This window comes from Daucus carota, chromosome 8, assembly GCF_001625215.2.
Source record: "Daucus carota subsp. sativus chromosome 8, DH1 v3.0, whole genome shotgun sequence".
In the NCBI taxonomy this organism is placed as follows: domain Eukaryota; kingdom Viridiplantae; phylum Streptophyta; class Magnoliopsida; order Apiales; family Apiaceae; genus Daucus; species Daucus carota.
In genome coordinates, this window is record NC_030388.2 from 22,344,297 (window position 1) to 22,406,854 (window position 62,558).

Below are 62,558 nucleotides of genomic sequence, written 5' to 3' on the forward strand. Positions count from 1 at the left end.
GCACACATTGGTTAAGGGCGGCCCTCGGGCTTCCCGTACGTATCTCTTCATAGCACTGCGTCCCTGGCCTCCCACGAAGGGCCCTCCGATGATCATTCGTACACTACCAGCACGGGTGTTACGGTTGGCTTCCTGGTTATTTGTCCTTTCAGCTTTCTTTTCCTTATATTTCTTAGCCTCTTGGGCTACGAACTCCGTCAGGTATCCTGTTCTGATAAGATCCTCTATGTGGTCTTTAAGATGAATACATTCCGCTGTGTCGTGCCCATTCAAATCGTGGAAAGCGCAATATTTTCCCTGGTCTTTCTTTCCAGGGGGTCCACTTCGAAAGGGCTTCCGGAAGAGTCTCGCCTTATCTCCGACCTCAAAAATGTGATCTATAGAAGCCGTCAGCGGCGTGTATTCGAGGTACCTTGCTTCTCTTGCCTTCCTCATTGTCAACCTTGACTTATCAAAGCCCTGCGTGCTGGTTGTGTTCACGGTAATGGGCGAGGTCTTGCCATCCCGGCTCGAGGATTTTTCTCCAGCAGGCCTTACGTAGGGATTCCTCTTGTAGGTGTTCCTCCTATCTGGGCTGTAAGACCTATCCCTCTTGTTTTTCCAGCTGCTACGGCTTTCAGACTTTGACTCCTTCTTCAACTTAGCCAGGGATTCCTCGATCACTTTATGGGGTTCAGCCCTAGCAAAGAAGTCAGCTAGGGTTTCAGGCTCCCGCCCTTGCAACTCCTTCCAAAAGTCTGTCCCGGGCCTTACCCCTGCTATCAAGAAGTTCTTCAGGGTTTCTTTTGAGGTTGGCCTAACCCGGGGTACCTCTGCGTTGAAGCGCTTGAAATACTCTCTCAATGTCTCATGCTCCTTTTGCTTGATATTGGCCAGAGTGTTGGCAGGCGGGGCGTAAGTGACGGAAGCCCTGAACTGTCCCACAAACTGTTCGCACATTTTCCTCCAGGAGCTGATGGAATCAGCGGGAAGCCTCTTGAACCAGTGATGAGCGTCATCCCTGAGGGTTGCAGCCAACAAGCGACATTTTGTGAGATCTGGAATTTGGTAGACCTCCATCTCAGTGTCAAACCGGCTAAGATACTCCACGGGGTCCGTGGTTCCGTTAAATCGCAGGTCGCCAACCCCCCTGTAGATACGAGGCAGGGGCGACTCCCTAACCTTCTTAGTAAAGGGTGACTTCACGGTAAGCTCGGCTTTTGACTTCTTATCGGCTTTCACCTTCTTTAGGGCTTCCAGCAGTTCTTCCATCTTGCATTTATCATCCCCACCATCAAGCGCAACCTCATAGTCATCATCCAGGGGTTGGTCTTTCTTCTTGCTCACTTCATTATCATTGTGCGACCCTGAGCTTTCCTCATCGTCATGAATGGAGATAACCTTTGACGGCCTTTGGTTTTTATCCTTTGACCGAGCTTCAGACACGGGCTTCTCCGGTCGTTGACTGGGAGGAGCCCTATGTTGCGAGCCTTCAGGTCCATCCCCGTTAGGGGCCTTGTTGCCAAGCCTGTGCCGCAAGTCTTGCTCGGTCAGTTTCCTCCCAAGGCGGTCGAACACACTAGCAGCCTGCGAGTGCTCTCTATCATCCATTTCGGGGTTAGCTTCCTTCTCAGGGTTGCCACCCTCTTTCCTGCCGTGTTCTGCACCGAAATCTAGCTTGGTGGGAGTCACCTTGCTAGCCTTTTTCGACCTTGCTGACTTTCTTTTCAAGGAGGCAATCCTCCTACTCATTCTCTTCATTTTTGCCTTCATCTCCTCGCGGGTCAGTTCTCCGCTTGGAAGATCACTTTCATCCTGCGTAGCGCCTTCCGGCGTCTTGGGGTTCTCAGTATTTTCGGGAATTTCTGACATCTCTCCTCTCTAAGATCAGTAACCCCCTCCTTCTAGCGCCAAAAAGTGTTGTGAGAGGAATTGATACAACACCCCCAGAACCGTATAGCACAATTATAGGGATATTTGTTATAACTACGAAAATCACGGCTAGCTCTTAGGGGCTACCGTTAACATAAACTAACGAAACAAATGAGAAACAAGTGTGTTTAAGGGCTGAGCTTGCAAAGAACCAAACAACGAGGCCGGAATTATGGAATTCCGTCCTGCAATTGCCCGGAAATATCTGTCACAAAGGTTACACGTGCCTCTCTTTAGAGTGTAGAACTCGTGAATATGATTCTCCTCCCTTTGCAAGGTGCCTACATACCCTATATTTATAGGGATCAAGCCCATGTAGTTCTCGATTTAGGACTCTGAAGAGATAAGCTCTTATCCCCTCGAGTTTAAGATAAAACAGCCTTCTTTCAGTAGTTATCCAGCGGTATCCCACTCCAAGTAGGTTACTTGAAGCCTTCATCTTGCATAATTATCCGAATATTCTTGAATTATCTTCCCCCGATCATAATTATCTTCATAATGTATGTATTTATCCCTTAATTCGTAGATAAATAATAGCTAACACACTCCCGATATGTCTCCAATTCGCCCTCCTAGAAACAAGGAAGAAGAGTCCTGTTTGGAGTCTGCCTGCCATTCTGCCCAGGCGGCGGAAGCCCTGCCAGCGGCATCCCCTAACTACAGCCCCGTAACTGCAAGCCAGGATGCACTTAGCGGTAACCCCTAGCAGTGGTGACCCCTAAAGCGCCTTCAGGTGCAACCCCATTCTGATGGCAGCCTTCACTATATTTCCAGTGTGAGTCCATACACCTTCTTGTACACCTTCAATGATCCACCCAGCCATGGTGAAGCCCATTATTCTTAACCAAATGATTCCAATAAGCCCAAGTGAAGCCCAAATAATATGATGGGCTGTAAAATAGGCCCAGGGAGATTTTATGGCACAACAAAGTTCATTGGCGCGAATGTTATGGTTGAATGTGTCCTTTGGAAGGAATAAGCAAAGTTGCGCCACTATCAACGACAGATAGGCCGCGCCCCCTGTTTTCTTTTATCTACATAAGGATTGCTGATTACTTATGAGCGCATCATAAAGACGCTCCAGCCTCATGCTTAGCCAGCCTCATATGCTTGGCCAATTTGCTAAATGTCCAAAAACACTGATATTATATGTTTGCAAGGCATATGCACAGCCCGCACCTTGAAATATCGAGGAATAATGCACGGCTTAAGTCGCGCCCCTATGTGTGGACGCGCCCTCAGAAAAATGTGTGCGGCACGATATGAAAATTCCCTTGATATATTCAATATCAAGAAAATTTGGGGAGTACTTGTTATGGCCAATTTTGGTTATAAGTGGAGACAAGGGCGCGCCCTTCTCGGGGCATTCCTGGGGGGCGCGGCCTTATGTTTCGGAGAAAGGTGTAACGTATATGGAGGACTAAGAAGACAAGGCAACAAGGATCAAGGGCGCGCCCTCAAGGGCCGCGCCCACAGTTAGATATTATGTGTGAGGATGAGTGAGTCTCGATGACGACCCTTCCGAGGGATATTGAAGACAACCCTTCCGGGGGATATTGAAGACAACCCTTCCGAGGGATATGAAGACTAGTGCCAGGCTCATCTGGAAGTTATCAGGCTCATCTGGTAGTTCCCAGGTTACGACCGGGCGTGATCTGTAATCCCCAATCCTGCTATCTGCCGGGTTGTCCTCGTGCGGGGGCTTGGGGTGATCACGGTTGTAGAAGGCCCTCAGGGGTGACATGAAGGCCGATCATATGTCTGGGTCCTGTATTCTGGTGAGTTAGCCCTCATTGGGGGACTGAGACGATCGTGTAATTTGGCTCCTCAATGGTCTTACCTCTTAGTGAGAACCTTCACTAGGGGGTAAGGACGCGTCCCTACACCTCAAGGAAGTGGTCACGGCTCTATCCGATGTCTCCTCCATGCTACGAAAAGTAGCGGTTAGTGTCATCTCTCGTAGTGGAGATGATGTCGTATCCGTGATGTACTTGGACTAGGAGTCTAAGGTAGTTGCCTCCAGGCTTACTTCTAACTGGAGTAGAACTCTAAGTGATAAGTCACCGACCCAAGGTTGGTCTTATCCCCAAGAGGCCTAGTCCTGATCAAACTAGGAGTCTTGGTTCAATAGAACTACGTATGGCTTGATCCCCTATAAATATAGGGGTACGTAGGCACATTAGGGGATCATGAGTTGCGAGCACGTGAGATCAACTCAAAACCCTAATCTCAGCCACCTCCTAAAACACACAACCACCGCACTCCGGCGACCAAAACCACCGTCCCAGATCTTGATTCCGGCCATGAACCTCATCTTTGTTGATTACCAAATTCCTCTATCAACAAACATATATATCAAAACTCGTCACTTATTTATTTAAAATACTCTTTTGATTGAATATATATTATTCTGATTGAAGTATATTTCTAATCTAATATTAAAATATAAATAATAAAAAGTAAATATCATAAGTTATTAATCAATCACACGGCTAGCTATATATGTATGTTGTGAGAGGAATTGATACAACACCCCCAGAACCGTATAGCACAATTATAGGGATATTTGTTATAACTACGAAAATCACGGCTAGCTCTTAGGGGCTACCGTTAACATAAACTAACGAAACAAATGAGAAACAAGTGTGTTTAAGGGCTGAGCTTGCAAAGAACCAAACAACGAGGCCGGAATTATGGAATTCCGTCCTGCAATTGCCCGGAAATATCTGTCACAAAGGTTACACGTGCCTCTCTTTAGAGTGTAGAACTCGTGAATATGATTCTCCTCCCTTTGCAAGGTGCCTACATACCCTATATTTATAGGGATCAAGCCCATGTAGTTCTCGATTTAGGACTCTGAAGAGATAAGCTCTTATCCCCTCGAGTTTAAGATAAAACAGCCTTCTTTCAGTAGTTATCCAGCGGTATCCCACTCCAAGTAGGTTACTTGAAGCCTTCATCTTGCATAATTATCCGAATATTCTTGAATTATCTTCCCCCGATCATAATTATCTTCATAATGTATGTATTTATCCCTTAATTCGTAGATAAATAATAGCTAACACACTCCCGATATGTCTCCAATTCGCCCTCCTAGAAACAAGGAAGAAGAGTCCTGTTTGGAGTCTGCCTGCCATTCTGCCCAGGCGGCGGAAGCCCTGCCAGCGGCATCCCCTAACTACAGCCCCGTAACTGCAAGCCAGGATGCACTTAGCGGTAACCCCTAGCAGTGGTAACCCCTAAAGCGCCTTCAGGTGCAACCCCATTCTGATGGCAGCCTTCACTATATTTCCAGTGTGAGTCCATACACCTTCTTGTACACCTTCAATGATCCACCCAGCCATGGTGAAGCCCATTATTCTTAACCAAATGATTCCAATAAGCCCAAGTGAAGCCCAAATAATATGATGGGCTGTAAAATAGGCCCAGGGAGATTTTATGGCACAACAACTACCCCCCGGTTCCTTGAAGTATTAAATACGAGAGGAACCTAAGAACGGTAACCCTCAATCATCCAGCTGCAAGCCCTTGAATTATGTCAGAAATTAGTCGTATATTATTTCTAAGCTTACGTGGGCGTAGCCCGATGTAAGAAACAAGAAATAATTCAGACGTAATTCCCACACATAATTATAAAACCAATTATATTAATTCAATACAACCACCGCAAGCCTTGAATATTTATTCCCAAAGATAATTAAAATTATTTTCCAATTTGTCCGGGCTCGCACAAATCCAATTCCAGCTCTTTTAACTTCCAAAGCTTATCCAAATATTTGAATATAAGGCTTATCCCATAATTAAAATTTGAAATCATTCCAAACCCAACCAAATCGCCTAGATTGGTGGTGCAGCTGTGGAGTCCCAATTAAACTCTACCCCTTCAGCTGTCTAATCCCCTCCTCGGGAAGCTTCACACCATCAAGGCTTCCGCATGCCTATCCAATCGCAGCGCGCCACCTGGCAGGGCTGTCCCCCACTTTTTCCCACTATATATACATCGGCCCGAAGCCTTGCCTTACTTTTTTTTATATCTCCCCAACTCTTCACTCTCCCACTTCTCACACTCGAAGCATCCCAGGCGCAGAGCTATTTCGTTTTTCCGGCGTTCTCTTCGGCTTTTCTTCTACTTCCGACCAAAGGTATGTTTCTTGACCTCCGGCTTTCCTTTTCATTACATTCATCCATGTTTGTGGCTAAATGCTTGTATGATCCATGCCTGTTTGTCTCTTCTCTACTTTTCAATTGCTCACCTCGGTATGCGTGCACACATCCACATTTGTCCATCTGAGGTTACTTCAGTAGATTAAACCGCCAATATGCCCTGCATGCCAGTATAGTTAAATATGTACACTCGTTCTCGGAATGCACACACACCACATGCTTTGATTTGGCCCTGATTATGTTATGTGTATCTCGTGACCTGACTGCCACTCTCGGCGTTGCTGTGACGCCTTGTCGATTCGCAGCCCCAATTACGATTTTAGGCCATAAGCCCTAGGTTCCCAATCAGCCTTCAGAGGAAACCCCTCTTTTGCGATCGAAACCCCTTTGTGTGTCTTTATCTGCCTTGGATGTTTTATTGTGTGATTTGCTGCGTTGTACTTGCTTAGATTGTAGCCTAGGGTAATTATTGGATGTTGACTGTTGTGGTTGAGACTGGGGTTAGGATTAGGCTTCCCGCTCCGGGTCCCTTGTTGGGCTTCCCGAAGAAGATGAACCGCCCTCCGTGGCCTGTGCCACCTCCTGTGAGGGATGTAGTCCTCTTACACCTCAGGGCTCCAACTGAAGCCTTTTCATTCCTTCCTCACGCCCGTAGGGCTCCACCCTTGCAGCCCAGTCTTCCGCAAACCCTTTCTCCTTCTTCCTTTTTGTTTTTCTTTCTCTCGACCGCTCCTCATCTTGCTGTGTCCTTTCGTTAACCCATCCTTTCCTATTGTAGATGTCTCAAGGATCCATGTCCTCACACTCTTCTCAGTCTGCCACCAGCAAGGCTCCCGTTGTTGCAGTTGACACGGGATCCTCTTTTAGCCAGGACCTTCAACCTGCCCGGCCCAGCTTAGGGGTTAGCTCCAGGACCCGCTCCAGGCGCAATTTGGTGGTGAAGGAGCTCAACTGGACAACCTCTGAGTCCAGTAAGGCGGATGGGACCTCGGGCTTCCCGCTGGACCCTGCTGCTGAAGCCCTCGAGGGGAGCCCCGAGGAGGCTGAGCGGGAGGCTGAGGCTTCCGTGGAGGTGATCGAGCCTCCAGCTGTAGTCCTGGCCTGCGAGCATATGGACTCCATCATGACTCCTGTTCGGCTGCAGTCCCTATTGGAGTCCTGCAACCCCGGCTGCACCTTGGGGATCCCGAAGCCAGGAGAGAGGTGTCACCGCTTTGACACCCTCAAGCCAGGCACTGGCTACCCCAAAGCCGTGCTTTCCGCCCAGTTCTTCAGGCTGGGTTTGTCTCTCCCCCTCCATCCTTTCATCCTGGAGGTCTTGGACTTCTATGAGGTCTCCCCCATGCAGCTCACCCCCAACTCCTACCGCATGGCGGTCTGCCTCTACATCCTCTATGACATCCACCATGGGGTGAGGATGTCTGCCTTGGAGTTGGGCTGGTTCTTCCAGCTGAAACTTACCGGCAGGACCCCCGGTTTCTTCTACCTCACTGCCTGGAACACCCATCATAAGAAGGGCATCAAGGGCAACCGCCAGTCGATGTCGGACTGGCAGAAGCTCTTCCTTTACTGCTATGACTGCCCAGTCTACAGGAAGGACTTCAATCTCTCCCCCAGTAAGCCAGCTTTTCCTTAATCCATTGTCCAGTTTTGCCTTTTAGGGTTCCCGTTTAGTTTCCTTACGCTTGTATTTGTTGTAGACATGCCAGTGCAGACTCCTCTGGCGGGAGAGTCCCTTGAGAGGGCCAAGCATGTGTTGGGGCTATCCACCGGGCTAGGTGATGGCTCCAGCCTGCTTACTCCGGAAAATCTGGAGAGGCTCGGTTTTTCCACCACGATGGTGGATGCATCCCCCGTTGACGAGGGGGGTGCAGATGTGGAGGCGACGGGAAACCCAGGTTTCCTCTTAGCTTGCACCTTTGAACTTACTTTCCTGATATTCGCTTTATAAATTTCCTTCCTGCATGATTTGTGATATTTATGCCATCTGCTATGCTTGCACCTCTCCATGTTTCCGTATATGTTTGAATATTATCTAATTGTTTCTCTTTGTTTCTGTCTGCAGATATGGCTTCCAACGTTCCCAAATTCGTCAAGCGCTCCACCAAGTACGAGGACCTGTTCGGGGAGGCCTCTGATCCTCAGGCTCCCCTTCCGGTCAAGCCACTCTCTCAGCTTCCTTCTCCCTCTCTGGAGCAAAAGAAGGCCTCCTCCGGGGGTCGCAAGCGGGACCCCTCCAAGACTGCTGAGGCGGGGTCTTCAGCTGAAGGCCGCACAAGCAAGAAGCCCAGGTTAACCCTGGCCCGCAGCTCTCCCGCTTCCTCCTCTTCTCAAAAAACTCAGCTATTTCAGCGGATGCTCTCCGACCAGGTCCCCGAGGCTACTGTCCGGGAGTGGGACAGGCTTTCAATAGCCGAGGCCACCCGTGACAAGGTGGTGGCCAACGCTAAGAGCTTGTTCCTCGATCTGAAGATGGGGGAGCATGTTGCTGACACCGCCCGGGTCAATGAGAAGATGAGGGCGGACTTGAAGCAGGCTAAGGCGGACCTGGCTTCCGCCGTCAAAGACAGAGATCTTGTGCGGAAGGCCAACCAGGAGCTGAAGGAGGCTGAAGCCAAGGTCCGTGAGGAGAGGAGGAAGGAGGATGCCGTGAGGCGTTCCTTGGAGGAGGAGACGGATGGCCTGGGGAAGATGGTGAAGAGGCTGGAGGGCCAGGTGAAGGAGTTGCAGGAGGCTGCCGCCGCTGCGAAGGCGACGAGGAAGGAGCGGGAGGCCGCCGTTTTCGAGGCCGGAGTTGCCGCAGGGGTCAAGGACTGCGTGAAATCGGCCTACCGCTTCTTCCCTGACAACGACTGGGCCAAGTTGGGGCCCGATGCGGCGGTAGCCCTTGAGGAGGCAAAAGTTGAAGAAGCCACCAGCTCTGGGAAAGCCGAAGCCAGTGCCAAGGAAGTTCTTGGGGGTACTTCTGAGGGAGAAACTGCGGCTAAGGACCGACAGGAGGCTGAGAAGGCATCCCTTCCGGAACTTGATGTGGTGGCCCAGGTGGAGGCCTTAGTTGTGGCTCCCTCCTCGAACGCAATCTCCTCGGACGCCCTGGCAATCGATGAAGACCCCAAGGCCTCCTCCTCTCCAGCTGCTTCTTAATCCTCCCTTCCCCGTGTTTAATTAAACCTTTATTAATTACGAATATTTTTGCTTGGCGCTTGTCGTCATGAATTGTTATTTTTTGGATGAGGGTGCGGGCACCTCCGAATGCTCCGCAAGACATTTACTGCTTCAAGGGACCTCCCCCTGTTGGTGTGGGGAGGAATTTTCCCTTGAATTTTATTATCTTTATAATAGCTGCACTTTTCCTCCATTACTTGTCTTGTATGATTTTTCTGCATTCCCTTGGATATTTTTGTGCTGGTTGCCTAACTTTTCCATGCAGGTAGAAGGGATGAATATAGGGGATAACCCTTGTACTGAAAGTGTACACATTGTCCACCTTCTGGGGTTTGCGACCCTTGGGGCCTTGTTCTTCAAGGTTGCTTCCTTCTTTGCGAATGTATGCTAATGTATGTGTTAACTCACGAATAGCGTATATAAAAGCACTTGATCTTTCCTTGTAATACTCCGTTCAAGCATAGTTGAATCCGATCTCGCATGTGTGAAAATCTAGGAACACCATTGGGCTTAAGCTCCAAAATGACCCCTAGGTGTAAGCCTTTAAAGTAGTCTCCCGGTATAAGTTTTGAGATAATTTGACAACGTAGGCCTTGTAATAATTCCTCCAAATAAGTTCCGAAGTAATCCCACGAAGTGAGCTTTTTAGTGATCCCACAAAGTTGGCCTTGTAATAACTTCACCAAGTAAGCCTTATGAGCCTGGATAGGCTTTAAACTCGAAAGCTGCGGTAAGCCTTCAGCCTTGAAAGCCTTGATAGGCTTGAAACCTTGAAAGCTTGAAAAGCTTTAGCCTTGAAAGCCTTGATAGGCTTGAAACCTTGAAAGCTCGAAAAGCTTTAGCCTTGAAAGCCTTGATAGGCTTGAAACCTTGAAAGCTTGAAAAGCTTTAGCCTTGAAAGCCTTGATAGGCTTGAAACCTTGAAAGCTTGAAAAGCTTTAGCCTTGAAAGCCTTGATAGGCTTGAAACCTTGAAAGCTTGAAAAGCTTTAGCCTTGAAAGCCTTGATAGGCTTGAAACCTTGAAAGCTTGAAAAGCTTTTGCCTTGAAAGCCTTGATAGGCTTGGAACCTTGAAAGCTTGAAAAGCTTTAGCCTTGAAAGCCTTGATAGGCTTGAAACCTTGAAAGCTTGAAAAGCTTTAGCCTTGAAAGCCTTGATAGGCTTGAAACCTTGAAAGCTTGAAAAGCTTTAGCCTTGAAAGCCTTGATAGGCTTGAAACCTTGAAAGCTTGAAAAGCTTTAGCCTTGAAAGCCTTGATAGGCTTGAAACCTTGAAAGCTTGAAAAGCTTTAGCCTTGAAAGCCTTGATAGGCTTGAAACCTTGAAAGCTTGAAAAGCTTTAGCCTTGAAAGCCTTGATAGGCTTGAAACCTTGAAAGCTTGAAAAGCTTTAGCCTTGAAAGCCTTGATAGGCTTGAAACCTTGAAAGCTTGAAAAGCTTTAGCCTTGAAAGCCTTGATAGGCTTGAAACCTTGAAAGCTTGAAAAGCTTTAGCCTTGAAAGCCTTGATAGGCTTGAAACCTTGAAAGCTTGAAAAGCTTTAGCCTTGAAAGCCTTGATAGGCTTGAAACCTTGAAAGCTTGAAAAGCTTTAGCCTTGAAAGCCTTGATAGGCTTGAAACCTTGAAAGCTTTCCTTCCCACCGGTGTAGCCAAGTTATCAAGTTGTGTTTACGAGTTTTAGTGTATTTAGCATTTTCGATTTCCAAATTTATTTGAATTTTAAGCCAAATGAGTAATGTTAATGATACGCCTACTACCCCCCGAGTTCTTTAGCATAATTTTAATTATGGTGGAGAACTAGATGCAATTGAAGCCTTAAATAATTTTTTAAAGCATACATGAAGTATTCAATTAACAATCACGGTAAGCAAGTAAGCATACACAACATTTTCATAACGGAAAGCTGCAAAATTTTATTGAACCACATGGTAGAAATTGACATAGCATAATATTGGGGGGTGCAACGACACTACCCCCCGAGCGTCCTAGCAAGTAAAGCAAATAGTAGCCTGATAATTCTCCTAAAAGCATAGCGATTACAACTAATAAATCGCCTTTATTTCCTGACCCTTAAGCCGAAGCCTACAGAAATACTACCCGGGTGAAGCTACTGGTAATACCTCTTTAAGTGTTGGGCATTCCATGCCCGTGGTATGAGTCTTCCATCCATGTCTGTGAGGTGATAGGTACCTTCCCAAAGCACTGTTTTGATGATATATGGTCCTTCCCACTTTGCACCAAAGGCCCCATGAGCGGGAACCCTCATGTTAGGCATCATTTTTCTGAGAACTAGGTCTCCCGTTTTGAGGGGTCGAGCCCTTACTTTCTTATCAAAATATTTACGGGTCCTTTGTTGATATGCAGCAAGTTTCAATTGAGCCGTATTTCGTACTTCTTCAATCAGATCTAAGTAGAGCCTGTGGTTGACTTCATTATTCTCAGGGTCGTAGTTATCCCTTCGAAAAGATCCTGCTCCAACTTCTACGGGAACCATGGCTTCACACCCGTATGTTAGGGTAAACGGGGTTTCGCCGGTGGTAGACCTTGGAGTGGTGTTGTAAGACCACAACACCATGGGAAGTTCCTCCGGCCAGCATCCCTTTTTCTCTTTCAGTTTGGCTTTCAAGGTGTGCTTAATAATTTTGTTTACGGCCTCCGTCTGACCGTTGCTCTGAGGGTGGCACACCGCGGAGAAGCCTTTCTTTATGCCAAGGTTTTCACAGAAATTCATCATTTCATTGCTGTCAAACTGTTTCCCATTGTCTGATATGAGCTTGTAGGGAACCCCGTAACGACAGACGATTGCGCGACAAACGAAGTCTACCAACTTCCTTGCAGTGATGGAAGCTAGGGGTTCAGCTTCAGCCCATTTAGTAAAGTAATCTACAGCCACGACTGCATATTTCACCCCTCCTTTCCCTTTTGGCAATTCACCAATCAGATCTATCCCCCAAACAGCAAACGGCCAGGGGCTTGTCAGGGTCTTCAGGGATACCGCGGGACTCTTGTTTGTATTAGAGAACCTCTGGCAGCTGTCACAGGCCCTGGCGAAGGCATGAGCATCCTTGTGGAGGGTAGGCCAGTAGTAGCCTTGACGAAGGATTTTGTGAGCGAGGGAGGCACCCCCCGAGTGATTCCCACAGATCCCCTCATGCACCTCGCGCATAATGTATTCACACCTTACCCCAGCGACACACCTGAGGAGGGGCCGATTGAATCCCCTTTTGTAAAGGATTCCATCATAAATTACATACTGGGCAGCCTTGTACCTCAATTTTCTGGCCTCATCTTTGTCTGTAGGCAGGGTTCCATTGGCTATGTATTCGTGGATTGGGGTTGTCCAGAGGTTAGTCTCATCAGCTTCAACATCCATGACTTCAATTTTGGGGATGCTAGGCTGATACTGGATTTCGAGGGGGATCACCCCGAGCATGTGTGCATCCCTCTGAGAGCCTAATTTGGCTAAAGCATCAGCATCTGCATTCTCAGACCTTGGTATTTGCTCTAGCTTGATTTCTCTGAATTTTCCAATTAATTCCTGGGCATACCGCATATAGAGATCAGTGCGGGGACCCCTAGCTTGGAAGCCTCCTCGGATGTGCCAGACTACCAGCATAGAATCACTGTAAACATTCATGTTTTCCACTCTCATTTCCAAGGCCAGCCTCAGGCCAGCTATTAGGGCTTCATACTCCGCGTCGTTGTTAGTGGCATTGAAGTCGAAATGAATGGAGCTTTGCAGCTTATGGCCTTCCGGACTGACTAAGACAATGCCAGCCCCGGCCCCATTTCCATTTACAGCCCCATCGACGTACAGGTTCCACCAAGGGGAACAATTCTCAGGTATGGCTACTGAAGACTGGGGTTCAGGTGTGCATTCCATCCCTTCGACCTCAAAAGTAGGTGGAAATTCTAAGATGAAGTCAGCTAGCACTTGCCCCTTTATTGCGGTTCTAGGCTTGTACTCTATGTCAAACTGGCCCAGCTCGACCGCCCATTTCATGATTCTTCCCGAGGCTTCCGGCTTGTGCAAGACCTGTCTGAGAGGGAAGGATGTTCGTACTTCAATCTTGTGAGCCTGAAAGTAAGGCCTTAATTTGCGGGAAGCCAAGATTAGTGCATAGGCTAACTTCTCCATGTTTGAGTAGCGGGTTTCAGCATCAAGTAATCTCTTGCTCACATAGTATACTGGCTGTTGGGCTTGCTCTTCCTCCTTGATCAGGACGGCGCTAATTGAGAACTCGGAAACCCCTAGGTAAAGGATCAAGGCTTCACCCTCCGTTGGCTTGGCCAGCAGGGGCGGGCTTCCAAGTTGCTCTTTCAGCTTCAGGAAAGCAGCCTCACATTCTGTCGTCCATTCAAATTTTTGCCCCTTTTTTATGGCTGCGAAAAATTCTCTACATTTGTCTGAGGATTTTGAGATAAACCGGTTTAGGGCGGCGACCCGGCCTGTAAGGCATTGCACCTCCTTTACGTTCCTAGGCGACCTCATTTCAATTAAGGCCTTGATCTTCGCAGGGTTAGCTTCGATTCCCCTGTGATTGACAATGAAGCCCAAGAACTTGCCGGATTCAACCCCGAACACGCATTTTTGGGGATTCAACTTCATCCTATGATCCCTCAGTATGTCGAACATCTCTGATAAGTGTGTAACATGATCGTAAGCCTCCTTTGATTTTACTAACATGTCATCTACATACACTTCCATAGTTCTTCCAATCTGATCTTTAAACATCTTATTGACCAGCCTCTGATATGTAGCCCCAGCGTTTAATAGCCCAAACGGCATGCCTATATAGCAATAAAGCCCCCTGTCGGTGATGAAGGAGGTGTGTTCCTGATCTGGCTCGAACATGGGGATCTGATTGTAGCCCGAGTAGGCGTCCATGAAGCTTAACAGTGCATGCCCCGCAGTGGAATCCACCAATTGGTCAATTCGAGGGAGCGGGAAGCTATCCTTAGGGCAAGCCTTGTTCAGATCAGTAAAGTCTATGCAAGTCCTCCACTTTCCGTTAGGTTTTTTCACCAACACTGGGTTTGCTAGCCAAGTGGGGTAAAAAGCTTCTTTCACTAGGCCTGCCTTCAATAGTCGGTCTACCTCTTCTTGAAGAGCGGTAGCCCTTTCCCCGCTAATTGGTCTTCTTTTCTGTCTGACTCCCTTCCTGTCTGGGTCAATATTGAGGTGGTGGCACATGACTTCCGGGTGAATCCCGATCATATCCGAATGGTTCCAAGCGAAGACGTCCAGATTATTCTTTAAGAATGCGGTCAGGGTTTCCCTTAGGTCCGGTCCCAACTGTTCCCCAATTTTTAGTTCTTTAGTGGGGTCGGACTCATCCACCAAGATGGACAGGGTATCCCCAGCTGCTCCAGTCTTCACTTGGGTTTCCGGCATCCTTGGGTCGAGGTCGATCTCAACGGTAACCTCTTTGTTGCCACCCTCTTGGGGTTGCGTACCCAGGATTTCATGAACGGGAAGCCGTGTTCGGTTTCCGAGTTGATAGGTTACCATAGCACTATTGAAGTCACAAGGTGCCTCGCACTCATTTTCTTGCTTTTTATTCTGGGGCTGTTTTTGACCATCTCCTTCGAAGTCACTGTCAGTAACATCTTCCACAATCCCTTCAACCAGGGTTTCAGCTGTATCAATTTTCTTTGCTGGGAGTTCATCCGTGGGTGCAAGCCCTTCATGCACGGCATGCGAGGCTTCTAGATAAGGATCTTCCCCCGGATGTTGTACGATGATCACCATGTTGCAGGTTGCTTTCACAAACTTTATTAAAACTCTTCCCTGAGCCTTGGTTTCAGGTTTCTCTTCAATATCTACCTGCTTGTAACAGCTCTCCGGGATATCTTCATCCATTTGTAGGGCTTCTTTACAGGCTTTTACTGCGGACCTCAAAGCCTTGCTATAACATTCCCGGGAGTCAGCCTGACATCCTCGTACACACCCTACCCCATTGGGGGTTGGGAACTTCATGGATAGGTGGTATATTGAGGTTACAATTCGCATGTCCCTTAAAATGGGTCTGCCCAGGATCCCGTTATAGGAGATGTCTTCGTTTACTACCATGAACTCTGCAACCTGAGTGACAGCTCGGGGTTCCACTCCAAGGGTGATTGGGAGTCTTACCCTTCCAACAATCTGGACAGCATTCCCCGTGAAACCATACAACTCATTATAGCAAGCCATCATATCCTTATCCGCCATTTTCATTCTTTGATACGCATTGTAGGCCAAGATATTGACAGAGCTTCCGTTATCGACGAGGAGCCTGTGTACATTGACATTTCCGATCACGGCTGTTACCACCAGGGCGTCGCTATGAGGATGGTGTACCGCGCGCGCATCCCCCTCAGTGAAGGTAATGTCCATAGTCTCCCCTTTGAACATTTTGGGAGGCCTTTCAGACAGATGGCACACATTGGTTAAGGGCGGCCCTCGGGCTTCCCGTACGTATCTCTTCATAGCACTGCGTCCCTGGCCTCCCACGAAGGGCCCTCCGATGATCATTCGTACACTACCAGCACGGGTGTTACGGTTGGCTTCCTGGTTATTTGTCCTTTCAGCTTTCTTTTCCTTATATTTCTTAGCCTCTTGGGCTACGAACTCCGTCAGGTATCCTGTTCTGATAAGATCCTCTATGTGGTCTTTAAGATGAATACATTCCGCTGTGTCGTGCCCATTCAAATCGTGGAAAGCGCAATATTTTCCCTGGTCTTTCTTTCCAGGGGGTCCACTTCGAAAGGGCTTCCGGAAGAGTCTCGCCTTATCTCCGACCTCAAAAATGTGATCTATAGAAGCCGTCAGCGGCGTGTATTCGAGGTACCTTGCTTCTCTTGCCTTCCTCATTGTCAACCTTGACTTATCAAAGCCCTGCGTGCTGGTTGTGTTCACGGTAATGGGCGAGGTCTTGCCATCCCGGCTCGAGGATTTTTCTCCAGCAGGCCTTACGTAGGGATTCCTCTTGTAGGTGTTCCTCCTATCTGGGCTGTAAGACCTATCCCTCTTGTTTTTCCAGCTGCTACGGCTTTCAGACTTTGACTCCTTCTTCAACTTAGCCAGGGATTCCTCGATCACTTTATGGGGTTCAGCCCTAGCAAAGAAGTCAGCTAGGGTTTCAGGCTCCCGCCCTTGCAACTCCTTCCAAAAGTCTGTCCCGGGCCTTACCCCTGCTATCAAGAAGTTCTTCAGGGTTTCTTTTGAGGTTGGCCTAACCCGGGGTACCTCTGCGTTGAAGCGCTTGAAATACTCTCTCAATGTCTCATGCTCCTTTTGCTTGATATTGGCCAGAGTGTTGGCAGGCGGGGCGTAAGTGACGGAAGCCCTGAACTGTCCCACAAACTGTTCGCACATTTTCCTCCAGGAGCTGATGGAATCAGCGGGAAGCCTCTTGAACCAGTGATGAGCGTCATCCCTGAGGGTTGCAGCCAACAAGCGACATTTTGTGAGATCTGGAATTTGGTAGACCTCCATCTCAGTGTCAAACCGGCTAAGATACTCCACGGGGTCCGTGGTTCCGTTAAATCGCAGGTCGCCAACCCCCCTGTAGATACGAGGCAGGGGCGACTCCCTAACCTTCTTAGTAAAGGGTGACTTCACGGTAAGCTCGGCTTTTGACTTCTTATCGGCTTTCACCTTCTTTAGGGCTTCCAGCAGTTCTTCCATCTTGCATTTATCATCCCCACCATCAAGCGCAACCTCATAGTCATCATCCAGGGGTTGGTCTTTCTTCTTGCTCACTTCATTATCATTGTGCGACCCTGAGCTTTCCTCATCGTCATGAATGGAGATAACCTTTGACGGCCTTTGGTTTTTATCCTTTGACCGAGCTTCAGACACGGGCTTCTCCGGTCGTTGACTGGGAGGAGCCCTATGTTGCGAGCCTTCAGGTCCATCCCCGTTAGGGGCCTTGTTGCCAAGCCTGTGCCGCAAGTCTTGCTCGGTCAGTTTCCTCCCAAGGCGGTCGAACACACTAGCAGCCTGCGAGTGCTCTCTATCATCCATTTCGGGGTTAGCTTCCTTCTCAGGGTTGCCACCCTCTTTCCTGCCGTGTTCTGCACCGAAATCTAGCTTGGTGGGAGTCACCTTGCTAGCCTTTTTCGACCTTGCTGACTTTCTTTTCAAGGAGGCAATCCTCCTACTCATTCTCTTCATTTTTGCCTTCATCTCCTCGCGGGTCAGTTCTCCGCTTGGAAGATCACTTTCATCCTGCGTAGCGCCTTCCGGCGTCTTGGGGTTCTCAGTATTTTCGGGAATTTCTGACATCTCTCCTCTCTAAGATCAGTAACCCCCTCCTTCTAGCGCCAAAAAGTGTTGTGAGAGGAATTGATACAACACCCCCAGAACCGTATAGCACAATTATAGGGATATTTGTTATAACTACGAAAATCACGGCTAGCTCTTAGGGGCTACCGTTAACATAAACTAACGAAACAAATGAGAAACAAGTGTGTTTAAGGGCTGAGCTTGCAAAGAACCAAACAACGAGGCCGGAATTATGGAATTCCGTCCTGCAATTGCCCGGAAATATCTGTCACAAAGGTTACACGTGCCTCTCTTTAGAGTGTAGAACTCGTGAATATGATTCTCCTCCCTTTGCAAGGTGCCTACATACCCTATATTTATAGGGATCAAGCCCATGTAGTTCTCGATTTAGGACTCTGAAGAGATAAGCTCTTATCCCCTCGAGTTTAAGATAAAACAGCCTTCTTTCAGTAGTTATCCAGCGGTATCCCACTCCAAGTAGGTTACTTGAAGCCTTCATCTTGCATAATTATCCGAATATTCTTGAATTATCTTCCCCCGATCATAATTATCTTCATAATGTATGTATTTATCCCTTAATTCGTAGATAAATAATAGCTAACACACTCCCGATATGTCTCCAATTCGCCCTCCTAGAAACAAGGAAGAAGAGTCCTGTTTGGAGTCTGCCTGCCATTCTGCCCAGGCGGCGGAAGCCCTGCCAGCGGCATCCCCTAACTACAGCCCCGTAACTGCAAGCCAGGATGCACTTAGCGGTAACCCCTAGCAGTGGTAACCCCTAAAGCGCCTTCAGGTGCAACCCCATTCTGATGGCAGCCTTCACTATATTTCCAGTGTGAGTCCATACACCTTCTTGTACACCTTCAATGATCCACCCAGCCATGGTGAAGCCCATTATTCTTAACCAAATGATTCCAATAAGCCCAAGTGAAGCCCAAATAATATGATGGGCTGTAAAATAGGCCCAGGGAGATTTTATGGCACAACAATGTATATCGGTAGTGTCAATTGCTAAAAATCATACCTTATTAGTACCTCTTGCTATCGAGTATTACCACCACACATTTACTGAAGATTATATATTATATATACGTAATGCTAGGAAATTAAGTCGTGTCCTAAGCTAAAAATTTAAGGAATATGGACAAAAATTCACTCTATCATAATCTTTACTCATCTCCTAAACTTTAGGATCCACTTTTCATTTCTCATAGATAGGTAACCCCTAACTCATTCCTCATTTGTTTTTTAATAATTAAATATTCAACTCTCACTTTTTGGACACTCTTTCCTATATTTTTCTTATTATTTTTTTGTTAAAAAAATTTTAATTTAATACTATAATAATAATAGGGAACACAAATAGGGATCATTGTTGGAGTTCACAATCTATAGGATCCCTATTTCTTAGAATTTGAATTGTTTATTATATATTTAGGGAACCTAGATGGGACATCTCCACAGTATCCTAAGTAGGTTCTTTAAATATATAATAAACAATTCAAATTCTAAAAAATAGGGATCCTATATTGATTAACAACTCCAACCACTACAAGAAAAGCGGGCATTTCCGACCGCCAAAATCGGTCGGAAATAAGCAAAATCGGTCGGTTTTGAGGTCATTTCCGACCACCGACCGACCGACCACGTCGGTCCCTTTAAACCGAGTCGGAAATGACGTATCGGTCTGAAATGAGTTATATAACCGACCGATTTTGTCGGTCGGAAATGTGTTGCCATATCCATATACACGTGGATTGTATCAGATAAATCTGGCCCACTGTTGACGTGTCATACACGTGGATTGTCTCAAAACCGACCAATGACGGTCGGAAATGTGTTGGTCGGTAAAGAAGTTCATGGCTCAGCTGTGTGGCCCAGTTGTAAAAACGACCACATTGTGGTCGGAAATGCCTTTTCAGGGTCCATTGGATGAGCTTCTGGGCTAAAACCGACCACCCAGTGGTCGGAAATGTGTTGGTCGGAAATGGCTTCCAGGGTCCATTGGGGGAGCTTCTGGGCTAAAACCGACCTCCCAAATTGCATACATCTGGTCGGAAATGAGTTGGTCAGAAATGAGTTGGCCGTTTTTCTGGGTTTTAGGATATGAATTTGGTCGGAAATGTATACATCTGGTTGGTTTTCCGGGTTCTTTTTTACCATTCTTGGTCGGAAATGATCAAATTTGGTCGGTTTTCTGGAGATAAAATTTCAAAAAATTGCAGTATTTACATTATAAACTATACCATATCCCTGCTATTTTACCAAACCAACAATGCACATACAATATCCAATTTCAAAACCAAAATCAAGAATCATATCCATTAAAATTCAGTACAACATAATTTAAAAGCCAACAAGCATTCATATATTTACAAAAGGACAGTTATAAAATTATGTACGACATAAATGTTACAGCTAAACAATCAGCCAAAAGCTAGCAAAAGCCAACAATCATATACGTTACAGCTGAACAATCAAAAGACAAAAGCAATGTTTTAACAAAATCAGCATCCCTACCAATAATGCATCTAGCTAGGTAGCTTCATTTCAATCTTCCTCATCGCAATCACCATCATCATCCCTTGAGAAATAGCCATTTTCTTTTTGCCTTTGTCTTTTTTGGCGCCATAGCCTATACATGAACAATGATATATATAGTTAGTCAACTTATGTTAGTCAATGAAACAACCACGGCAGATTCATAACAACTTATTGCTACCATGCCACATGTATATGTTAAATTATAAATGCATTAGAAAATTAAACAAAAAGTGAAATGACCCACCTATGGGGGGCCACTGTGTGACCCACTATGCACCCTACTGCCACGTGTCAATGTGGGGCCAATTATTTTGACAACATTTAAACAAGCTATTGCAACATTTTTTTTAAAAAAATTTACATATCCACTCTAAATAAACAATACTTCTCATAATCATATTTTCATCATTTCAATAACAATCCAAACATACAAACCAACTTAAAATTCAATTACAACTAACATCAAATCCAGAACTAAACCAATACTACTTAATAAATCAATATCAAATTAACAATTCCCAACAAGTTAATCCAAATTAATAACTGAAAATACCATGAGTTTAATATTTATCTGGATGCAATTCTAGTTTAATAAGAATGCTTATATGACTAGTATAAAAACAATACTGCAACCATGATGATGGAGGGATATGATAAAAGAAAGATAGATACAGATTGTAGATCACGATTCCCAATACAAATCTTATATAAATATAGATTCAAAAGATGATAAGTCACAGTCGACAAAACAAATCTTATACAAATATTGGTGAAATTCAAAGAATTTGTACATGTTGCTCACCCTGATGGCCTGGCTGTTTCTTTGAAAATAACCTTGTTCTTTACTTCCTCAACTGCCTGTATAAGATTTTGGAGAAGAGCATAAAAACAGAGTGCAACTTGACAAACAAATTGACATAAAAAGCTAAGAAGACATATAAATAATAACACTGCATAAATCAAGAACTCCGAATCATAAATACACACAAAATCCAAAATAAAATGACAGAGCTAGAGTTTCTTGCCAATCACAAAGCAAAGAAGAAGACAATGAGTTCCTGACCGTTTTAGATATCCAATTGTCTATCATTAGGCTACTCCTTGATTATCTATATAATAAGCACACTACATACCTGATATGGCATGATCAACGAGAACTAATTATTTCTGGTAAAATATAAACAGCAAGCCAAGTTGCACAAAAACTGTTTCGTAACTTAAAAATTTGTAACAGATATCAGATGCAAAACTACAAACCAAATAAACAGAAACATTTAATTAGTAGTATAATTTTGATTTACTAACTTAACTAGTCTTTTCTATAATAACTAAATGAATCGGAATGATAATTTAAAGAACACATTTGTGATAGTTTTGACTTAAGAAGTGAGCATATATCAAAGCTATATTGAAGATAATAAAAAGGAGAAAATTAGGATTGACAGTAGAATAGATCTTGATACACAGACATTAAGATATCAAAATTATAACAACAAAGAGAGAGATAAAGATGGAAAAGGACAAAGAGTTAGGGATAATATACATAGGTATCTCATCTTCGATGCTTTCTCACATCTCTCTCTGTTCTTCTCAGATCCAACGACCCAAAGTTCCAATGTTCCGAAAATCAAATCAAAGCACAAATCTATTAAACTTCAAGATTCAATACGCTGAAAGTAAAGAGAGAGTTCAATTAGTTAAGCTTAATCATCAAAACAGAATCAATTAAAGTCAAAATCAAAACCCCCAATTCCAAGATGCCCCAATTTGAAGCCGGTCAATCCGGAGGCTAAAGCAGATCTATTGAGAATCTTATCATCTACCTTCGTTCAAGAAGTAAAGTATGTGATATTACTTAGAAGAATCGAATTGAAGACGTGAAGATTGAAAGAGAGAGAAGTGCGAGACCGAAAGAATCATCAGAGAGAGTTTGTGACTAGAGAGTATACACATTTGGTTTTTGAAAGATATACAATAGAAGTAAATGAGAGGGGCGGTATTCTTTTACCCCAATAGCCCGCCCAAACAATTCGTGAAAACGTGTGCTAGCCATACATGTTCAATCTAACAAATAAAATTATGATATATAATTAAAAATAATAAATTTGATATCTGCAAAATTTTTAAGATTTATAAAATATTATTTACTACTTTTGTATATCATAAATATTTTTAAGCGATATAATAATGTATTTTTAAGTAATTATATTCATATCCGTACAGTTGGATCATTTAAATTAATTATTTACTTTTTTAAAAAAAAATAACCCTACGTTCATATTTAAGTATAACCTAATACTTTCACTATAATATCTCAACAAATAAAATCCTATTGACTTGATTTTTGGTATATAACTACGATGAGTACTTAATTTACGATATGTACGGTTAGATCGCCTACAAAATAAATTTATTTTTTTGTAAAGAAATAACCATACGTCTATATTTAAGAATAACATAATATTTTCGTTATAATATCTCAACAAATAAAATCCTATTGACTTGATTTTTGGTATATAACTACGATGAGTACTTAATTTACGATCCGTACGGTTGGATCGCCTAAAAGACAAATTTATTTTTTTATAAAAAAATAACCCTACGTCTATATTTAAGAATAACATAATATTTTCGTTATAATGTCTCAACAAAAAAAATCCTATTAACTTGATTTTTGGTATATAACTCCGATGAGTACTTAATTTACGATCCGTACGGTTGGATCGCCTAAAAAACAAATTGATATTTCGGAAGTGTACAACCTAGGATAACTTCAGATGAAATCCAAACCGTGAACTCCAACATTCACTGCAATGCATGATTCGTAACAGAAAAGCGTCTTTATAATTTTTTTATATTTTTCTTCTTTCGCTATTATGATTAGTACCCTAAATTAGACCATATCACAAAGATTCTACATTTTTCTGTTGTTTGAATAATTAATTTGAAATTAGTTAGTTAGTATATATAATTTGTTATGAAAATAAAAATATTTTAAAAATCAAATATTAAGTGATGAATAATTTTTTATTAAATTATTAACTGATTAAAAGCTAGTTTCAAAATTCTTTAATTTTTTTAATAGTTTTCTTAGCCGAATAAAATTTTATTATTTTTCTCACAAGTCATAACCGACTGCCAAGGTTTTACATGGGTCAGAAATGACGGTTTTATTGGTCGGTTTTCTGCACTTGAGTGACTGGTCGGAAATGATTTAAATTTGGTCGGTTTTCTGTGTTAAAATTATGAGTTTGGTCGGAAATGTGTTGCATGTGGTCGGTTTTCTGTGTTAAAATTATGAGTTTGGTCGGAAATATAGTGAATGTGGTCGGTTTTCTGGATGTGCAATGTTTTTAGTTTTTTTTAATAGTCAAAAAATAAAATCATATTGACTTGATTTTTGGTATATAACTACGATGAGTACTTAATTTACAATCCGTACGGTTGGATCGCCTAAAAAATAAATTTACTTTTTTGTAAAAAAATAACCCTACATCCATATTTAAGAATAACATAACATTTTCGCTATAATATCTCAACAGATTAAATCCTATTGTCTTGATTTTTGGTATATAACTACGATGAGTACTGAATTTACGATCCGTACGGTTGGATCGCCTAAAAAATAAATTTATTTTTTTGTAAAAAAAATAACCCTACATCCATATTTAAGAATAACATAACATTTTCGCTATAATATCTCAACAGATTAAATCCTATTGCCGTGATTTTTGGTATATAACTACGATGAGTACTTAATTTACGATCCGTACGGTTGGATCGCCTAAAAAATAAATTTATTTTTTTGTAAAAAAATAACCCTACGTCTATATTTAAGTATAACATAATATTTTCGTTATAATATCTCAGCGGATAAAATCCTATTGATTTGATTTTTGGCATACAACTACTATGACTACTTAATTTACGATCCGTACGGTTGGATCGCCTAAAAAACAAATTGATATTTTGAAAGTATACACCCTAGGATAACTTCTGATAAAATCCAAACCCTGAACTCCGACATTCACTGCAATGCATGATTCGTAACAGAATAGAGTCTTTATAATTTTTTTTATATTTTTTCTTTTGCTATCATGATTAGTACCTTAAATTAGATTTTACATTTTTCTGCTGTTTGAATAATTAATTTGAAATTAGTTAGTCAGTATTTATATTTTGTTATGGAAATAAAAAAATTTAAAAATCAAATATTAAGTTATGAATAATTTTTTATTAATTTATTAACTGACTAAAAGCTAGTTTCAATTTTTTTAATTTTTAATTTTTAAGTTTACTTAGCTGAACAATTTTTTTTGTTTTTCTCACAAGTCAAAACCGACCGCCATAGTCGTATATCGGTCAGAAATGACAGAACGAAATGGTCGGTTTTCTGCACTTGAGAATCTGGTCGGAAATGAGTTAAATTTGGTCGGTTTTCTGTGTTAAAATTATAAGTTTGGTCGGAAATGTGTTGCATGTGGTCGGTTTTCTTTGTTAAAATTATGAGTTTGGTCGGAAATATATTGAATCTGGTCGGTTTTCTATATGTAAAATGTTTTTACTTTTTTTTAAATAGTTTACTTAGTCGAATAAAATTTATTGTTTTTCTAAGAAGTTAAAACCGATCGCCCGAGTTTTAATTCGGTCGGAAACGAAGCAGGCCATTTCCGACCGCCAAAATCGGTCGGAAATAAGCTGGGCTCCACCTCGTCCCCACTCAGCCAATCACAAGGCGACAACAAGTTAAAAGCTGACCAATTATTTTAAACCAGTCAAGGTGGTCGGAAATGACCACAGGCGGTCGGAAATGTGTCGGTCAGTTTTACTGACGTGGCGTCCATGTCAGCTGAAGAACGTTGGTGAGCGGGACCCACGCCCATTATAACCGACCGATTTGGTGCGGTCGGTAATGGCGGTCGTAAATGACGCCATTTTTTACGACCGATCGCGATTGGTCGGTAAGTCGGTCGGAAATGACAGTTTTTTTCCGACCACTTTGGTCGGTCGGAAATTTTGGTCGGAAATGCCTGCTTTTCTAGTAGTGAACAATGATCCCTATTTGTGTTCCCTATCATTATTATAGTATTAAATTCAAATTCTTTTAACAAAAAGATAATAAAAGTGAAAGTTGAATATTTAATCATTAAAAAACAAATGAAGAATGAGTTAGGGATTAGTTATTTATGAGGAATGAAAAGTGGATCTCAAAGTTTAAGGAATTAGTAGGGACTCTGTTGGAGTGAATTTTTGCTCATATTCCTTAAAAATTTAACTTAAGACATCATATAGCTAATCTGCTGGAGATGCTCTTAAGAACCCAATTGGAATACAAGCTTAAATTAGCTGATTATAATAATTAAACACCTTTATAGTTGGAAGTTCCACCAAGCCTGAAATTGATCGTGTCTTGTTTAGCAATATGATTAGTGGCTGATAATTAAAGAGATTCTAGATGCAAGTCCATTCGTTTCAGATTATGCAATCCGAATCATAAGTCACAGCCATAATATGTTGGCAAGTTTAGAGCTCATAGCTTACTGGGTAACTGGTATTCATTTTTTAATAAATTTCAAATGAGTGATAATAAAATCCAATCAATTAAAATATATAAGATAGAATTGACAATATACTCCATCTTTTGTTATTGTGAGTGCGGGGGTATGTGTAAAATATGCAGGTACGCAGATTATGAGCCACAAATTTTTTTTTATTGTTCAGCAAATAAGCTGTCGCACATATATCATCTGATTAAAGTGACATAACCTTATTCATGACCTTATTCATTCATAAGTGGTTTGCGTTTATAGTTTGTTTCATTCTGTCATTCATTTACTGGCTCGCGTTTATAGTAATTAAGTTCTAAGCTCTAATTCAATTTTGTGAGAGATCACTATACTAACTGTAGATTCACCAATCATGTGTTTGTCTCAGAGTTGGTGTATACATGCAAACCCACATCTCCGATCATCAAAAGTATTACTTAAAATTAGTTTATAGTACTTGATAGTTTATGCTGCATTTGTTAAATACAAGTATAAATGATTGGTACTTAAATTTTGCCGCGTCAATGAGGGACAGATTCAAAATTTGTGGTGATCACAGGTCGGCCCAAAAATACTAGCAAATTCGTATATTTTAGTTATTTGTTTGTGCTTATAAAGGTCGGCCCAAATACTCTTTAACTAATCGGATGTGTGGGATGTCCAACATATATATCCAACATCAAGTGATCTCTCTTTTGCCTTTTTTGGGAAAGAGGGAATTTTTTCTAAGGCTTGGGGGAAATTTTATTTACAAATATCTCCTAAAATTTTTCAAGGAAATCTATATGGGACTCTTACAATGCATGAATTATCATCTCAAATTCATGCACCTACTCAGTCATGAATTCTGAGTCTACTAGTTTGAAGTCAAGTAACTTAGTCACGGAATCCTTTGCTAGACCTTATGAGTTTGTATTATGGGTTTGATCAAATCTTTCCCGTAACAACTTAATGTTGTAGGCATCCGACGAATAAACATCAGATAGAGTGTTCGTTGAAATTGCTAGAATAGCTGCTCTTGTTACTTCAATTTTCTCTGGCCATGTAGCATAAGTTGTCATGGTCTCAATTCTTTATGTCGAAATGCACCATTTTGTCCAAAAATTTTATGTCGACAGTATAAGCAAAAACAGACTTGAATGAAACCTGAGACCTTTTATACTCGATAAGGAGGAGTTTCATCCACCTCAGAGTTGAGAATCAATTAGAGCATCATCTCAACATTCTCCAATAATACAGCATAATAATCTCATAGCAAACAGCACTATTACATTTCTATATAGCTAAAAACAGAGACCAGCAGAAAAAACTCTGGTAATTATGTCAACTTTGTTGGTATCTTTCTATCCATTTAAATTTTTATTTAAACCGAACTAGCATCACTAGGTAATTTTGCTCCGCGGACACTGAGGCCATCCTTGGTTGCCATTTCCAAATCACTTGTGGCTGCTGCCTCTTCATCTTTGTTGTCGACGATCTTACTTGAAGTTTGATCCTTGCTCTTCCCCCATATCACTAGGTACAAGCCGGTAACAATGACTATAGCTCCGATGACACTGCAAATTAATATTAATGAACAATTTTTTGCTACAGATATAGATTTTAGGAAAAAGATGTAATCCAGTTGCTCAACTTGAATGAAATGTATCTGATATTGTACCTTCCTAAATCCAGTTGCTCGGATAAGATGAAAGAACTGAGAATCGCGACTAATACCATGCCTAGAGGATTGAAGGCAGTCACGAAAACAGGACCTCTCTCTTGCATTATTACTCCTGATACATAATAAGCTACTCCTGAACATATTACTCCCTGAAATTGTAATTGTAAATTCGCAAATTATACATTGTTCATGAATTCATCCATCTATGTAAGAGGGCGTTTGGAAATGTGCATTTCATTTTTAATGATAGATTGCAAATGACAGGATTCGAGTTGTCATTTCAAATTCTCAAGTTCATACTGATATTTGAATGTCCTGGATTTCAAATGAAATGCAAATCCATATTCCCCAAACAGGTTATTTGTTCAAATTCAGAATTTCAAATGAAATCTAGATTCTCAAACCGACCATAAATGTATTTGATGATTCTTACACTGTAGAGGGCGGTAATGAATTTAGTGTCCCAGTGCACGGACCAAATTGCTAAATTTCCCCTTTCAACAGCGAAAGTTAGAATCGTGCCTTGCAAGGAACCCATGCCACATATCAAAGCCGTTAGAGAGAGCTCTGCTGGATATTCTTTTAGTGTAATAGCCTGCATTATCAAAACAGGCAATTAGTTCTGTTTTTTATTTACCTGAATTAGTAAAGATTCAGTTCATATAAGTAGCTATGCATGCATGTATTTATTTAGCAAAACATTTTTGTGAATCTCATTTCTAGCATAGCAAGGTAGAAAATTGAGTTACTTGTAAAATGGTAAAACAGGCCCAGCATATGCAACCAGCCGCGATCATGACAGCGCCCTTTACAGAGTCATGTGGATGCAGAGTAGTAGTAGTTGAAGAAGATTGATGAAAGCTGGCTTGCTTTGTCCATGGCAATTCAATCGGAGGTCCTTTTATTAGCGTCATCACCATTGCTCCACCAACTGTCACTATTGTCCCGAGAATCTTCCCTTGGCTATGTCTGCTCGTTAATTTCACTTTTTCAAGCCTACAAATCAATATCATAACGTCGTTATCATAAATATGTACGTTAATCTAACATAACCAGTTATAATTAACTACTAAAGCTATACACTTAATCTGCAGTAATGCATTAGATACCCGGAGATCCAAGCCATGATGAATATGAGAGCAGGAACAATATTGCTGAGTGCTATAGCAAAAGTTGCTGTTGTGTACTTCATCCCCGCGTAGTACAAGTTCTGGTCGATTACTGGTCTGCAATTATATCATTGATTTAGCCCTGTCCTCGTGTTTCTTTAAGATCAGTCGTTAGATACTTGTAATTCAAATCAAAGAGATTAAGTACTTACTCCAACAAGCCCATCATGAAAATCTTGAAGAAGATGGAGAGGGTCATGCTTGGCCTTACTTTTCTGCAGAGCAATATACATGAATAGCAACCTATCAGTTTCAATACATTTGCAAAGAAAACATGGTCAAATTCAACGACAATTTCAGACTGAACATAATTTCAGACTGATAATAATCACTCATCACCGCGTCCTGCATGTTATGACCTTATTAAGCATTATAGTAACACGGTGCAAATTGCAACTCCAGATGCAGAATCTGAATAACTATGAAGAAAATTTGATTAACCTTTCGTGAAAGATAGCAAAAGGAGCAAAAACAATAGCAGCAATGCCATTTCGGAAAACAGAGAAAGTGAAGTGGTTCATCCCCTGGTTTAAAGCAGTCTTTGCCAGTATACCCTGACCTGCAAACCCGAACTGTATCATTATCACTCCCACATATGGCTTTGCTCGATTCAAGCGCTCCTGCAACATCATCATTCTATTCTATCTAGTACTACTTTTATTTAGTCTGGTAATAATAAGCAGAGCCTACTCTTGCTTGAATATATAGGCTGCAGTACATGTACAAGTATCAATACGCGTCTAAAAGGCTAGATTAGACAGTGAAAGACAGATTATACGTTCATACAGTAGTTAGCTCACATTATACAAAGTATCTCACTACTGCTGAGTACACTACAGATATGCTCCGAATAAGATGGAGGAATATTCATTTCTTAAAAGGTCGATAACGATTCTGCATGATTAGATCATAGCATTACTGTTGTCTTAAACATGCCAAACCATTTTTTGTTCTTTTTAAATAATACAAGATACTCCTCTCTTACAAAACACAAACAGGGAGAAGCGTGATAACTTAAAATTTGCGCTTCTTTTTGTGCAGAATGTTTTAATCTTACAAGTTCACAACATCATAGAACTACACTAGCAATGGATAATGTTTCAACTAGTACTGACAAGGCTACCTTTTATCAGTTAAATCGCTTTCTTATACATGCATATAGTGCTCTTTCCCAATCTCAAGGGCTCTTCAGGAAAATTATTCCTAGCTTCTACACGTAAAATAATCAATCAAATCAGATTTTGAATTAACAGAGTTGTTTAGATCAATTTCACTATATCTAATTATTTCCCACTCAAGAATTAGGCTTTGCACGACGAGATGTCCGAATATATGCAGAGTAGCTAGCCAATGAAAAGCCATTTCTGGCAATTGGTGCGCACCAGCGTTGCTGAGACATAGCTAGCAATGCACTTCACAAATATAATCATGCATGTATGTAGTCTTTAACTGCAAATTATGGCATATTTTGTCCAATTGGCCGGAATAGGACCTTTCGTACTTCACAATCACCACCTCCTCTATGTTATCTTGCCATAACTTGGAAGCATTCCTATTTCAGATGGGCAAGTCATGTGCATCAGCACCGGGCACGGCAATTTGACACATGACACGCTACCACGAAACGAAATGAAACGAAAAAAAATGGATATGGATTTTTATTTTTTATACATGAAACACGAAACACGAAATTACACGAAAGATTTTGTGTCGGATATGGGTTTTCATTTTGGGTACATGAAAGTACACGCACATTAATAAATCTGTGGAGAATTGTATGCAAGCATAGATATATCATTCATATTTAGTAAAATTATAAAGGAAAATATATATTAAAGCTATTTTTTGATTAAAATTATATTAATATTTTTAAATATAATGTACAATTTCGTATATAAAACGTTTCAGATCAAATACAGGTTTTAAATTAAGTACACGAAATTAAAAACAGACATATACGGGTTTAACCTTCAAGTACACGAAATACGAAAATACACGGAACGAAACGATTGTCGTCTCTAGTCAGCACCTACCTATGATCAGAATCATAAAATATATCTGAAATACAGGGGTTCGAATATCGGTTCTGATCATATCTGTTAACAACTCATTTCCTCAGAAACATTGATAATGCATGTCAATCATGAAATAAAACTGGAAACAGACCTAGTAACATAAAAAGTCAAATGTGTGTGATACTGTAAGGTTGATTCTGAGTTTCTATTCTGTTTGATCATATTCATATAACATATGCCTTGGAATCAACTTCTTCGGGTATCTTCATACAGAAAGATGCCTGCACAATGGCTACAGATGTAACACAACTAAAAATACAAGTTACAAGTTGCAGCTTTTTGCGATTATGCGTTTTAGCAGTGGAAGATTACTGTTAAGTTGCCTTTTGATTTACAGAAATGATCACTACTAGCTAGTAGCCCCTTTGATTACATATATGTGATATGTCTGTCAAGATACGAAAGGAAAAAGACAGCATATCAAGTTAACCTTAATTTAGCTACGTTAAGCAAAGGTTGTTTGCAGTATTAAACATGAAAAGCAAATGGAACAACATTAGTCTGTGCAACAAAAGTAAACCACCCCTTAACAACAAAAGTTATACATCTTATCGAAGTAAACATTCATCGTCGAGGATAAATTTTAGAAAGAACATGTTTTCATTGGAGACTTGGGGACCACTTATGTACTGCAACTAAAATACTCCATAAAAACATTGCAAAATGTATTATTTTTCGAATCATGTTCTACAAAGATCATTATTTTATTGACAATCTTGCAAATTTTTTTACAAAACCATGTTTAGTGTGCAGAACATTTGTTGATCTTGCAGAACATACATGTTCGGCTTGTTTAGCATAAATAATTTTCAACATTTTCAATGAAATAGTGATATTTATCGAGTGTACTTCGCAAAACAATACATTTTGTAGTGTTTTAATTGCAGATAATAAGTGGTCTTCGATGAAAACGTGGTCTTCATAGAACTTTTCTCTCATTGTCAATCCAAAACATCTTTTGGGTTGATTTTTCGTGTCTAAATACGAGAATTTTGAAAATTACTTGGAGTCAAACTCGAGACTCTCGCGAGCATACTTTGATTTCATATTAATTGTAAGTGACCAAATATCAAATTCCATTTACCGCAAATCTGGACTCCAATTCTCTTGTAATCTCTATATTTCAATAAAATGACTTGAAATGATCAAAAATGTATCGTGACGTTCACAATATGACTAATGATGCTACGTAAATGACACAATATGTCTACATTGATTTAGCTAATTTCCACTACACAAGAGTACAAGACAGATGTGTTGTATGATTCTCCACGTAAAACAGAAAAGAGCTTCTGCGGATATATATTCTCTAGAAGTTGATGATACTGTATATAATAAGGAGCGGCCAGGGAAAGCTGATAAAATAATTTTTTATTTATATTTTATATGATTTTATTTTCATATTTTATTATATTCTACACTAGTTTGAATTTTTATTTTATGAATTTTTATAATTTATTATAGGAAATAAGAATTTAAGGTTGAGAATGATTTAAAGAAATACAGTTGTTTGAGAACTGAAAGAGGAGAAGACAGAATTTCTAGGTTGTTTGAGTCATATCTTAAATTGCATATTAAATTATCTTATATTCCAAGCAAAATCTATAAAAAAAACTTTAATTCAAAGACGGTCTAATAATCAAATCCAATCAAAGTAGCCCATTACTTTGAAGTTTTATTTATATATTATCTTGAAAAATATTAAAATATATTATTATTATTATTATAAAATGAAGATCAGATTTAGTGGTCAGGTGTTATAATTATTAGCTTCATAGGGATAGAATTACGACTTATGGTAATTACATACGGTTTAGTCATGGTTACTTCATCTCTTTCACCGGATATTTTGTTCTGAATTTTGATCTTTTCTATCCGTTAAATATTAATTTTGAGCTATTCTTTGTCATCGCTTATTTTATTTGTTAATGTTTTATATGACTCTCTTCAATATTTTTTTTTGCTTTAATTGTTAGTACATGGGAGTAGTTCTATTGTAGAAAGAAAGAGGTCATATTTGCATTATAATAGTATTGTAATTATATTAGTGGTTTAAAGAATAATGTGTAATTCATATTTATATATGTTAATCTTTGATGTGGGTAATTAGCCAATATCTATCCTAAACGTATGCAAATAGGAGCACAAGATCAATATTCTTACGAGAAGCACACATAAAATTAGAGACATACATAAGATTAGTGAAATTAAAATTGAATACAAAGCGTTAATACTCGAGAAAGATTAACATATTCAAATTACAATAATCGTTCAATTGATATATATGAATAACTAGTTGTGATGTAAGTATAGTAAACCTGAATTGCCTAAACTCTTAATTGATTGATTTATATTATATCCAGTTTACATTGTTTAGTCAGTAAAAATAAATTCTTGTGAAATAATTTTTAATAATCAAATTAAAATTTCTTAAACTTGTCTTCTTGTAAATTCGATATGTATCTATAAGTATATGTTTAGAATAAGCACCGTGTAGTTGTAGTTGGTTATAATTTTACGAATCAATAGCTTAAAATGACAACTTATAATTTATTGTGACAGTTTAAATTATATATTTGGGTAGTTTTATATTGCAAGTGATTTATGATCTAATAAAAATATAATAAAAAGGATAAATAATTTTAGCAGGTTAGTTAGTTATTTGAGTGATAAAATTAATTTTTATAAAAACAATAAGTTATTCAGAAAATCATACATTCTACCAATTTCTCCAACGTTTCCAGCTTATTTTTAATTTTAAATCAATTTTCAAATAAGATAAATAAATATATTTTTTTAGCTTAAAATCTGTAATGCTTTAAAACCACCCCAAGCTACACTGGACAGGTTCTAGAAAGCAACTTTGATTCAAATATTCAATCCTTGGATATATTCCGAATATGTTGCGCTGCACATATAACACTAATTGATGCGCACTATAGAATACTACATGTCTCAGGTGAATTATTTCATTAACATCAGGTCATGTCGTCCTCCCAAGATATGATTTGTAATTTTGTATGCAGTTCCAATCAAGCTTTTCCATGACAAATGATACAAGTTGCAAGATCTGAATAGAATAGTACAGTTCTGGCCGAATGCTATATTTAGAACCAACTGCGATTTCTGGATACTTGTTTTTTCGAGTAATTTTACGGACAAAAAATTGGGTACTTGTGTGAATTTTGTTAACTATTTTGGGTCCCATCTCTAGCATTATTCTTTTTTTTCCGTCTGATATTTCTTATGCAGCATAAAAAGAAAAAACCCAAGTACAAAAACAAAAACAAAAACCTGGATTTAAACCCAATCGCAAATAAATCTAAATTTAGCTTGGTCCAGCCCAACCTAATAACATGCAATTACTCTAAAATCATATTGAACATAAAACTAATAATATGATATAAAATATGGAAATTTGGTAGCATATTACTCACAACCCATACATAACATACATGCTTTACTAGGAGATGAATCTACAAAACTGATTAATATCATCATTCTTTCTTCCTTCCCTTTTCTTTCATGGGAACATCGGGAACAGACAAGTGATCTTCATACATGGACGTATGGACCACCGAGCCAAATATAAGAAAGCAGAAACACGGCTTGGAGAATACTCACTCTTCCACTAACAAGGCAAGTGGCCGAGGCAGCGGGAACTTGAACCACCTTATTAACCTTTAAGATAGATGAATTCATTGTGCCATCTTGCCCGAAGAACATTATATTTAGGGAACTAATTCTAATACCCTTCATTCACATAAAATAAGCCTTGAAAAAGTGGTCTTGCGGCAATTGTATATTTTGATGGTCCCAGCCTCCCAGGCATGGGTTAGAGAGTGTACATGCATAGGCTTGAGACAGAAAAACTGCTCCATGGGACCATTATTCAACTGCAATATCAGATTTGCATGTCAAAAAATCGAAAGGCTTTGATTTCAGACTAAATTTGAAGCTTCAATATATTTCCATCTCATCTGAAACTACATTCTATGGTATGGCTGGCAGAATTATATTTGACCAACTGCATCAATGATCAAACCAAGATTTTACAAACAAATAAAGGAACTCGTTCTGAACCTTCTAATATTAGGATAAAACATATGCATCGATAGCCATTTTTGAGGATATGATGTTTCTTTTTAGTTACACTGTTTAAACAAGGCATAAGTATCTGTCTCATAAAAAGAAAAATATAATAAAGACTAGGGTCCGGGTCCCTGCCAATCGATTGTTGCAGCAAACTATCCACGGTTTTTTATAGCAGAAAGACATTAACCTTAGATTTCTTGTGTGCTTGCAGTGAGCCCATGAGCCCATCCGTGCTTTAGACACCCACTCTGGGGTTTTTTCCTTTCTTCGATAAAAAAGAATGGATAGTTTGTTGCCAACAATTAATTGCTCGGGAACATCTCCCTGAAGACTATAGTGCAACAAATAGAAGAGCAATAAAATGGTTTACCTATCAAAGAGAAAGAAACATTTTGACTTGCCAGGAGAAGGCCTCTGAATGCAGTAATTCTTTCCTTACTTTCTTCATGTAAAGCTCCTGAGAGAAAGCATGTTCATCTATAATCTCACTCGACGTCGCATCTGCAGCTAGACTTACTGCTGCCATTTGACACAGTTGAAAGTTTTCTCCTACTCGTTGCAATTTTCTCGCAATGTCTTCCTTGTTAAGCATTACAAGAGAAACCAACAAAGATTTAAGCTCTTTCCTTGAACCAACCGCCAGAGACATTCCCTTCAAATGCTCCACCAAAGCCATCTCTTCATCAGGACTGAAAGACAATTCTCGAATTAACACTAGTGGGTATGTGATTGATTAGAGGTCTAAAACTTTGAATACCCCTGAAATGAATATAAGTAGTGAGCAATACATAGAAATAACAAAATACCTGCCAGCGCGGATTTTTCCTCTGTTCCGCTGACGCCTTATCCCTCTAGCCTTGCTAGTGGTACTCGAAGCAACAGAAGCTGCAGACCCTTTCCTTGTTCTGCCATGAAAGCAGTTTATCAAAGGAGATCCAAATTTAAAAAAAATATGATTTACGTAAACAGAAAAGAAGCACAAGTGAACTCCTGTATAGAATTGGCAACAAGTGAATAAGGAAAAAGATATTATTGCAGAACTAGTGTATACATAGCCAACAAAGTATGAGTGAAGACCAGCCGCTCAGAAAATAAGAAAAATTACATAAGTTGTCAAAACTTCTATTATTTTAAATCAAAACTTGTAGGGGGGACTTGTAAGCCATATATCAAGACAATTCACCCTGTCACTACCTAATATCTGCAAAATCCCTCTTTCCTCCAATTTTTAATAAAGCCATGTACCTTACCATTGCATAACACCTGTTCAGTAACCATTAATCAACCTCCTGAACATCTTGATAGACTTTCTTAAACTCTCCTATGACATTCCATCTCATATATGGTGATCCTTAATGCCAGATTGTATGGTACTTTTGACGTGTTAATGAGTAGTTCTTGATCTACTTAACAACCTATTATGTTAAATTGCGCTATTTTATTCAAATTAAAATATTTGCTTGTGTACACAAAATACAAAAGAAACTATGAAATCAAGGATTTTAAAATGGGGAGCGCTTTTAAGTGTGTGCTTCAGTCTGCAACGATTCTCACCAACAAAACCAATCAATCAATAGTTTGGAGTTGTAGTTATTCACCAAGCAAGAGCCTCATTCTTCTACATCAAAATGGAGTCTTATTAGTTGGGAGTTGCTCTCTTTTTTATTTCAGAGGCAAATTCAAAATTGTTCGAGTCGTGCAATCATTAACTATTAACATTGGTAAACGCCCTAAAGCAATTTCATTATAATTCAATTTGTGACGATCACATGTAGAAAGTTCATATTCTTCGGTATTCGAGCTATTTATTTGAGTAAGTTGCACACACATGTATTATAATTTATATATGTGATATTACCATACACACACCACAAAACTCCAGCGGTTTTTAAGTTGAAACGATTAAAAAAGCAATTATATCAGAACAAGCTAGTCTATCGACTGACATTACATGAGACTTTCTGTACATTAAGATGAAACAACCTATGGTTCGCAAAGTACTGGACTTAACTGGCAGATTCAATCATGTCTATTTTGGACATACTTGTAGGGTTATCATTAGTCAACAGCTGAATGGCTAAGAGAATGTTATATACGGCAAGGTTCTTTAGAAAGAGAGAAATGGCCGACTACACATCTGGGTAAGATGTAAACTGAGATCATGACACAAAGGATGTAAAGATGATGTAAAGATAACTAGCTTACCCCAAGGTGTACGCGCTCATTCCACTGAGATTGCTGCTAGCTTCTGAAGCAGTATCATCATCAAGATCATTTACTGACTGCTCATCTGCCTTGAGTTTTGCAGCGAGTAATAATCTCCGCTGCCTCACTGCCAAGTAGCGAGCCAAGTATTTTCCCACTTTTTCCAAATTTTCTTCAAACTCTCCAATCAACACGCTTGCGCACTCAAGAGATGCATCCTTGATTTCTGAAACTAAATCATCTCTTCTGTACAAATAAGCAATCCTCAGAGCCTCCTCCCAGTCCCTTGCACTGATTAAGAGACTGATCCCACTATTTACATCTCCACAATACTCTACGGCAATCTTAGCAGCTTCCCCGGGTTTACCAAGTGCCTGAAGTTCTTCACACAGCTCATGAGCTAGTTGAATGACCTCCTCTTTTCCCAGCTTAATGAGACCAGCAACTGTCAGCACCCCGGCCCAATTACCAGAGGCACGGAAAGCCTTTAAAGCTTTCTCTAAATTTGAACAGCTTAAGTAGGTCGTAGCAGCATCTTCATAGCATTTTATGTCACTAAGATGATCTGCCCAGGCCTCAGTGACGAGCCTTCTCCTAACAGTATCAGTTGTCAGCTGCAGTCCTAGCGGAAAAAGCTGTGGATTATTCTTCAAGAGGTTCATACAATCTTCGGAATAAGCATCTCCTGCAGAAATGATGTGTCTAAGTGCATTTTCATACCTTTTTAGTTTAAGGTCAATATTATATTTCATTAATAAAGTTGGCAGCTGTTCTAATTCCTGAAGGAAAGGAAGAAATTCTTTTGGGTCTCTCTGTGAGTTTAATGCAACTATTGCAGCAAGGTTCAGATCATAAAGACCCAATGCAGCTTCATATACAGCATCAGGATCAGATAACCACAAGAGATGCTTCAAAGATTCCTCAGCAGAAGGGTAAGAAATTTTCCGAGGGTCATTGGAACCTGAAAGTTCCATATCCCGAATCACTTTTATTCTCTTCAAAGCTTCTTCAAGAGCTGGGGGTTCATTTCGAGCTAAGGTGGTCAAAATGCAAAGTTCTCTTGCGGGGCATTCCACTATCTGGTCCTCAAGTGCCTTTCTCACAGCCAGCAGTACGGAAGATACCTTATTATTATCAACTAAACTAAACTCCTCTTTGTGTAAAGATGTGAACTCTTTGTACAATGTCTCCATCACATTTTCATTCTTTATGGAACAGACGAACTCCGTTACATAGGCCAGATTATCAACCTGTCTGATAAACTCTGCAGCTGAGTGAAGAAAGTTTTGCCAACCACAATGGTCAAGAATGATATTAAAATCTATCCTATGCCGCCTTACCATGTGTAGTGCATCTTTAAAACGCTTTTGGCCCAACGCATTGATAATCGATGCAACAACCAATTTTCTGGGATAGATGCACTCCAAGTTTCCTCTGATTGTTTGCAAGATAACAGCAGATTCATCTCCATGCAGGACACCTATAACTTTGGCACCTTTCTCCCATAAAGTTATATTCTTACTTTCTTCTTCTCCGCGTCTTTTCTTTATGACAGGTAAAAAGTTGTCATATTTGGCATCTAGCTGGCCAAACAAAATATCACTAATTTCAATTACGAAGAGCAGATCCTGTTTAGTTGTAAGAATCAAATGTGTAATCATCTGATCAGGGGAATTGGAGTAAAATGAGAAACTGCTGCAGTTGTTGCACAGTATCCTGCCACCGACATGCAATCTACCAAAATTATCAAGCCCGAATAGCAAAAAAGGATTTGATGGATCAGAATCTCCAACAGGAACCACGCTCATCCATGGACAAGATGATGAGAAACTCATACTGATATCAGTATGGTTTCCAATAGACGGTACTACAGCTCCTGCCTGCTTTCTATACTGAAAGATTTTTCCATCAATAAACTGAACAAACGCTGAACCATCAAGAACAGGATTTCGTGCAAGGCCAATAACCATCCCTTCGAGTGAGATCTGACCAAAAATCCTAGCATTCCAACCTGAGCATGTCACTGTGCCAGGGATATGATTTTCCAAACACGTGATCTCGATTTCCTGTATGCAAGGCAAACAATCCTTGCGTGAAGAAGATTTTACCAGGTCACTGCTCTGGTTATAGCCAAAATGTGGAACATTGAGCAGAACATGTGAATCCAACCATAAGAGATGCACAGAGGATCCTAGTGGTTTCCCAGAGACAGGCTCAACAATGAATTCTTTACCCTCTAGGTCTTCCCAAGATTCCACTACAGGAAGCTCAACAACACACAAAGCATTATCCGACAAAGATACAGCCAAAAGAGTCTTAGAACTGTTGGACCAAAAAGCCATTTCTCTTATAGCACGCGGAAATCTTAATTCAAACAAAAACATAGGAGGTGGAATCAACGATATGGAAAGGGGAGTAACTAGTATCTTGGAGTCATCAATGACCAAGGCAGTTGAATTGTCCATGACAGCCGTAACCCACACAAAGTTATATGTTGTGACAATGCCACCAAGAGTCCAGCAAATCAACTGGAATGGATTTGTTGGGTCCCACGAGAACTTCAGTCCATCCCTTCTCAAATACCTAATTTCTTGTTTCAGGTACCAGTGGTTGTTATTAAAAAACCAAATCTTCAGGGCGTCATGATTTTCAGACCTGACAACAGCTGCAAGAAGTTCAGAATTACAATTCCACTTGATATTTTCTATGGTTGCATCAACCCGTTCATTTATGCTAAATGAACTCCTTTCTAAACCATTCCTCTCAAAGAAAACTATTGAAGGGCAATTATGTTTGTCCTTGTTATCATAAACAGCTGCAATTTTAGCTCCACTGGGCATCCATTCTAAAATATATCCCATAAAAGACTTTGCTTCTGAATAAGCATGAAGTGCCCCCGTATCTCGTTCCCAAATTTTTATTTTCTTATTCATGGGAACTGAATGATGTGCCTTGCTTATTGTAGAAAAGTATTTTCCATCCCCTCTCCACGAAATGGAGGTTCCCAACTGGCCCACCTTCAACAAAGTAATCAACCAGATTATGATCAATATAAAATAAAACATAGAAAATTATATAAGTTACGTTAATAAAGGGCTCCATGCATGTCCTAGTAAACTTCAGTTATTTTTATTTGTACATTAGTTACATGATATGATATAGATTTTATATTAATGCAGAGAAAAGGTAGATTAAGTACATGCTATTACAGTCGCTAATAATTATAAGGAAATGTGTAGTTCATTCACCACAATCGTTAGTGCTTTTGTTTCTAAAATGAACATGTGGTGTAGGTTAGCATCACATGCATCAAACAAAGAAAATTATAATTAAAAGGAGATACCAAAATCGAGGTTAAAGGGAAGAGTTTCTTACTTACATCAATTTCTTCAGCAGGATCCTCGATTGACGTCTCATACAACAGATCCCAATCATGAGTCATCACTAGTATCTGGCCAAAACCAGTAACCACCGCAAGCAAATCTCCATCTGGACTAGGTGAGATGCACTTGACACCACCCTCTACATGACCAACAATTTCTGTTGCATTGTCATCAACATTATATAGCAATAGATGTCCATTAGAAGTGCCTGCCACAAGTGCTTCTTTTTCCATGAGAAAATCCATGGAAGTAATAAAGTCTTCATGGTCTAAATCAATTGGCTGAACCACTACAGGTAAAGATGTCTTGCTCCGACCTCCATCCTGCCAAATCATAAGCATTTCAAAGTTTATAAACAAAACTTTCTCAAATGAACTACGCCCTCAATACTAAGTACTAACACAAAAACACAAGGCATTTCTTTTTATGCTACAATCACATATAGAATGATTACCACATACCATGTATAATACAAAGGGAAAAAAAAACTCAAATTCCAAAAATTAACACCTTGCTTCGGTCATTAGCATACAACGAAAGGACTATCTATACTACACCCTATATCTAGAAACAACAGTTCTCAATTTCTTACCTCTACTTTATAAATCAGATTTCCAACTCGATACTCAATGCCTTAATCACAATTTTACAGCCCCAACAAACACAGACTCGTAAAAAAATAACTTAAAGGTAAAAATTTAAAACATCAACCGTCACCTCATTATTATCCAACTAAACAGTAACACACAGTCCAAAATTCGTTAGCTCATATATATTCTACAACTGAACTAATACAAGATCAAACATTTCCAATTCATACTTATCATCCTATATATCAAACAATATCACTACATATACAATATATCCTGTCTATCAACATCCTAATTATAAATTGCATATAAAGTTGCACATACACAACCTTGAGATAATGCGTTTAATATCGATAAATTAATGAATTACAATATAACAATTCATGTATATCTACAACCTACTTATACATTGCAAGTGAGGTAATAAATTGAAATTTCTCAGTCACAACATAACAGAGACGGTGTATTTTTAACATCGATAAAATCGATAAATTTGAGTACGGAGATAAGAATATATACATGAATAGAAGGAAGCTGAGCGGTGTAGATAAAATTAGTTGAAGAAGCGAAAAACAAGCGATTCTTCTCGATGTCGAACGCGGCGAATTGAATGGTTTCGTTTTCTGATTGGAGCTCGAGAATCGAGGTGAGCTCAGTTGATAGCTTTAGATTCCTCATCGACAGCTGAGTGAATAAACCAGCAGAACAAAAACCCTAGAAACAGATTTGTAATTCTGTTTGGTTTGCTGGTGGGGGTTTAAACGGAACAAAGAGGCTTTCAACGGTTTAACCTAATTTAGAGAGTCAGGGGAAGAAACGGAATGAAATACATAAAGCGAAATGCGGAGAAAAAAAAAAAAAAGAATGATCTTGAATTTTTTACCTGTTTGGTTTTGTTGCAGAAACGGAATGAAAATTTGTGTGATTAATTTTATATTCGAATTTTTTTATATTATATAATTTCAAAAGAGTTAAATGTATTCATATCTATAACAAGATAATTTATTTACATTCTAATAAATTAATATAATTTATTTAATCATATTATTAATTTTTTAAAATAAATTAACATGTGAATTATGTCACAATTATATTTAATTTTAAAAACTAAATTAAAAATTATTTTTAATCCTTAAAAATACTTTATATGGAAATCTTTTATTTTAATTGTTTAAAGTATGAAATATAACTCAAAATAGAAAAAAAATTAGGAAAGGGAATCTAAATACCTAGTTGGGGGTGGGGAATGAGTTATGAGCATTATTGGGTAAACCCACTACTGAAAAAAGGAAAAAGAATGATGATTTTTACGAAACAAACACGTACAAAGGGATTCAATCAGGCTGATTATCTTTCCTTTTTCTGAATACCCCTAACCAAACGGCCCCTTAAGGTAATGGCCAATGGGACTTATTTCCCAAAAAACACATTTATAAATAATTAAATAATGGATATTTTTTCAAAAAATTATTTTTGAAAAAATGAAAAATAAGCATTTGGACGGGAAAAATTTTCTTATTTTGATAAGGGTTTATTTGTCGAGAGGACACCTAAAAAGTAAAAGGGAATTTATCAAAAATACCACTTATTCTAAGTTTTTTTGCGATTTTACTATCTTTTGAAAAAAATTGCAAAAATATTAACTTTTTAAAAAATATTTGCAAAAATACGGTCTGCAACTAGATGCAACCAGATGCAACTTCAGTTAATTGGCCTCGCAGGGGTTGCAAATATGGTTGCATCTGGTTGAAAGTAAGGTTGCATGTGGTTACAACGGGTTGCATACAGTATTCTTGCAAATATTTTCAAAAATTTGGTATTTTTGCAAAATATTTATAAAAAATGTAGTATTTTTGCAAAAACAATTTTAGACTTAGGTATTTATGAGAAAACCCCAAAGTAAAAAGGTCTGTTTGGCTCCTAATAAAAGAAAACTTTTATTATTTGTTATTATGAATGATAAATTGTGAAATTATTAAAAAAGTAATTTTCCTAAATATTTTTGTGTCCATATTATTACTTTAAACATTTGTGAAAATACCATCGATTATCAAAAGTCGACTTTCTTTTATACAATTTATAAACAGACGCAATCCAACATAATTTTACTGGAATTGTCTTTTTATTATATTATGGTAGATTTTGATCTAATATGGTTGATTTTATTTATAAGATGGTCTAGATCTAAAATATATCATTTGAAAGACAATTCACACCAATATATCATCCGGGACACTCTTGAATTTTCGGTCTCATTTGAAACACCATTTTCAAAAGTTGTATCAGTCTTAAAAGTAAAACGTTAAATTCGAAAACAAGTCGACAGTTTAAAAAGTGTTACTCATGGGGTTTTAACAGAGTAGGCTATAGAGATTATGCAGGTACAATTAATTGAATTTTCGCATCCAAAAAATAGGTAAAATTGATGGTGGAAGAGATTGGTTATGAAAAACCCTAATAATCCATATATAGCATTTTTTGGACGTAGAACCTCAATTAATCGTCCCCACGTAATCTCTATAGCCTACTGTGTTAAATCCTCATGAGTAACACTTCTCAAACTGTCTATTTGTTTTCGAATTTAACTTTTTACTTTTAAGACTGATACAATTTTTGAAAACAGTGTTTCAAATGAGACCGAAAATTCGAGAGTGTCCCGAATGATATATTGATGTGAAGTGAGTGCCCAATTAGATGATTAACCCTATTATATTTTGGTAGATTTTGATCTAATATGGTTGATTTTATTTATAAAATGGTTTATATCTAAAATATTTCAGTTTCGTTCATTTCCTTGGTTTTTCTCTCAAATGGTGGGTTTTTCTGGAATTATCTAATTTAATTTTTCACTATCTAATTTTTCCCTATCTAGATTTTTATTTTTACTTAAACGAAACGGTCCCTCCATAACCAGTCATCGTAACTCATATTTCCGATCGTATATAAAGATTTTGTATAAACTTCATTAACATGTGAATAATAAGGATCTTCATTCCTTTATTTATTATTTAACTCTCTCATCATTTATATTATAAATATATTATGTAATATATAAATATTTAAATACAAATCAAGAAATCACATCGATGTACAACATCATGCACTCCTAAATGATATCATCGAGGTAAGCTCCATCCTCGACCCCACTAAATCTATCATTAGTCCATTATAAAGTCTATCCTCGACCCACTAAATCTACCATGACTCTGCTAAATCCATGAGTCCACCAGATCATGACTCTATAAATTATGGTAGACAAATCAAAGCATGATATATTAGGCGACATCTCGATCATACTAGGCCCATCCAAGCCTCATCTAGGCTAAGAGCAGATCCAACAATTTCTTAATAATTGCCTTATAAAAATATAATAAAAATAGTGTTTTACTGATTTAGGACATTATCTTAATATATCAACTTCAACAACAGATCTTGTTATTGTGTCTTATTATTAAAATAGTAATATATTTGAATTAATATTGGAGGGAAATGAAAAGGAGAGGAGAGAGATATGTTGAAATTAAATTATTAATAGAAATGATTTAGGACATTCATAGTGCTTCAAAAATGATATTTTAAAGCACCACTAGGATATTGTTAAAGCATTCATTTAATTCAGATGTCTTAAATTTTGATTTAGGACATCCATTTAGGGCACTATTGGACTTGCTTTAACTAGGGGTTCATCGAGTTCCACAATCTTTCTCATTCTCCTTAATCCATTAAGTTGTATTTAGTTTTTTATTTTAGTGGTTCGTATTACGATAGGTTTCTAAATATATTGTGTCCGCGTGTTAGAGAACTTTTATAAAAATACTAATAGTGCTATCTATTAGTATTAGCAGTAGACAACTATAATTGTCGAAATTATACTAAGGATTGTGCAAATTCAGTAGTATTACTTAACATTGATACTATACCATACTCTACACATAACACAACCTACTATCACAAAAAAAAATGATTAATCTAGTATACTAATATAATATACGTCTATATGCACTCTTTTGTGATACCATGTCCTTCTAAATATTCAAATTTCTATTTGGTGTGATGTTGTCCTATGAATATTACAAACATATTATGAGATCGGTCTTGGCTTTATGATCGTGATGTTTATCATTGCGGTAGAGAAATACTTCCCATTTTATGTGCAAGACTAAAAGATGTTACTTCCCATTCTATAAATCATTTTCAGCATCTTCCTTTATATTATTTCCAACCTTTGTTCAGGGCCTTCTTTATTGCCCAACATTCAAATCATAAAATAAAGCTGGTCGAACTACTAAATAATAGAATATTTTTTTTAATCAGCAAAATATTCTTATCAGACAATACTCCTGTAATAACCCACCAGAATTAATATGACGAGTGAATCATCATATATCTTCTCAATTCGTGTGATACAATCATGTGTAGATCTCTGCTACATTTCAGTTACTCTCAATTAAACTTATTAGGAGGCGAATGACCTCCATTTTCGACCTCCCTTGCATGAAATCAAATCGATTCTCTGCCACTTCAATTTGACTTCAGATTCTAATTTCAATCACTCTCTTTCATAATTTTTTTAACTTGACTTCAGATTCTAATTTCAATCACTCTATTTCATAATTTTTTTTGTATGACTGAACAATTTATATGTTGATAGTTGCTACAATTTTGAGCTCACTGCCTATGATGAGCCTCCATTCTTCAAGCACCTTCTTATCGATAAATGTAATACTAAATAAGTTTGTCAGAGGAAGTCTAATAAATTACCTATCTCATTACCTTTTAACAAATTGAGGAAATGAAAGGGGAAAGGAGGGAAAAGATAAGGAAAAAAAGAGATATAAATTTTTTATTCATAAAAATTAGATGTATAATAACTAAAAGTTACGTAAAAATAGGTAATGGTTATTTAGGTAATTACTAGAATAATGTTGGAGCACCATTTTTCTAATACATTATGTAAATGTGAGTTTAGAATTTTATTTAAGTAACCCCGATTGGACTTGCTCTTGGCCATCTTTCACACTACCCACCTAAATATTATCAAATTTTTACTGAAATTTGGTTATTGAACTGATCAAGATCAACAACTTACTTTTTTTTCCTAATTTTTTTGCACTTTCTTTAAGTCGTCCTTAACTTCCTCTTATAAACTTATAGAACTAGTCGTACAAAAATCAAATATCATGTTGCAATCGGCAAACTTCTACCAACTTTTGGAGGTGGATCCCTCCAATCTCCCATACATGTATACACCTCAAAAAACAATTTATGAAAATAGCTATACCATCGACATCAATTATAAATAATTATTTGTTCGAATATTTTTTGAGCGAGGTCAAACTCACAAAAGAGGATAAACACATTATTAAGACTATCCAATTTGTGCTCGTTCATCTTCATCTTTTACAAAATCGATAAATTATATATTAAATCTCGCCGCCTTATTTCTCGAATCTTTGCTAATTTATAAATTTCCTTTTCCCCTTCTTTTGTGTCCAAACAACTGCACCTATCCCCCATATTACATCCAACAATGAGCCCAAAATGAAGAAAACCCAAGTTACCCAACAGCCAATTTACAAGTGTTTCCTTCAATGTTTCCTTGTACCCTCTGTTACTATCACCGAAATAATCACTCAGATGTGAAACCGGTAGATAACGTTCCCTTGTAATCTCCTTATGATCTCTCTATCCATCACTGAAATACTCATTTTTACGGATGCCTTCGGGACTTGACCATTTGAACATAATATTGCAGTTACAAATCCAGTAATATACAAGCACGTGATTTGATGATTCATACAAATCCCAATTTACGGACCCTCAGTTCAACTTAAGATTTCAAATATATATCACTACTAGCTTGGGGTGACAGTTTCGGGTAACGGGTCTTGTTCGTGTCAGCAATCGGGTCAAGTTCGAGTCGATTTCAGATCAAGCTAAAATCACTTAAAATTGAATAAAACTGAAAATTGAAGTTATTAGAAACGAAATTAGAATTTCGGGTCATATCAGATCCATTTCATGTCAAAACGGGTGATTTTCGGGTCAGTTTCGGGTTTGGTCTCAGTAAATCGGGTTACGGATTTGGGTCGGGTTCGGGTCGTGTCTGATATTACCAGCCCTACTACTAGCATACAAGATGCTAAATTTGGAACCCTCAGAAGTTCAACTTTAGGTTTCAAAAACTAATCACTAATAAGATACATAAATCCAAGTATATTAGCACCAAAACAAAAACCTCATCATAAAGCATGGTTTATGTGCATTTGCTTTCGATTCTTTACTACAAAGAATTATCCAACTAAAAGCAGGAAGACAAGAAATCAGTCATACATACGCATGAAAAACCAAGCAAGTTCAACTTGCTCCACAATTTCAGATTCCTTCGACACAGCCTTCCAGAACTACATGTCATTCTGATCTCATTCTGCTAAGAAACAACAGCTGCGAAATAGATTTGACTAAAAAAAGAAGAAAAAAAAATTCTAATACCGGTTTTAAAGCATACTACGTCAATCTAGTTCTATTCCTCTTCTTGCTGCCTCACTTTTGACTGCATTTTCAGGTCCAGTAGTCTTGCATAAGGTGAGATAGGAGTTCCACAACTTCATGGAGAACGGATATACTTCTAAAGCTCTTTTGTGGAAACTAAGAGACATAGGCTGGATAATTTCAAGATCATGCAAAACATTTGCCGCCTCTACCCATACATACTCTGGTGCCACTGGCACAGTATTAAAGAGTGCATTAACCAAAATTGAACTCGCCCAAAACGACACAGAAGATCCTACAACAGCATAACTGGAAGCTCTGCTTAGCAACTTGCCAACAGATATAGCTAGCTCATAATTGGCTGGAAAGATTTCCATTAAAGATTCAACCAAATCAACAATATCTGTCAGTTTATCATATGTTTGAGGCAGCAGCAATGGGCCATAGCATACTTGAAGCACCAAATTCACCAGAGAAATGTCTGAAGAGACGGGATAAAACAAGTTGCTGACTAATTGCTGAACTCGTGATTTCTTGATAGTCTGAATGAATTTTCTTGACAACAGTTCTGTGGTGGGAAAAGTATAGGAATTAGCTAGATAAACCTCAAGGAAATTTAACATTTTACTAGCAGGAGGAGTATCTTTTAACTGTGAACCATTCGTCAGCAAAAACATGGCATGCTCTCTCACACAGTGCTTGTAATTCTTGGCAGAAGCACACTTTAATGCCCTGTCAATGGCGGAGTGTGCTCCAGTCCGATCATTCTGCAATAGCTTATAGATGGAGAAATTAAGCAGCCCAAATGAACGGTCAATATCACTGGGATTACAAAAGTGAGCATCAGAATTTTGCGACCCCGGAGACTTTTCACCATCCAGAGTATCTATATCTACTATTTCATGTTGAGAACGTTTTACCCTCCAAACAGAATGATACCATCGATCCATTAACGTCTGCACATAACTCACTCTCCCACTCTGAAGGGCGTATTCCACATACTGATTCCACAGACACTGAACACCCGGGACGTCTTCCGGCCAATTATTAAGAGCCCTTTCAAACCCATCAAAACTCGTATTCTCCGATGCTAGTTCATGTGCTCGTGCTGCCACTAAAGCAAGTCCCAGGCAAGATGGGTAAAGTTTCATGTATCTGTCCAACAAGTTCCTACTACATTCCAAGCCTTCAAGCACCGCTACACACCTAATATGATTAAGAGCGAACATGTGTCTGGCTTTAGGAGCAGTTTCACTTTGATGTGATTCAGAATCTATGTCCAGTTCTAAAGAATTTTCTGCCATTTCCAACAAACTGACTGCCTGCTGCTTCTCATCCAATGTTAACTGAGTGGACACCCATTCCAGTGCTAAAAGTTCTTTCTGGCATTCAAACTGTGACACCACAGCATCAGGCAGTTTTTTGTACAAGATTAGGTACGCACAACAGACCCAGAAAATACATTTGTCCCGAACAGTTAAGCATGCAACAACTTCAGAAAGACCATAAAGTTCACACGAATTTATTTTAGAAGGAAAAAGCTCATGTAATTTTTCAAGAGCTTTGCCGACTTTTCCGGAGAAGCATAATGTATTCATCATCTGCAGAAAAATATCCAGGATGCATTCGCTAGCATGCACTGCATCTTTGTCAGGAGATGCATTGTGAGAAAGGGCGGATAAACTGGCATCATATGCAAAAAATCTATCCTCGAGCTGTTCACGACTATTGATGTACATAAGCCAAAGTTCATAGGATCCTCTGTTGTGTTCAACCTGTCAAACAAAGTGCTCGCATATAAACCTTTCACATTTTTAATTTGAAGTATATGGATCAGATTAGAAGTTTAGTGATTAATCAGAAAAGGAATAGCACTATAAAGGTATCACAACTTTGGTTGGGGAAGTCGATTGGAGAAAAACAAACCATGAAACTCTCGATACCAATAGAAGAATAAATTCAAACACCATGTCATACATTACATTTTTATGAACATGGATCATTAGCCGTTTAACTTATACCGTGCATAAAGGTATATCTAAAATCCCTCCTCAGCTATCCTCAAGACCTAGATAGCCCACAATATTCTATTTGGTTCTGCTTATCGTTATTCATTTATGTTAATGTAGGAGCATAGAAGCTTGGATTAGATGTGGACAATCTACCCAACTGGAACTAATTGCTATGAATCTGTTGATTGCTCTCACAGATTATATATCAAACCTTACTTGGAACTCTTTATAGCCTAATGTCGCTCCGTCCATCCTGGGGTTGAAGAAGGTCCCAGGGGCTCGGTTGTTTGCCAATTCAAGTGGTAAAACCTATACAGCATGTAGTGAACTTGTACTAACAGTCATCCACAGAGCCACCTCTTAGGAATCCGAAGGTAAACTTAACAGATATTACTTATTTTGGTGGAAATTAAGATGTAGATAAGCTTGATTAGTTTAGTATTGCAGTTAAATACCTAAAATTAATCTCTCCGTAGACGTTTACACCCAAGAAGAATACATAATCTTAGTGAAAATTAAAATTATAGATACAACCAATATTATTACATATTACAGAAAGGAGACTGCTCGAAAACAATCTTTCCATAGGGTTTGCCCAAGATATATACATAATCTAGAAGGTTCAGAGAACTTCAGAATGCAAGTATAATCTGCATCAGGCAGAGTACATGTTAATATCCAATGGGAAAATTTACAGGCACTCTGCCTTTAAGTTCTTACTTCTTAGCACTGATAAGTTGAGAAAGTTGATAAATCATAAAAAGGGTTTACAGAATCCACTCAACTCCTTGTGTTTACCTACTAAACTGAAAGATCATTCCAGAATGCTACAAAGAAAGACCTTTGAAATTCTACTAACTGGTTTGAACAAAGGATGGAACAGTGTAATGCACGGTCACATTACCATATGAATGAGTTCGGCATGGATAAATGGTGGTTTATCATATTCATTAAATTTATCCCGGTACTGAATAAGCCTGGGCCCTACTATATCACTTTACTGTATGCCATATTTTATTATATTGAAGATTCAAATCTTCCCAGTCCCAGATGGGATTTCTACATTAAACGGATTTTAAATTACTGATATTATAGGTTCTCTTCTGGATTTGTCTATTTTAAGAGATTCATTAAAAGACTCCAAATCCCCAACCCTGGACTTTGTTCATCAAGTGATACCAAAGCCCCAAGCTTCAGCAGCTCCCTGCCGCGCAGTAAAATTACACTGCTCAGCATTCATATTTCTTCTTAAGTACACAGAATTCGTCTTCCAAACCACTACTCCAGGTCTAGGGCAAGTGGGCAACAAGGGTAAAACAAATAGACATACCGCATATTTAAACATGTCATCCTTTCCAATTGACTTCTGATTGCAATAGTAAATGTGCAAATAAACAATCCAAAGAACTGCAGATTTCGAATCTGCTTCGAGAGCTCGAGCAAGCACCTTAAGAGCCTGCATGTTTTAAAAGAATATAGATCATGACCAAAGTATGTTCTTGATATGACCATAATGCTACAGCATAACAACCTTTATTGTATTTAGAAACATGGTTACCTCGATCCGACCCTTTTGCTTATTAGCCTCCTGGCTGAGAATAACTAGAGCTATGTCAAGAGATTCATCATTATCGACCAAGGGTTGATTTTGTCGAATCTAAGCAAAAACAACCAAATGAGAAAGTCATAACAGAAAAAGTGTAGGGAAATAATATAAAGATAATATGCCATTTTACAGTAAACGACTAAAAGACAAGAAAAAACAAATTGCTAAAATAAATCCCGTATCTAAGAACTGAGATAACATGTAATTATTACAAGAGAGAAGCATTCTGACAAACATGGATCAACAAATCAGCTGCTATAAGACAAAGTTATCATAATACTAGTCTGTTTGTGTGGGTGCGGGTGTGTATTCACATGAGAAATGGTAACTGAATATTAAATTAAAAATGCACTAATGGTAAAAACATATTTGCACTAATGACTGTCAGATTTTATTTTGATTGTGTTTATTGAATTGCATTTACGTAACTGAGATTTCTATGGACAACATCATACAAGACCAAAATAAAGCAAGACAATCAAAGAAGCATAAAAGTTTCATGAAGAGGAAGCAACAGAATTCCCTCTTTCCTATCATCACTAACAATTTCATCTAAGAAGCCACCTCTTCACCATAGTCATCAAATTCAGACCATCAAGAGAACAGGAAAAACATACAATCTTATTACTTACTGTGATGAAATCGACATTTAGACCTTGCCTGGTTTAGGCCACAGCCTAGGGTCCAGTGGTCTTCCTAAGTTCAGGTTTTCTTAAAGCACCTACAAGTACCAGCCAGGCGGCCAGGACAAGATAACGAGTATTTCAAAATTTAGAGTTATTTGATTTTGGAATTACTGCATGCCCCATTGAAATATTCAAATTCATAGATTACTATGATGGCATATAGCATTCAATTTCTCTAATTCTTTTCTTATGCTCGAACACAGAAATTTGAATACTTAAACATGCATGCCTTTAAGGAGGGCCTCTTTTACCTAGAGAGAAATTTAAATATCTAAACATGCATTCCTCTGAGGAGGGCCTCTTTAACAAAGAGAAAAGTGGAAGGCTGCAGTGTTATGGTTTTATGGATTATTTCTCTAATTCTTATCAGTCAACACCATTCCAAAAACTCATCCCCATTTTCCACGAAGTGCCTACTTGCAGACACCGGGGATTGATTTCACAAGTCATACTATAATGTAATAGTCTGGTTTAAACACCTCTAGCTTTCATTTAGGCTCACTTCAAGAATAACTAACAAAACAATCATAAGAATCAATGACATAAAGATCAAAAAAGCATAAGAACGAGCAAACTAAGACTCAACTCCAGATGTACACAAGATTTCTACAAATAATGTAAGATAAAAATAATAGAAGAGATTGACAGACCATGCCCTGTATGCTGTGGAAGTATGACGATTGCCTGTTCCAACTACCATATGACTCGATACGAGCGCCAGGGCCATGCAAAAATGGCTCCCCTGAAAGCAAACCCCTTGGAAGTAAACTAGACAGTACCAAGGTAGCACTGAAACTCTTCTGCCAACAACTTGCCTCACTTTGTCCCAGAACAGATTTACGTACACGCAAATCAGCTTTCATCATGTCTAAGCAGACCAGATATGACGGGGAAGTTAACTTGAGAAGATCCAAGGACTTGGAAAATCTAACTGCACCAGCAGTCATCATTCCAGGAGCTGCTGCTAGACCTTCGTCTTCTGCACAATAAAGAATTTTGGATAATGATTGAGATTGTCACTCTACTGCACATAATCGGTCATAGAATAAACATACCGATAGCATTATCTATGTTCAGCTTTATACGAGAGTGATCTCTGACATGCTGCCATGGGCACTCATCGTCGTTGCATTTTCCACGTAGTTCATACATGCAAAGTGGCCAGAGGGGGTCTATATCATGATTGCAGGAATAAAATCCAACGTCTTTAAAACTATCCACTGAAGTCTCTTCCCTGGGAGTTGAATTTGAACTAATCGACTCTATTTCATAGTGACTATCATCACTGCTGTTTTTGACTTTAGTATATGGGTCGGTACTGTTGGACTCAGTATGTAAGTGAACTGAGCTAACCACATCTACAGCCTTCATGTGAACAAATGCACTCTTCAGAACAGGATACAATACTTCGACCAGGTATTTGTTGTCTAAAGGAAGAGCAGTAGAAGTAGATCCAAAATTAGAAGATTTCTCTACATAGCAATTAGCCTTGATCTGCAAAGGGAGCTCAGATAATGTTCGGTCTATCGCATTACCTGAAATCAATAATAATCAAAAATGTACCAGAAAAACATTACATCAGTACATATAATTGAAAGAATGACTGAGCTCTGTATATAATTTCTTCTGCCCAACCTAGTCACCCAATGTTTAAAGGTATATCCCGTGGGCTAAAGTAAAAGCCGAGAGCAAGGGAAATCATAAGCTAATTAAAAAATATAATAGAAAGGCATGCAATCTCATAATGATAAATACTAAATACAAGTAACAAAGATATATAATATAGATGATATGAATCTGGAAACAAAGTATAAATGGGAGAAACAGATAAGTCAGTAGGTGAAACACCTTACTCTTCACTCTAAAAAAGATGTTTACCCATGGACTCTTGTTATAGGCATGTCCTCATTATGTAACTGAGCAGCAGAGGTTAAAACCAAAATTGCAATTAACCAAATCCCAGAAGGCTTGTACAGTGTACTAGCCCAGCAACTTACTAACCATATATCATCAGTTGAACAGTGATATTTTTTCCTTTTACCTTGCACCATTGCACCCAAAAGATCACAGCTGATACTAGATTAACGGCTCACAACCTAATCTTTCTTTCTACCTTTTTTCTACTTGCACAGAACTTACACAAGTAAATTTAACTATAATTGAAGGATTCAAAACACTTTCTTTTATTCTTTTTTGGTGTTTCTCTTTTCACTTTCCATTTTTTCTTTTTAACACTGAAACAATTAAAATAATTATGTCATGACTTCTGGATCAGATCAAAGTTCTTATCATGAATGCTTTCAAGATCTAATGAAGAATATAGTTTAGCAGTTTAGCCCAAGGTTGCGACTTCCCCTTCCTACTGAAATTCAAATAATGGAAATGAGAAAGACTAGAGAAAAGAATTCCATCTAAGGTGCACAAGTGAGAGAGAGCATGCAACTGCATTCTTGAGTGGCTGAGCCTCTAACTTGAGACAAAATACTCAAACCTGAATTTGGAGGAAAGACAATTGTAGGCCCGAGGAAGATTTGAGAAGAGGTGAAAAGGGAATAAAAAAACAGGATCAAGATACTCATTACTACAGAAGTATACAAAAACTATTGACGAACATCTTATTGGTAAGTACTTCACATGAGTGGGCGGATCACAAACCATTCTGGATCAATTACTACAAATTGGAAAGGCAGTACAATGCAGCTGTAAATGTAATATCTTGAGGAACTACAATAGTAACTAAACAAATCAATGAAAGAATGCACAACCCAATCCCAACTCACATGACATGATCACGGCAAGTATGAGAGATACCACATATGTTGTCCAAGATTGCATGGATCTTATAGTACTGGTTATCTACTAAACTTCTGTGTCCAAATTTAAATCGGGTAAAGATTTCATGTGTGTGTGTCTGGTGTATGAGTGTTCTTGTGTGGTGTATGAGCATGTGTGTGTGGTGTATGAAAGTGAGTGTGCGTGTTTGGTGTTTGAGCATGTGTGCGCTAGTACATGGTGTCAAGATCACATGTATGTAACAACTTCCAGTGAGATAACATACCTCCAAGATCCAAAGATAGATCTTTCTTTGCATCAGAAGACAGTAAGTTCCCCGTGCTCGGCTCTGGGCTATCCTCATTACCGTCATGGGTACTGCTCTCTGCTTGATCTTTTAGTTTCTGTGCCAACCCCAGGCTATCTTCATTGCCAGGATGAGACCTGCTTTCTGTTTCATCATTTATTTTCTGTCCCAGCCCCCTCTTGTTTAGTGAACTGTTAACTCCTAGCCTTGCAAAGAGTTGAGATCGCAGAGATGCTTCGAGAAGTAAAGAATCTTGAGAACTATTTAAGTTTCTTGATTCATCATATAGGAGTTCCCTGTGTTCACCAGATATTACTTCCTCCCTCTGATTTTCTAGATTGGAATCTTTGATTTCATGTTCGATTAAAAAAGCCTCATCCTCCTCCTCTGCTGACATGTTAGAATCACTGGATTGACAGCCAGCAGCATTCACATCAGCATTGTTGTCTTCGGGTTCTGATGTACTAGTATTAGGCTCACTGCTGGGATCGACAGCCAAAGCTTGTCGATCATAACGCTTATATACTTTCTGTTGGAAGGCATTAGCAGATCTAACATTTCCTTCATCTTTACACTGATGGTGAGCACATAACCTTGACGTCGTTTGCTGGCCTGATGGTTCTGCACGCATATTAACTTCAGGGTCTTTTAAGGAAACTAGCCCTTCACCAGTGTGATTATGTAGACTTGCCGACCAAAACATACTAGTATCAGGCTCACTGCTGGGATTAATAGCAAAATCTTTTTTATTCTCTTCAAGACCAGACACATTTGGTTGGGTTACATTAGCAGATCTAACAGCTGAAACATTTTCGCCATGATTATGAGCATATAATTCAGACTCCACTCGACGGCGTGATGGTACTATATGCAAGTTATTGAAGGAATTAGGTCCCTCCCCACGTTGGTCATCTAGCCTTGAAGACCAAATCATATTTGGATTGTCCATCATTAGAGATCGCAATTGGGCTGAAAATAGTTCTCTATTACGGTAAAGATGAGCACATCTACTGTTAGCCTCCATTGTAGCTCGTTGTGCCCTGCGATAAGCTTTAAGAGCAGTCCGTTCTTCTAATTCACACTTATGTCGATACTCTTGCGCGTCCTCCAGCTCCTTGTCATGCAATTCTTCAATCTCCATTAATCCCTGTAGGTCCATGTTGGTAGTTCCTGAGACGTTTAGATTTTCTAATGTAAAATTGTTATTTAGATTGCTTCGAGATGCCTACATAAAAGTAAAAAGGATGTCAGCCACAATCAGAAGCACCTACGAGAACATCAAAAAGTTATGTCAATGCTGAAATGAAGATTCTTAAACATTTATCAAATGTTGCCAAATTGTTATTTAGGATGAGCTCTGGGCACACCTGTGCATCCTTCCTTACAGGCTCTACAGCTTTATTAGCAGGTCTGAATTCATTAATTGTTTTGTTGCCAGAGAGAGAAGGGGATTGATGATTCATCCCGACAGGATGCCCTAAATTTGCAATGTGCTGCAAAGCAACAACCTAAATTAACAGAGATGCTAGAAGAGAAGAAGTTATATTATTTGTACTTCCAGGTATCTACACTGTAAAATCATATTCAGCATTGTCAAAAGCTTAGAAACCAGGTAACAATTAGCACCTGAAAATCAAATCAAAAACTTAAGAGCTTAAAAACATAGTTATAAGGCGTGAGTCGAGTATTGGGGAATTGACTATAAGGTTTGAATCTGTGAACCTGCAAACCTTGGGAATGGAAGCTTCTTTACTCGGTCACAATCCTAATCGAGAAGCTGAAAGCACTATTTGATATATAGCACAACTTGCAGATGTAGGAAACCCTAGATCTATATGCATAAGCCTATTTCAAAGCAACAGCTTATGCTGTGGATATTTAGATATCAAACCTTGAAACTAACAATTACGATCTAAAGTTCAGTCAACGTTGGTTAATATCTCTGATCTCTTTAAAGCGAAATTAATCTCCACTCACCTACATTCCTTGAATTTGGCCTTCAGAGCGAAACAGATATCTACAGATATCATGCCCATAACTGCTCTGCGCTTGGCCTTGGGCTTGGGCTTAAGTCAGTGTTTTAACACACTTCTAGTATTTAATTTTGCTAAACGAACAATTATAAAGTGGTTTATTGTAAAGCCATATTAATTGCAAGTTGCAACACTAGTTTTATAATAAAATTGATGATACCCCTTTTTATTGCCTTTTTAGGCAAAATGAAAATACAATCTCGACTAAAAGATACATGAGAATTAGTAATTGGTAGGAATCTATATCCTTGGCCCATTGTAATATAGTAGTCATAACTCTCTATTATTTTATAATAAGTATGTGATCAGGATAGCATAATTAAAACCCTTTAAACAGCCTTAAGAAAACCCTATAAACAGCCTTGAGGGATCAAATATCTATGGAATACTGGAATACACAACAAAGCCTCATTAACAGTATCCACAAACAAGCTTAAACCAGCACAAGTAAAAATAAGTACATATGCACATACGTACTAGAGCACGACCACATGAAAAATTAATTATATGCAAACATCACTCGACACAATTCCTTTGTTTGTTCTTTTATCCTTTTTGCTTTGCTTTTCCTCTAACTACGGCTTGACAAAAGACTAAAATAATACAGTTACTGCATAAAACTCTCAAAGGAGAGCAGAGCGAAATAGTCAACCCTTCCGTTCCTTTAGCTGTTTGACGTTGAACACTCTTTCAACTGTTATCCATATATTGCTGTGATGAGTATCAAATCTAGTAGGTCCAACATACTAACTAATTTCCACATACCTAAGGGTGTTGATAGAAAATATATAACTGATTTGTGAACCTTTAGAACTTACTGGTGTGTTATTTGAGGTGTCAACAGGCCTATTTACAGCTATTATAGGACCTGCCAACTGAACAGCATGGTTACAGCAACACACATCAGTGATGCCAGAAGTACCTGCATAGTTATGAACACTATCATTAGTGCACGAGTCACGACAATAAAGAATGGACAGCTTACAGAAATATACCTTCTCTCGCAACATTAGAATCATCGCCTGCACAAACATTTTTCTCAGCTCTTTGACATTGACTTGTTCCCAGGACAGTCTTCTCATAGGAGCAACGATTATCTATCAACTGCTGACCACTTTTCTCCAACACAACATTCTCTGATACTAATGTTGGCTCTGTATACATAACACCTTGCCTGTGTTCTGTTTTCACTGGGCATGCATGAGATTCTTCAAATTTTAGTCGCTTTCTGTCTGGCTCTTTTAGTTCATACTGTACAAAATCATCATGAGCTTCTCTGTGCATCTTACTAGCTCCACTGCTCAAATTTGTTGCACTATCAGCCTTACAAGAGCTTGGAGGTGATTCCTTCTTTTTGTTCACTTTACGCTTCAACTCATTTTCTCTTATTGCAATAAGCTGTCGCAAGTCTTGAAGTTTACTGCTATTTAAGTGAATATTTTGGTTACCTTCATGTTCCTGTTCTGCTTTGCTTTTGTTATTCATAATGATGCTTTTTACATGCCCACCATTCCTAGAAGGTAGTCTCCCAGTTTCCATCATTGATGACACGGAAGTGCGACTCGGTGACACTTTTCTAGGTAACATGGCCTCTTTCCTAGTATTCCCTGGATGCACTTTCGAAGATGAAGCAGCTGGGGGTCTTCTACTTCTAACCACTCCATGAGTTTCATTTCTTGATTCATATGTACTTTTCTGCCTGTGCTCTTCAGACTCACTGCCACTATCATCGTCCGAAAAGCTTATAACAAATGGAGTTCGGTTCTTCTCAAACTTCTTGCGATTATGTGGCTGACAATTAGATCTGGAAGCCTGGCCAACAAACCCCGCACGACTATTGGTCGGGACAGACTTTGCTACTACGTTGGCGGGAAACATCATAAGATATATTTAGTATCATACGAAAGTATATTATAACCAAAAAAATGCAATGATACATCTACTCAACGCAATTCATATGAATTTTAGTGCAATGGAATGTCATTGATAAAGAGCTTTTGGTTTTTCATATTGTAAATGAAGATCTATAGCATGTGACATTAACTTGTAAACAAACATTATCATCATCTCCTGTTGACCTTTTATAATAATTAATAAACAACTTAATACAACTCAGCTAAGACGTTGAGGAAAAAATAAATAACCATTCTGAAGCACACATAACAAATAGGGTGCTCAACAAGGTTTAGCATCACCAAAAATTAAACTTTGGCTTGAAACCTACCAGTAGTATCATGTTGTATATTTCTTTTTACCGGAGCAGACCCACTCCGCACTCTTTGAAGTGAGGATCTATCATCAAGCTGAGAAGATCTGTGACATGGACGTTCCTACGAGCAAAGATGCAAGATAAGTATATTACAGTAGGTATTATAAAGTAACCACCTATGTTTAACCAAGCCACCGAAACGAGCATAGCTTAATGCATGACTACAAACACCAACTCCAATATTTAAAAATAAAACGCTAATTAAGATTCTGCGAAGACGAGCAATACACTACACAAGTTTCTCCATAATGAGTCCCAAATCTTCATACAGTCTGTTTAATGTAATTATATCCCAAATCTTCCTTAGGCAGTAAGTGATCTAACCTAAATTAATACACGTCCGAGTGGCTACTTTAAATTATATAAGAATATGGCAGCATTTATAACCCTAATATAAAACGCGTAAGCTATTTAAGTACCGCCAAAACACCAAACATTAAACATAAAATAAAATCAGCAACATGCTCAACACTACAGTATATAAAGCCCCTTCCCCTTCCCCAATCCAAAAATAATTACTTATTCTCCTCCAAATCTTCTAAATACCGGGAGCTATCAAACAGTGGTACGCTCTAAATTAAAAAACAAACCAACATATGAAACACGTAAAATATCCAACTAAAATCAAATACCGCCAAAAATTCAAACATGAAGCATAAATCCGCAATGTGCAATCTCCTCGAAAAACATCTAAATACATTAATACAGTGAGTAATCAAACAGTGGTAAGCTCTAAACTAGACAAAACAAACCACCACACAAAACCCTAAAAATAAAGCACCTAAGTATCCGCGTAAAATCAACCGAGAATCAAGATACCAGCACGAAAAAACTTCACACAAGACAAACCAGCAAGTGCAACCGCTATCACAATTTCACAAAACCCTAGAAAATCCTTCTCCAAATATTTCCACATACAGTAACAAATCATCACAACAAATCAATGATCACTACTAGTAACAAAAAACACATAAATCACCAACAGACACACATATATAACACACACTCAGAGGTTATCTCATCTCAAACACGCATACACACACTTAAATACACATTAAATACATGGCGTATATACACATAAACAGATAGATTAGGGTTTGGCGATGAGAAATTACATCATCATCGGAAGATGACGTCACCTCGCCTTCTTCTTTGTTTTTCACCGAAAATGCATCACCGGAAGCTCTCAGCTGCACATCCCTCCCTTCCATTTTCTCTAGGCTCTATATATATATATGTATGTTATAATATTCTACAAGCTCTCACTTTTTCTCTTTGTGTGTATATTATAATGTGTGTGTATGTATATTTTATTCTACAAGCTTTCTCTCTCTAGACTTTCTCTCTCTACAGTGGTGGTTATGACCTCTGACGAAAAACAAAGGAAAAAGAGGGATGGTTCATGAAATAGGGAGGTGCTGAAGTACCGAAATGCCCCTTACGATGTCGTTTTGGTATGCGGTCTGCTTTCTTTCTACTTTCTAGCTCTCGTTTTTGTCGCCTTTTTGGATAGTGATGTAATAGTATAGTGTGTTTGTAATGTGCGCAATATTTAAGAGTTACCTGCGTTTTTGTGACAATAGTTTGGGGTGAGTTTTAAAACAATTACTCTAGTTCCAATTCTTTAAATTGTTGATTAAATTTTGTGTGAAGTAGTACTCCCTCCGTCCCATTTTACATGTCACATTAGTTTTGTACTGGTTAAATTGACCAAAATTCCAAGATAGACATATCATGTATGATCATATATAAATCATTGTCCTTTATTTTTTTTTTGGCATTTTTTATTCATAACCACGTTTTCAATCTTATTTTTAAAAATACTACATTCTCCAATCTTATTTTCAAAAATACTATCTTCTCTATTTTCAAAAATACTGTGGTTGCATATGCAACCACATATGCAACTACAATTCAACTACAATTCCTGATTTCAAGTTTCAGTTTTCAAATATCATTTTCGACCTCATATTTGGATTATATATATATATAGGGGCTTACTCCACTAGAAACTAAATTAGCCTAGAAACTAGTATCTGGCCAATTTTTTATCACTATTTTTAACTGCAAATATTACTCGTTTGTACATCACAAATCACTATTTCTTATACAAGAAATCTCAGAAATACAGATATATAAATATACATATATACAACATATATCATCATCATCTTCACTCATACCACATTGATGAACCTCCGGGCATCAAAATTAACCCATTCCACTACTACCGCGGTCACCTATACCAACGATTGACCTACCACCGCTTGTCACCATAACTTGCCATTACTAGTGATTATTTACCACCACCACACACTCATCTCATCATTTTTTTACCATCATAGACCTCCTACAACTATAATTGATCATCAATAATCGATAGCCAACAGCAAACATAAGTAAATTATCTCAATTATCAACAATAAAAATTGATAATTTAACTGCATAAAATAGTGATAAATAGCGTATAAACGAGTGATATTAGTAGTTATAAACAGTGATCAAGGGAGTGGTTTCTAATTTCTAAAATAACATTAGTTTCTATTTGAATATATATATATATATATATATATATATATATATATATATATATGTATGTATGTATGTATGTATGTATGTATGTATGTATGTATGTATGTATGTATGTATGTATGTATGTATGTATGCGTATGTATGGTTCCAGTACTTTTGAAAATAAGATTGGAGAAGGTAGTATTTTTGAAAATAAGATTGAAAAAACATTATACAAGATAAATCCCCTGTTTTTTTTAATGTAATCGTTTTTTAGGTAGATCTATATTAATCATGATGAAAAAGAGGACACATATAATTATATTCTTTTGAAAATTGAATTTTTTTCATATCAAGAGTTTCTTTTATTATTTTCTTAATATATATACCTAAGACAATATGTTTATTTAATTTAAAATTGAACCAAAAGATAATAATAATCTATGAATTTTGATCATAATTTATTTTAATCTATTTAAATATCTAACGAATTTGAGATAAAATCCTGTAGAGTTGATATAAGGAGGTTCTTTCAATCTTAATTCTAAGATTTTTTTTGCTCATGAAATTTATGTGTATTATTAAGAAAATAGATGAATTTGGGTTACTCAATCGACATTTCAAATTAGCTTTACAAATATGGTGATATTTGTTTTTTCGATTAATAAAATGACAAGACTATTTAACCGTACATGTGACACTGAGGACTTCAAATAAGTTTTTATCAACTTTAATTTTGATAAAAAAAAATTATTAATGTCACAGTCACCGAAACTTTGGATCCTCTTCTAATATTTTATCAATTAATTTTAATATTTTTATGTGTTGACAAAAAAATTTATACAATACTATAATTATATAATTTAAAAAATTTGGGAACCTTCTAATTTTGGGTCCTAGCCATTGCCCGCTAAACCACCCTCATAACTGGACCTGAGCGCGTGATTTGATTTTCATACAAATCCCAATTTCCGAACCCTCGGTTCAACTTAAGATTTCAAATACTCCCTCCATCCCAAATCAGACGAACTAGTTGACTTTAGGCACGTAATTTAAGGTGCATTGACCGTCTAGTTTCGAATTTTTTCTTTT

The 62,558-nt window shown here is 38.5% G+C and overlaps 3 protein-coding genes and 1 long non-coding RNA gene across 8 annotated transcripts; all 4 read right to left on the minus strand.

Moving 5' to 3' along the window:
• Positions 1 to 19,816: 19,816 nt before the first annotated feature.
• LOC135148209 (uncharacterized) lies at positions 19,817 to 21,981 on the minus strand. Its single transcript, XR_010286123.1, has 3 exons — positions 21,596 to 21,981; positions 20,855 to 20,910; positions 19,817 to 20,143 (listed from the first exon to the last, which is right to left on the minus strand). It is a non-coding gene; the product is annotated as an uncharacterized LOC135148209 (long non-coding RNA).
• A 4,752-nt stretch (positions 21,982 to 26,733) lies between these two features.
• LOC108198719 (WAT1-related protein At2g39510) lies at positions 26,734 to 29,114 on the minus strand. The gene is made up of 7 exons (XM_017366496.2): positions 28,872 to 29,114; positions 28,583 to 28,645; positions 28,371 to 28,487; positions 28,011 to 28,257; positions 27,695 to 27,856; positions 27,259 to 27,410; positions 26,734 to 27,154 (listed from the first exon to the last, which is right to left on the minus strand). Exons 1-7 carry the CDS (start codon positions 29,063 to 29,065, stop codon positions 26,962 to 26,964), a joined length of 1,128 nt encoding a protein of 375 aa, XP_017221985.1. The 5' UTR covers positions 29,066 to 29,114; the 3' UTR covers positions 26,734 to 26,961.
• Positions 29,115 to 33,883: 4,769 nt separating this feature from the next.
• On the minus strand, positions 33,884 to 41,596 carry LOC108199540 (elongator complex protein 1). 3 transcript variants are annotated; one of them, XM_017367391.2, is made up of 6 exons: positions 41,298 to 41,595; positions 40,185 to 40,511; positions 36,806 to 39,822; positions 35,407 to 35,505; positions 34,971 to 35,289; positions 33,884 to 34,401 (listed from the first exon to the last, which is right to left on the minus strand). In XM_017367391.2, the coding sequence occupies exons 1-5, from the start codon at positions 41,454 to 41,456 to the stop codon at positions 34,974 to 34,976; spliced, it is 3,918 nt and encodes a 1,305-aa protein (XP_017222880.1). In that variant the 5' UTR covers positions 41,457 to 41,595; the 3' UTR covers positions 33,884 to 34,401; positions 34,971 to 34,973. The 3 variants fall into 3 exon arrangements, with proteins under 3 accessions (XP_017222880.1, XP_063938740.1, XP_017222881.1); XM_017367392.2 differs by having other exon boundaries at positions 34,394 to 34,532; positions 41,298 to 41,596; XM_064082670.1 differs by lacking the exon at positions 41,298 to 41,595 and having other exon boundaries at positions 40,181 to 40,320.
• A 5,383-nt stretch (positions 41,597 to 46,979) lies between these two features.
• LOC108199327 (uncharacterized) lies at positions 46,980 to 60,337 on the minus strand. Of its 3 annotated transcripts, none has more exons than XM_017367102.2 (11): positions 60,071 to 60,337; positions 58,911 to 59,016; positions 57,682 to 58,542; positions 57,505 to 57,608; positions 56,021 to 56,146; positions 54,633 to 55,878; positions 52,630 to 53,109; positions 52,225 to 52,553; positions 50,841 to 50,939; positions 50,613 to 50,738; positions 46,980 to 49,045 (listed from the first exon to the last, which is right to left on the minus strand). In XM_017367102.2, exons 1-11 carry the CDS (start codon positions 60,164 to 60,166, stop codon positions 47,291 to 47,293), a joined length of 5,328 nt encoding a protein of 1,775 aa, XP_017222591.1. In that variant the 5' UTR covers positions 60,167 to 60,337; the 3' UTR covers positions 46,980 to 47,290. The 3 variants fall into 3 exon arrangements, with proteins under 3 accessions (XP_017222591.1, XP_017222590.1, XP_017222593.1); XM_017367101.2 differs by having other exon boundaries at positions 57,682 to 58,545; XM_017367104.2 differs by lacking the exon at positions 56,021 to 56,146 and having other exon boundaries at positions 57,682 to 58,545.
• Between the last annotated feature and the right edge of the window lie 2,221 nt (positions 60,338 to 62,558).

Excerpts from the sequence above, each read along its gene's own strand:
- LOC108198719 (XM_017366496.2), bottom strand. The coding sequence starts at position 29,065 with ATGATGATGTTGCAGGAGCGCTTGAATCGAGCAAAGCCATATGTGGGA. Across the intron at positions 28,646-28,871 it reads TTTGCTATCTTTCACGAAAG|AAAAGTAAGGCCAAGCATGA; the intron begins GTTAATCAAATT and ends ATTGCTCTGCAG. Across the intron at positions 28,488-28,582 it reads TTCATGATGGGCTTGTTGGA|ACCAGTAATCGACCAGAACT; the intron begins GTAAGTACTTAA and ends ATATAATTGCAG.
- LOC108199540 (XM_017367391.2), bottom strand. The coding sequence starts at position 41,456 with ATGAGGAATCTAAAGCTATCAACTGAGCTCACCTCGATTCTCGAGCTC. Across the intron at positions 40,512-41,297 it reads CTCAGCTTCCTTCTATTCAT|GATGGAGGTCGGAGCAAGAC; the intron begins GTATATATTCTT and ends ATGATTTGGCAG. Across the intron at positions 35,506-36,805 it reads ATGAGCGCGTACACCTTGGG|AACAAGGAAAGGGTCTGCAG; the intron begins GTAAGCTAGTTA and ends CTTTCATGGCAG.
- LOC108199327 (XM_017367101.2), bottom strand. The coding sequence starts at position 60,166 with ATGGAAGGGAGGGATGTGCAGCTGAGAGCTTCCGGTGATGCATTTTCG. Across the intron at positions 57,609-57,681 it reads TTCTAATGTTGCGAGAGAAG|GTACTTCTGGCATCACTGAT; the intron begins GTATATTTCTGT and ends ATAACTATGCAG. Across the intron at positions 56,147-57,504 it reads ACACCTCAAATAACACACCA|CACATTGCAAATTTAGGGCA; the intron begins GTAAGTTCTAAA and ends GTTGCTTTGCAG.